The following is a 71338-nucleotide window of genomic DNA, read 5'->3' as shown; positions in this document are numbered from 1 at the left end:
GATACTTGAGGAAAGATGTGGGAAATGGACTCTGCACACACACTAAACTAACAATGCCTCTAAAACAAATGATTATAGCAAAAAATGTCTTCACATTAAAATTTTGCTTTTTATGTTTTTTCCATTTTTTACACAATTACAAAAGAAAAAATAAAAGCCCTAAAATCTTGATTATTTTTCCTTTTTTTGGAATAAATACTCATTTTCCTCTAAATTTATTGACCTGTGGAACTTTTTATACAATAAAATCTTTCAAGTGAAAGATTAGGGTTAAAAAGAAAAAGATGGACATCTTAAAGGGTACAGCGAATGCTCAGAACAAAGGATGATGGGAAAGTGGTTTCAGTCACTGATTATTTCATTACCCTTAGACTAACTCGCCCTTCATCCCTCCCCAACCCCAATCTACATGATCTTTAAGATCAAGAAAAACATTTAAATATTTTAAAATAATTAAAAAGAAATAAAAATTCACATTTAAAAATGAACCCTCAAGTCAGGAAATATTTTCCCATCATGCTTTTCTGTGAACAGGTGTCTGAACCAAAACACTGCCAAAGCCACGACTGCTTCAAGTTTAATGAAAATTGATCCCCATGACAATAGAGAGTGACGACTCTAACAGATGCGCTGGGTTTTTTGTTCTACTTAATTTTAAATTCCTGAAATGGGGGAGAGGGGATGGAGTTTAGGAATTTATTTCTATTAATATATAGAAGTTATTGCAAAACCCTAACTGTAAAAACACACCAATATAATCGGACTTCACATACAGTAGCTAAGAGAATCCAAACATTTCAGTGAAACAGTGAATTTGCCTGGTAGAATGCTGACAAATTCCCATCCACTTGCCCTCTTGAAAATAAAAACAAAATTCAAAACAAATCATACAGCCAGAATTTTGATACCTGAAATATTTTTAAATAAGTTGTCCATAGGACAATAGGCTCAGCTCTCCCTTATAATATCTCCAGGTTTATCTTTTCGCAAAGATGTTGGTTTGTTAAGACTTGCCGCCTCTCTCCCCCCAGGCACGAGGGCAAGTGAGGCTCAGTTTATCCATCTTTCCCAAACCACACTGTTCCTTTTCACAGAACCCTGCCTCTTGAGACTGGCTAAAACTTGTAGTCTTCATCAGCCATGTCAATAGCCCAGGCAAACTTTTCCCACTGGGTTTTGTTGTAAATCTTCTCAATTGGGACACCCCACTTCTTGCACCAAGGCACTGTGATCCTAGGGTCCAGATAATTGAGTTTGGAGGTTCCCAAGGCAATCTGTTTATTTTCCTCTCGGTCTGTGGCTTGAACTTCCAGCTTCATCAACTGTTCCTCCAGTCTCTGAACAGCCTTCTTCTTTGACTCTACTACCTTCTTCGTCTTTGCATCCTTCATGACCTTGGCATCAGCCTTAGCACTTTTCAGGTCTCTCCGGGCATCTGCTAGCCGTTCCTTCTTGGCATCAATCTTAGTTTGCAAGTTCATCATAGACTTCTCAAAAGTTTTTGGTGGTGCCCTCTGATGGTTACAAAAAATTGCAACAGCTCGATCGGCACGGTTATAAGAAAGGATCTTCGCTGGGGTGTTCTCATGGGGGCTGTGAGTTCTTTTAGCTGCTGCTGTAGCATGATGGAGGCATTGTATGTACAGAATACCTTGACTGTCAAGCCCTCCATGAGATCCTGAAGATGCTTATTCAGAATACCAGTATTGCGTCTATCAAAAAGATCATCCTCGGGCTGCTTGTTCTCCATAAATAGTTGTAGATTCTTAAAAACTCGAGAGAAACTTTAAATAATGTTTTCAGTTCTTGGATTTGATGTGAGAACAACGTCTGATCAGTCCAAATAGAACAGCTGTTGAATGAATGAACATGACCAGAAAGCATCATATGTACCTAAACTTTTTTATTGGTGCGAATTGTGAGTTGAGAGGGCCATACTTGGTATACGTGGACTGAACTTGCCACAGATATGAGCATATTATATATTAATATGAAGTCATTATTCATACCTATTTATGTCAGTAAACTTACTTATTTACTTATTCCTGTCAGTAAACTTCCATGATGTTTTACTTTTCATGAAGTTTACTTATTTCTGTCAGTAAACTTTCATGATGTCCCAATGTCATTCATTCATTCATTCAGTGAATAAATAAATAAATGAACATTAAGTGTCTATCACATTCCAGGCACCATTGTAGGTGCTAGCGATCCAATAGTGAACAAACAAAGTCCTTGCTGTCAAAAAGCCTGCATTTTAATAGGGGAAATGAACACATTATTAAAAAACCCCAACTAAGTAGATATGTAATATATCAGGTGGTAATAATGGGCATTCTGAGAAATAGATAGGAGGGTAAGGGGAGAGGCAATGGTGAGTCAGGGTTGCTGTCACTTATAGTGTTGTCAGAGAAGCCTTCTCTCTTATTAAGTGACATTTGAACAAAGTGAGCCTTTTAGGTGTCTGGTGGAACATTCCAGGCAGACAGAAGAGTGAGCGTAAAGGTTCTGAGGGGGTTATGCTTGGTATGTTTGAGGAACAGGTAGGAGGCTGGAATGCCTAAAGCAGCATGGATGAGATGGAGAGCAGTAGGCAGTGAGGGCATATCAATATTTGGGTGTACTGTGGGCCTCAGAGGCTGTAGGGAGGCTCCTGGGAGTGAAAAGGAAGCAACTGGAGGTTTTTGAGTAGAAGGGCAATGTGATGTGGCTTACTCTTGATGCTGTGACAAGCCTAGATTGTAGAACAGAGTGGAAGGAGGGAGACCAGGTAAGAGGTGGCAGCAAGTGTCCTGATGAGAGATGTTGGTGGTCTGGTCTGGGATGGTAGCAGTAGGGGCAGTGAGAAGTGTCTGAATTCTGGATTTATTTGGTAGGTAGGAGCTGACAATATTTGCCCATATGGGGTGTGAGAAAAAAAGAAGAGAAAAGGATTATTCCAAGGTTTTTGACTGAACTTGGTTTTGACCAACTGGAATGAGTAGCTATGAACTGAGATGGGGAAAAGTTTCAGATCAGCCCATTTACAGGGCAGATGAGGGGCAGAGGGGGTCAAGAGTTCATTTTTTGACATACTAAATTTGAGATGCCTATTAAATATCTAAGTGGAGCTATCTAGAGGGAGTGGAATTAGGAGTCTGGAGTTCCGGAGAAAGATTTGAGTCAGAGACACAGTTTGGGAGCCCTGAGTATATGATGATATTTAAAGCCACAGGCCTGGATGAGGCCACCTGGGAGTGGGTGTAAATAGGAATGAGAAGAGGCCTGAGGACTAAGTTTGGAGCTCACTAAATTTTAGGAGTGAGGAAGAGGCGATACCAGCAAATACAGAGAAAGAGCAGCCTGAGAGGTAGGAAGAGAGTGAAGTCAGAATAGATTTCCTGGACTAAGTGAAGACAGGATTGCTACTGGTAGGGGGCCAGGCTGTGTGTTCCGCTAAAAAGACCTGGTGTCCCCAAATGACTTGTCTAAGGCCACGTCTGATTGGTGGCAGAGTTAGGACTAAAAACGTATCCTTCTGATTCCTAATGCGGAGTTATTTCCAACCTGCCATACTGCTTCTCTAGGAATGGCTTTTATACTCTGAATCCTTTTTTTGTAACAGAATATACTGTAAGTTTTCCCTAGAGCAAGCTACATTTCATACCTTTTAATGAGCTGTTCCTTTTCAGTAGCCTCCATCATCAATTTTTGGGATGGAGGTATCTTACAGAGTCCTGTGGGAAAAATCACAAACAACACTAAAGTCACATGTGGCTTTTCCTTTATTTAAATTCTCCTCCCACTCATTTCTAGCCTCCCACTGCTCTAACTTCAGAGCACATGATAGTCAAAGCTCAGAATGGAATTGCAGCACAGAAAATAATTTTCTGGAGGTAAAATTCCCCACCCAGCTCGCTTAACCAGGGTACTCTACTGCCAGAATTGTGAGGAGAGATGCCTCTACGGCCCAGCTGTCAGCCTGCGCCACACTCACCAGACACCTTCACCTGTGCCAGTCAGCCTGCCCTGTCTCTCTTCATCTGCTTTCACTGTATAAATAATATAATTTATATTATATCGTATGTATACCCTCCACATTGTGTGTGTGTGTGTGTGTGTGTGCATGTTTGTGTTAAAGCTATTAGTTGGTTAGATGTAAACACTTAAAATGACCCCATTTTAGGCTGTTCATAGTGGCTCATGCCTATAATCCCAGCACATTGGGAGGTCAAGGTAGGAGGACAGCTTGAGTCCAAGAGTTCAAGACCAGCCTGGCAACATAGCAAGATATTCTTTCTACAAAAAATAAAAATTTAGCCAGGTGTGGTGGCATGGGCTTATAGTTCCAGCTACTCAGGAGGCTGAGGTGGGAGAATCCCTTGAGCCCAGGGATGGAGGCTGCAGTGAGCCATGATCACGCCACTGCACTCCAGCCTGGGCAATGGAGTGAGGACTGGTCTCTAAAAACAACCCACTTTATAACCCTGTCTTAGAACATTTTTATTTTTGTTACACAAGGAGCCTCAAGTGTGGAAGGGGCCTGGCAGTTTCTCAGTCAGTCTCACCCAGGCTCTGTCTGCTTTTGTTGTGAGGACCTGCTCATTCCCAATCTCCTGTCTAGACAGTCTTAGCACTTGGACTCTGCTCTTCTTGTTTTTCTGAATTCTACACCTTATTCTTCCTTAACAGCTTGCACCCTGATAATTCTCTGCAGTTGTCCAGCTTCCCCAGAGACTAAAATCCCAGTTTGTCTTCTGGATTCCTAGAACGTCCATACTCCCTCTTATAATGTAAACTCTATCCCCACCCACCTGCCCCTTCACTGTCCCTATCCACCTCAGGCAACTTGTGACCCTTGTTAGTCTACCCTGTTTGCCATCCCATTCTGGCCAGTCCTGCCCTTGTCAGGTACCAAGTGCTGGCCCAGGGTGTGTGTTTACTTTCCACACGAGATAGGTCCAACTAAGCTCTGTAGACTGCTTTCCACTAGGGTCGCCTTATCCTCTAAAAAAGTAGCAAGATTTAATTGGTTGTCCCTAGATTGCTTTTTGGAAGTTCTCGGGAGAAGCATGCCATTACTCCTATGGTGTGAGCTAAACGAGTTTTGTTTTGTCAGCTTTATCATTCTAGTAACCATTTTGGAGCTCACCATAAAATACTTTTAAAAACCAGGTAGTTAATTAAGTCTTCTGTGGTTTTAATGTAATTGGATAATACCGTGAAAGCTCTTTAATTGGCCTTAAAAAAACAGAAATTTGTGGTAATTTACTGCAGGGTTGTAGAATTTTTTTCCGTAATGTAAATAAAATGAGATTTTCCAACTGCCTTCTTTCCCCTCCCCCAATTCAAATAACTTTTTTTTTTTTTTTTGCCAACTTAGGAGAACGTACGGTTTTAAGTGTGATTGATACCTATTATATTTCTACAGTTTGATAGAAGTCAACACTACTTAATACCATGTTGTATGCTATTTATAAGTTATTGGTGATTGTTTTTATTCATTAAGAACAGAATTCTTCTACAGCATAGCTGATTGGCCCAATTGCTATGGCTGTTTATATTTAAAAACAAGAAAACTGGCCGGGCGCGGTGGCTCACACTTGTAATCCCAGCACTTTGGGAGGCCGAGGCGGGCGGATCACGAGGTCAGGAGATCGAGACCACAGTGAAACCCCGTCTCTACAAAAAATACAAAAAAAAATTAGCCGGGCGTGGTGGCGGGCGCCTGTAGTCCCAGCTACTCAGAGAGGCTGAGGCAGGAGAATGGCGTGAACCCGGGAGGTGGAGCTTGCAGTGAGCCGAGATTGCGCCACTGCACTCCAGCCTGGGCGACAGAGCGAGACTCCGTCTCAAAAAAAAACAAGAAAACTGCAGTTCTTTAAAACTAAAATACTTGCTAATCTAAAATTTGCCCTGCTTTAAGAGAGGTATGATAGCAATAGCAATGGTCAGAGAAACCTTGTCACTTAATAAGCATTAGTTATATGTCAAGTACTGTGCTAACTGCTTTGCAGACATTATCCTTTTTACAAAATTCTTATGATAGAGGATTTATTATCCCCATTTGACGATGAAGGGGCTGAGATTTGGAGAGGTTCTTGCAAAGCTAAAGAATTTAGAAGTTGGGATTGGACCTCGGTAGCTCTGACTCCAGCATCTATGCTCTTATTGCGTAATTGACAGAAAGTGGTTTCCGGTGTCTAAAATATTTTTTATGGGCCTCTAATCTCAACTTCATTCATAGTGTATATTATTCCAATATCTTTCTTTGGAAGCAATATAAAATTATACTTCTAGTACTAAACGAAAAGATTTAGGAGGAAATAGATTAGACTAGGCTAGAATAGGATCATGAAGCCTTCAATAATTTCAGCCAACCTGAGAAATTTGATTATATTCTGTTGTCCAAATTTATCTCATCCACAGAGCCAAAATCTCTTTTCCCATTCAGTCACATTAAGTGACACAGCACACTCTGATATTACAAACATATACAATTAATTGTACACTAATTTTAAAAAATATTTTGTTACTTTGGTTCACATCTGTTTGATTTTAGCTAAATGGCAGGGCACCAGTTTTAAGATCCAAAGAGAGGGCTTTCAGTAGAGTCATGGTACCTTTGAATACTCTTGTGACCCATCTTGCTTGGAGCTCTGTGCCTGATAAGATGGATCCTTTAAGGCTGATAAGGCCGATGATGGCTAATGTCGCTCTCTCTAGGTTTACAGGAAAGACGTGCTTGTATAGAAATATCTTCTTTGTACAGAGGCTTTTAAGAGGTTCTTCAAAAAATGGAAAAGAAAATGTATATCCTGTAGTGAAGATCACAACATCAATGTTTTCTTCCACTGTCCCATCTTCAAAGACAGCAGAGGTTTCTGTAAATTCCATCACGCTGGTTTTCATAGTGATTGCCCCACAGAGGATACAGTTTGGCAGCTCATCATTCACAATGAATTTTGCTTTTTTCCTTTGACACACAGGAGAAAATTATTCACTGTAGTTATTTTTATGAGAAACTTCAGCAAATGATTTATTTAGTCAATTCAGGGAAATTACCTGCCAAGCTAAGGAAGAGAATTAACCAATGTCTAATTCAAAGTCATCTACTTGACTTAGTATGTTTATAACATGGTTTTGTGTTTCTGCTGTCAGTAGAAGGTATGTGGAAAATGACTAAACCTAATCTTTCTTGCTTGGGGTTTAAAACTCTCTATCTCTTAGAACTAATTTCTGGAGCAATGCTTTTCTCAGAGTGTCAGCGTAGAGTGTACAACAATCCATTTGATGATCAATTTTGGGTCTCACATTACTCAGGCCTCTGGGGAATGACATTAGGCAGAGAGGAAATTAGCAAGGAACTCTTTAAATAAAAATTTAATACAGAAAATTAGCTGGGCATGGTGGCCTGCACCTGTAGTTCCAGCTATTTGGGAGGCTGAGGCAGGAGAATCACTTGAGCCCGGGGAGGGCAGAGGTTGCAGTGAGCCAAGATCACACCACTGCACTCCAACTTGGGCAACAGAGTGAGACTCCATTAAAAAAACTTTATACTGATACATATTTTCAGTGTGACCATCATTCTACCTAATCACATCAAACATATTTTCTTTATAAAATTTACATATCAAATCATCCTTTGCCAGTAGCTTTCTTCATAAGTTGAAAGACATCTCAAGGATAAAAACACAGACAAAAAAAGAAACAAAACAAAAGACAAAAAAGGATATCTTACTGAAGAAAAATATTTGGGTCAAGTGTATAATAAAAATCATATTTAATGACCTTACATGCTTTTCAAAGGCTTTTACTTGCCAATGTGCAACTCTATACAGATGTATGTTAAAATATATCATTTTGGCTGAGTGGAGTGGCTCATTGCTATAATCCCAGCACTTTGGGAGGCCGAGGCAGGTAGATCACTTGAGACCAGGAGTTCAAAACCAGCCTGGACAACATGGTGAAACACTATCTCTACTAAAAATACAAAAATTAGCTGGGCAAGGTGGCCTGTGCCTGTAGTCCTAGCTACTTGCGAGGGTAAGGCAGAAGAATAGCTTGAGCCCAGGAGGCAGAGATTGCAGTGAATAGAAATTGGACCATTGAACTCCAACCTGGGTGACGAGAGTAAAACCCCGTCTCAACAACAACAACAACAAAAACAACAACAACAACACAAAAAAACCCCAACAACAACAATAACAACAACAAAAATATGTGATATTTGTAACAGCAGGAAATGAAAGTTTTCATCTTTTATTTTCTTCCAGCCTCATGAATCACTACTTTGCTACCATGAAGAGAATAAACATATTTTAAGAACTGCTATGGTACTTGATGGACAATGTCTTAGGGAAATACATTTAGAGTAGAATAAACAAAGGCAATATTACAATTATGGAACATTTTGAATTCTGAATAAAATATAATGAGAAATATTGATTTAATAATTTTTCTACTAAATAAAAAATGTAAGTACCCTTTGGTAATACTTAATCCATAATCCTCATGATTAAATTTCTTATTCAACTTCCTTTCTTGAATCCAGTTTAGAAAACGTGAAGGCAGAAGTTGTGCAATAAAACTACAGCATCTTCTTGTAACCATCATATTATAAGGATAGCCCCAATCTGAAGAGCGCCCAAGAACCCAGGTACCAGTTCTAGTACTGAGAAGTACCTAAAAAGTAAAGTAAGGCAAGAAGGATAAATAAATGTTCATCATTTTGTAGTATTTTTCATCAGTGTATTTCAAATGATCTTATTTCAGTCTGGTCTATTAACAATAGAGGATTGGTGAATTTGTACATAGGTCTACATACGATTATCTGTTCCTATTGCTGTCATTGTTCTCAAAATCACTTTACTAGTTCTGTATATCTCTTAAATATTTTACTAGTTTATAGAATTATAAATATAGAAGTGTAATATTTGTAGATACATGGAATTGATCTGGCAATTTTTTACATGTAAGCAAAATAGAACTTAAAGTGAAGGTATGGAAAAGCAATTTTAACTTATTTTTGAATAAAAATCTATTCTTTCCAGATCTAATCATTGTCCTTTAATTTATGCTAAAGTGCAATAGATTTCTAATTTGTGAATCTGGGCTTAGACTTTCTAAAACCATTATGTATACTTGTTGTGCAAGAGTTGCTTTCGTCTCAAAACAAGGTACAAATATCACTTTTAGTAGAGAACTTAGAAACATTCAATAAAATGACCTTTCTATTCTTACATAGGGATTTTGCCAGAATGACAAAGGGAGAGTGTTAAAAAAAAGATAATTGACCTGGGTGAAGCAATTTGCCTATATGGTCTTGTTTCTGAAGGAGCACTTCTGAAAAATGCTTAGAGGTCTGGCATCCACACAATTTTCCTAGACCCTTCTTGGAGATAGTTCAGTTCGTAAAGCATGGCTTTTTAAATAGTTCAGAAAGGACTGTGAGTGGCTTTAAAGATTTTCAATGTTTTTTTTTCCCACTTACTCTGTGTCTGCATAATTTAGCAATTGGCCAATGTACTTCATAGTTTTGAATATCTCTTTCCAGCCACCATAACTGATGATGGGATTAGGGGCATTAATTCAGAGATGATGTACCTGAGCTGCTGTTCGACTGAGTTCCACAGCAATGTCTCCTCCAGTGTTCCCAAGACCGATCACCAAGACGCGCTTGCCCTGAAAGCCTTCTGGGATCTTGTACTCTTGACTATGCAGGATCTGACCTTTAAACTTATGAATTCCTGAGAGGAGTGAAGGATCAGAAAGTCTGAAATATCCAAAGCTATAATTTCTCACTACGCAGGGATAGGGTCTATGGAAAAAGGGAAGTCCCACAACTATGGCAGCACTTTGCTTGTGCTGCTTGTGGCAGGAAATAGAAAAATCATATAACCTCCCTCTCACCTGGGATGCTGTGAGTGCAGATGTGGATTTAGTACAAACTGTCTTGTTAAAAACATAGGAGATCTTGAATTCCATATGAGTGTGCCCTTTTAAAGCAGTTGCTTCAGGAAATCAAACTCACAAATAATGAGACATCTTATATACTATGCTGAACATCCTGGGCAAAAAGTAGATTGTTTCTAGTTCATCTACATTAAGTATTATATCCAACTGTGGCTTCTCCCAGGACCATTACACTATGCCTTGTTAAAAACATAAGAGATCTTATGGTCCATATCAGTGTTCTTTTTTAAAGCAGTTGCTTCAGGAAATCAAACTCACAAATAATAAGAAACATCTTATATGCTACGCTGAACATCCTGGGCAAGAAGTAGATTGTATAACAAAATGTTTTAACAGGATCCTTTGCCTACTGAGACCCCCAAAGCTGGACACTAAACAATAGTTCCCGCATTTCAAGTGAGGTGCTAAACCAACTATGCTGAGTTTGCAGAAAATGTGTGTGTGAGGCCAGTTTTGTGATCCTGACTTAGCTTCACACTCACTTTGATGGTCTAAAATGGTTGAGGATGAAGTGGCTAGGAGTTGGAAATTGACAGGAATTGTGGCATTTTCTGTCATGTTGACATGGAGCCAGCCAGGTGTGAGGGGCTTCAAGGAGACCACTCTGAGCGAGACCTTGATGTTCGGGGTCTACAGAGCACAGCAACTGGTGCTTGTAAGGCCGTGACTGGGACTGCCTTCGAGGGATGGTGGCTGCACTGGCAGCATTTCTCCCACTGTTGACAATGCCAGATCTATATTTCATGTGGACCAGAAGGCCCTGTGGGAGAGAGCTGGCGTCTGACACCAGCTTAAGGGAACTTTGCCCAAGGTGGCAATTTGAACACACAATGAGGCCCTAACAGATAGTCTGTGTGGCGATGACCTGGGGAGAACTGGGGGTTAGAGAGTTGTAGGTAGCCAGCCTGAGAGCATATAATCTGTAACAGAAGCTACAGTTGAGATATCCCCAGTAACAAAGCGTCTCTCTGAATCAGAACCTGGACACCACCTGACAAAGCCAATTTTAAACACCCCCGAGATCAGAGAAAACTAGCTCAGGATTGGGGCCAGTTCAGAAAGAACTTTTCTTCTCTCTTACCTCTTCTTGACCTTTCCCCAGCTCCAATTCTGCAAAGGTCAGAAACTGCAGCTGATAGGTTTAGGGTTCAGAGGGAGAGGATGGCAGAGGAAGAAGGAAGTCAAGCACACTGTCTCTTCTCGACACTGCTGTCAGCTCATAGCAGGTGCCAGATGGTGGAGGGAGAAGCTTTTACATTACATGCAGTTGCAAATTTTGACTATTGCATGAACAGGACATTTTAGTTATGAAAATGAGATTTTTTGTTTGTTTTTGGGTGACTTATAATGATCAGAGGACCTTTCATTATCTGAGAATAAGCAGAAAACTGCCTGAGATTTCATCCAGGGGCAATGGAAGGACAAGCCCCACAGATCAGGTCTGCAGGGATACTAAAGGAAAAAGTTGGCTAATAGTCGTATCTTATACAGCCTGTTCTTTCAACACTTTCAACACCACCCAAGGTACTATGCTAGGTCTAAGGTCTAAGGAATGTGAGGACAAAAGGCAGTTCCTACCCTCAAAGAATTTTTTCTTTTTTTTTTTTTTTTTTTGAGACAGGGTCTTGCTCTGTCACCCAGGCTGGAGTGCAATGGCGTGATCTTGGCTCACTGCAACCTCCGCCTCCCAGGTTCAAGTGATTCTCCTGCCTCAGCCTCCTGAGTAGGTGGGATTACAGGTGCGTGCCAACATGCCCAGATAATTTTTGTATTTTTAGTAGAGACAGTGTTTCACATGTTGTCCAGCCTGGTCTCAAACTCCTGGCCTCAAGTGATCTGCCCACGTCAGCCCCCCAAAGTGCTGGGATTATAGGTGTGAGCCACCGCGCCCAACCCATACCCTCAAAGAATTTGTCCTCTAGGCTGGGTGCGGTGGTTCACGCCTGTAATTCCAGCACTTTAGGAAGCCGAATTGGGTGGATTGCCTGAGATCAGGAGTTCGAGATCAGCCTGGCCAGCATGGTGAAACCTCATCTCTATTAAAAGTACAGAAAAAATTATCTGGGTGTGATGGTGGGCACCTGTAATGCCAGCTACTCAGGAGGCTGAGGCAGTACAATTGCTTGAACCTGGGAGGTGGAGGTTGCAGCGAGCTGAGATCATGCCATCGAACTCCAGCCTGGGCAACAAGAGCAAAACTCTGTCTCTAAATAAATAAAGACTTTGTCCTCTAATGGGGATGTAAGTAAGTAAACAGAAAATAGGTAACAATTATTTAGCCCTTGCTATGCTAGTCCCAGGCTTCTAAGAACTTTATACATATTAACAAATTTACTTATTTATTTACTGAGAAAGAATTTAGCTCTGTTACCCAGGCTGGAGTGCAATGGCACCATCAGAGCTCACTGTAACTGCCTTCCAGGCTCAAGTGATCCTCCCGCCTCAGCCCCCCGAGTAGCTGGGACTACATGTACATGCCACCATGCCTGGCTAATTTTTTGTATTTTTAGTAGAGACAGGATTGCACCATATTGCCCAGGCTGGTCTCGAACTCTTGAATTTAAAAGATCTGCCTGCCTCGGCCTCCCAAAGTGCTGGGATTACAGGCATGAGCCACCACACCTGGTCTGTATTAACAAATTTAAACCTCACAGCACCCCCATGGAGTGGACCATAGTATTATTCAATTTTGTCAAAGCTGAGACTGAGACAAAAAAAAATCCCTGAGCAAATGGCTTAACCTTCCTGTTTGTTTTTGTTTTGCACTGCTGAGATTGCAGTGCAAAAAAACAAAAACCAAGCAAGCAAACAAAACAGGGAGGTTAAGCAACTTGCCTAGCACCATACAGTAAATAGCAGAGCCCATAAAGGAACTCAGGATGTCTGACTCTGGAGCTCAGCTGTCAGGCATGATACTATACTCCGTCCCAGAAGAGAAGGCATTAAGATGGGTCCAATGGGACGTCCAGCCTGGACTGAGCCAGTGAAGGCATCTGAAGGGGATTTTCTTAAATTAAGAATTTGTTAAAGGATGATTAGAAATTGGAAAAGGGGAGCATAAAGAAGTTTCCAAGAAGTGGGAACAGAATATGCATCAAATGCATTAGAGAGTGGAACTTTCAGCCACTTATGAGGTTTTCCTGGAGGGAATTTACTGGAGGGCTCAACTTTGCTCATGGATTTTACATCTTTCATACTGCCTAACACAATGACTTGCAAATGACAGATTCTCTGTAATTACATATTGAAGAAGAAAAAAAAGTAGACAATGTTTAGGTAGTTCTGAGTCAATGATTATGTCAATGCAGTGCCAAAAAGTAAAAAAGAAATATATTTGATAAATTAAAACTACTAATTCAGGAAAACAGCAGAAGTCAATTTATACTGAAAAGAAAAGAAACTTTATCTGAGGAATGCAAGTCCCCTTTAAGTTATCAGGCCCAGAGAGGCATTGAAATCTGACAGCAATCACATGTCACTCCCTATGATGGGTTAAATAATCGCCTCTTGAAGACACTTGCTATTTGGGCTCTATGACATTAAGTAGCCATAAATTACCCTGACAATGCTATATGCTGGATGTCATAACTCATAGCCTATAGTTCAAAAATGTATAGCCTATGACTAATCAATGCTATTTTTGTAAACATGAGAATTCCTGTCACACAATTTTGTATCTGTGCACTCCGTGTTCCCTGTTCCCTTCAGAAACCTGCTTATAACAAAGGCTGAACAAAGCACTTCCCAAAGCAACTTGGAAATGTTTCCCAAGCAGCTATCCTCAAGGAAACTCTTTAAAATTGTACTTTGACTCAAGTAAATTCTTTGAAATCACATTTTGTGCCTCAGCTTCTTCCATTAGGTTGACAATATAGATTTTTAAAAAGGGTATGCATGTGTTGCAATGTCAACTTTCAAACAGTTGTGGCAACATGTTATAGACAAAGCTTGTGATTTCTATGGATTTTTTTCAATAGTGTAGAAATAATCTTGGTACTTTCTATGCAGAGAAGAGTTCATGTTCCCAAGTAAAACATTCATTTCAACAGGGGTCCTACAGCTATTCGTGAAAGATACTGTGGTGGTTAGTTAAAAGCAGAAACGGAACTTAAAAAGTAATAGTCCTGTAATCTCAGTATTTGGGAGGCCAAAGCAGGTGGATCCCTTGAGCCCAGGAGTTTGAAACCAGCCTGGGCAACATGGCAAGACACCGTCTCTGCAAAACATACAAAAATGAGCCAGGTGTGGTGACACACACCTGTAGTCCCAACTATTCTGGAGGCTGAGGCAGGAAGATTGCTTCAGCCCAGGAGGTTGAGGCTGCAGTGAGCCGAGATGGCACCACTGCACTCCAGCTCAGGCAACAGAGTGAGACCCTGTCTCAAAAAAAAAAGAAAAAAAAAAGAAAGATAGTCTATGTGGAACTGAATTTAGAGTGGAATAAAGGGTAAACAATCCCAAACTTGAAGCGAATAAATTCCGAAAGTATCCATGTTAATATTTTGGCACTTATAGCACATTTTCCCATAGAAAATGTCATAAGAGGTGTTTTTATATTCCTTTAGTACTGTATAGTTGTGTGTTTAGCCCCCAGATCAGCAGCAAGCCTGAAGCCAACCACCATTTATAATATTGTTTCCTTGCAAAATTATGTATTGAATTTTCACTTCATTCCTTTTTGAATAGGATATTTTGTCAATTTGTGATTACATTTATAAGATGTATTTCATTCATTTTGCCAACGTTTGCATGTTTTATTCTTCACAGTTTTCCTTCCTTAAAAATTCTTTTAATTCCTTGAAGAAATTTCAAAAACTCACCTATTCAATTGCCTTTAGGGCCACTAATATATAACAAAAGAGTAGCTTTATTACATTTTAGTAATCCTCAATTGATTAATTTTATTTCCCTCAACTGAATTTGAATAGCTTTTGGCTTTTCAAATTATCAGTTTTGACCTCAAATGATGGCAATTTGACAGTCATGAGTATATTAAAAAGAATATGTGGTCACAGTGAAAAGCATTTCCAAATGGAAGTTTCCAAAACTCCTTTTTATGGATAGCCCTGGTTTAAGAGTTGTATGATTATTTATTTGTTCATTTATTATCGAGACAGATACTCACTCTGTGGCCCAGGCTGAAGTTCAGTGATGTGATCTTTGCTCACTGCAACTGCCACTCCCCCAGGTTCAAGCAATTCTTGTGCCTCAGCCTCCTGAGAAGCTGGGATTACAGGCATGAGCCACCATGCCCAGATAATTTTTGTATTTTTAGTAAAAACAGGGTTTCAGCATGATGCCCAGGCTGGTCTCCTACTCCTGGCCTCAAGTGATCTCCCTGCCTCGGCCTCCCAAAGTATTGGGATTACAGGTATGAACCGCTATGCCCAGCCAAAGAATTGTATGATTATTGCGTTGACTGTTTTGAAGGGTGAATATATTGCTTTTTTCCCCCTTTTAAAGTTTTATTTGTCCAAGAACCTCCAACTCTAGAGAAGGTTGAATATATTGCTTTACATGTTTAATTTCCGGTTTGTTTCTTTAAAAAAAAACATATACTCTCACTTCCTGTAAGTTCTATTACAGGCCAGTTCTGATTCAAATTACCTGTAATTTAATCCCTAAAATCAAAGCCTGTTCTTTTTCATGACAGATCTGATTGTTTTGAGCCTTATGTGATCACTGAATTTGAGTTAGACACACATTAGAAAGCTTAAACAATAATAATAACATTTATATTAATAAATAAATAAGACCTGACACCTACATAGTGCCTTATACACCTTTTAAAGTAATTTTGCACGTATTATTTTTGAGAGTGAATATAAAGCTATCTATAATCATGGGGAGGTATTTCCAACTGCAAATCTATAAGTTTACTTCTGGAAGAACCCAGAAGTGTAGGCATGGTCTCAGGTAGAAATGACTCACCAGGAAAGGCTTCCAAAGGTAAATGGGGATTCAGGAAATGTCCAGTGCAAACCATAACAGCATCAAAGACAGCTCTATTTTGCTTGCCTTCTGTCTCTGTGACAACATCCCACTGACCAGTTTCGGAGAAGTCTGGACGCTTCGTTATGCTGCACACAGTGGTCTAAAAGTGAAAGACAAACACTCACTTCTCACTAACACCCTCATGCAATGACTGGTGTGGTAACCATGTCTGTTACTTTTAGTAGGCCAAGTCCCATGACAAGAGGTCTATTAATATTGATTCATCATCTTCCTAGAGAAGTTAAGTAACTTATGCAAACTCACAAAGGTGGCAATATAGACTTTAACTCAAGACATTTGAATCTTTCAGTGGAAGGAAGAAACAGTCACATTTTATTCCTGGTGAGAAAGAGATGAGTTACAATGCCCAATGCTTTGGGAAATTTAGGAAAATTAGTTTTGCCTTATTATAATTTCTGTGGTTCAGACATCTAGATTTTTTTTCCCCAATGGGCTTCATGGACAAAATTCTTTTCTTCTCTCTTAAAAAAAGTCAAAATTTCATCCTGAATGAGAGTTTGGCATTTAGAGGAGGAATCAGCAAATTCAGTATTTTATTTTATTTTTGAGATGGAGTCTCACTCTGTGGCCCAGGCTAGAGTGCAGTGGCATGATCTTGGCTCACTGCAACCTCTGCCTCCCAGGTTCAAGCAATTCTCATGCTTCAGCCTCCTGAGAAGCTGGGATCACAGGTGTGCACCAGCACACCCAGCTAATTTTTGTACTTTTAGTAGAGATGGAGTTTCACCATGTTGGCCAGACTGGTCTCAAACTCCTGACCTCAAGTGATCTGCCTGCCTTGGCCTCCCAAAGTATTGCGATTACAGGTGTGAGCCACTGCACCCGTCCCCAGTTCAGGATTTTAATGATTTATTTGAGTAAAACTTGAGCAGCAGCAGAAGTGAGGAGTCCTTATTATCTTCCTATTTATTTAGAGATAAAATCAATAAAAAGTTTACTTTAGACATCCAATTTTCATTAGATTGCTGAATAGGCCAGCCCCCATCGATTCATCTTCCATAACCCAAAGTATCTTACCTTAAACTGAATGTATTTCAGGAGGTCAAAGTGCTCAGCAAATTCTTGGAGATAGTCCCAAAATTTTTCATGGTTCATGAAATTAGGATAATCTTCGTGGAAAGGGAAGTCACTGTAACATGACATTTCCTTACAGACATTTGTCACTAATGACTTATAGACCCTGGTCATCCCATCTTTGGAAGATTCCTGTGGTGAAGGCATAGTTAGCTTTTTGGGATAATGGAGATAGGAGGAAGAAAACAGAGATCATGGTGGCTCATGCTAGCCTCACTGAGGGGGGGTTATAGCAATTAATGTTCCATTTGTAATCTTATTTACTTTTATTGATTGATTGATTGATTGATTGAGATGGAGTCTCACTCTGTCACCCAGGCTAGAGTGCAGTGGTGTGATTTTGACTCACTGCAAACTCCGCCTCCTGGGTTCAAGCGATTCTCGTGCCTCAGCCTCCCAAATAGTTTGCATTACATGTGTGCACCACCATGCCTGGCTAATTTTTGTATTTTTAGTAGAGATGGGATTTCACCATGTTGGCCAGGATGGTGTCTAACTCCTGGCCTCAAGTGATCCACCCGCCTTGGCCTCCTAAAGTGCCTGGATTACAGGCATGAACCACTGCACCCAGCCACTATTTGTAATTTTAAAGAGTTCCAGGAAACCCAGCATTAGGTCTCTATGCTATAATTATCAGAAATCATTGGTGGGATTGTATAATTAAAATCAATATATTTTTCAAACCGCAAAGAAGCTAACCAAATTAAATAGGGCTCTCCAAGACTAACATTGTCCTTTAACAATTCCATGAATGCAGGGCTCATTATCTGTCTTGTTTATCTTTTCCTTCTTCCATTGGCATGGCTACTCCCTCCACTCATGCCCTGGACATGTTCCTTTTTGCCTTTCCTCAGGGAATACCTTACTAATTTTTCTCATTATTGTCTCTGTATATTCCCAATCTACCTTCCTTTATTGGCTCCTTCTCATCAGCACAAAATACTCTAATTTTAAAAACAAAACAAAACATCCTCTCAACCTATGTCCCCTTCAGTCCTGTCTCTCTCCATCCTATCTCAATTTTCATAGAAGAATCATTTACTGTAGCCTCTGTTTTCTCATGAAGTCCTCAACTTGTCTTGATTCAATCTCCATCACTCAAAAACAAAACAACGAAGCAAATAGGTCTATATTAAAGACACCAATGAACTTCTTGTGGCTGAAGCTAATCGCTGTTTCTCTCTTAAGCCTCTTTCTTAGCTGTCAGTTTCTCTAAGAAGTCATCCATGACCCAACAGAGCTGCAAAAGGTAGCTGATGCGGCCCTGCTGCATCCTGTACTTCTACCACGAACTTGATGACACTGTGTTGTAATTCCCTATTTACTGTTTCTGTTTCCCACCGGACTACAAGGAGGGCAGAGTCCCTGTGTACCTTGTTCATCATTGTGTCCTGGTGGAAGGACATGATAAGTACTTGTTGAATGAGTGAAAATTAATATTATGATAACATTTTTGAAAAAGAAATAGTACAGCTGGCCCTCTGTATCTGTAGGTTCTAGATCCATGGATTCAATCAACCAAGGATGGAAAATATTTGGGAAAAATAAAGGATGCTTCCATATGTATTGAACATGTACATATTTCTTTCCTCGTGATTATTCCCTAAACATTACAGTGTAACAGCTATTTATATAGCATTTATATTGTATTAGGCATTATAAGTAATCTAGAGAACATTTAAAATATTCAGGAGGATGTGTGTAGGCTACATGCAAATATTATGCCATTTTCTATTAGGAACTTGAGCATTTGTGAATTTTTGTATCCAAAGCAAAACCAAAGGGATATCTAAACCCCCAAGGACACCAAGAGACAACTGTATATATACGACTGAGAGAAATTACATTGAAATTTTAATAGTACTAATTTGCGTGTATTGTTACTTACTTAATTTATATTTTTCCTTTTTCCCCTATTTGTTTACCTCAAGATTGTTTTCTAAAATTAATCTGTATTATTTTAGAATAGAAGAAGTAAACCAAACCAACTGTGGGGTCAAATAGCAGAAACTACATAAACCAGAACCAATATTTTCCTTCCACATTAACATTTGGTGGCTTGATGAGGTTAACAATATACCAAAGTTTTTTTTTTCTCCTAGTATACTATAATCCTAGGGTTATGACTACCCCTGCTTATATGTAGTTGCTTATTCTGTTTTATTCACCATCCATCAGAGATCTATTAATAGCAAACAACATGCCTTCTATGAAGGCTTCTCTCTTTCTTGCCTGTTGAATGAATGTCACTCTTCTTTTACCCTATAGCATTTAGTACTTGGGCCTGCCTAGCTTCCATCTTATTTTTTTTTTGTTTTTAATTTTATTTTTTATAGAGACAGGGTCTTGATATGCTGCCCATGCTGGTCTTGAGCTCCTGGCCTCAAGTGATCCTCCCACCTCAGCCTCCCAAAGTGCTGGGATTACAGGCATAAACCTTCTGATACCTCCTTATACTTCACCACTGGGGTAGATCCCTCAGTCCCTACTGGATACCCTGCTACTTCCAGTAACCAGCACCAATCCTGACCAAAGGCAGGTGGTATTTAACCACTTCCATCCCCACTGTCTGATGCTCAAGTCACTTGATAGGTGGCCTGGACCTAAGTGTAGCCTCTGAGGCTAAATATTCCACTTCTAAGAAGGATTGGTTAGTGCCTGAGTTCTTTCTATTATGAAAATGTGACAGCAAACCCTCCCCCTCCCCCAAGGCCTTCCAAGGTCTGGGGCCCTGCCTCACTCTCGCCAGTTCTGTTCCTAAAGACCTGAACAATGTCTGGGGGTTGTGGTTCCACTTCCTGTTGCCAACTTCCATTCTCCCTAGAGTGTAATCTGTTTTATGTTCACCAATGCTATTCAGTTTGCCTGATGTTACACTCTGCTGCTTTGTCTTAGAATGTCCACTGTCCAGAAATCATCATAAGTGTCCAATACTATGCTTATCTATCAGACTTAACTCTTTTTTCCTCTCTCTTCCAACTGTCCCTGACCCGAGTCTGCACATTCTCAAGATTCCTTACCAATCAGACTGCATCCTGCCTAGTGTTTAACACTGCATTATACACATGTTTGTGCTGTTGCAGTAAAGCCACTCCCTCACTTGATCACCAAGGCAGGCTAAAGCCACCGTGTCTGAGCAGAGACAAAGCAAATGGCCAGATCATAACTGATAGAGATGAGAGGATGTGAACCACGTACAGTAAACTTCCATAATCCCCCAATGTCATCACTTCTCTCAAAGCAGGTGGGCTCCAGGTCCTCATCCACACAGCATTTGATGGAGGAGAGGCCACTCACACCAGCTCCAATCACTGCAACTTTCTTGGCCATGGTATGCTCTGTTAGAGGAAAGTCAAGCAGAACTTCTTTATTTAATAAGTTTGAAAGGAAGCCCTTGTCACAAGACTCAACTTTTATAGTGCTATATATGCCTTTTTTTCATCTTTGAATGGGGGCAGAATCACATGCTGCTTAAAAATCCAAGCTCTGAAATCAGATTGTTTTGGTTTAAGTCTTGGCTTCACTACTTATTAACTGTGTGAGCTTGGGCTAATTATCCTGTCTATGCCTCAGTTTTCTCATCTGTAAAATGCAAATGGTAATAATAGTGATACCAACAAGAGGCAAGGAAATACTGAGTAGAAGAGAGCAGTTCCCTGGCAAAGGCCCCACCTGCAAGCCTGGAAAACTACAGCCCTAAATGGGAACAGGCATTCCTGTTTTTGCACCCCTATGTTGCCTTTTCCAAGACCACTCTGGCCCACCATGCCCCTATCCCATGCCCATATAAACCCCAAGCTCCACTGGCAGAGCAGAGCAGCATGGCAGAGAAGGAGAGAAGAGAAGGAGTGTTTGAATATCAAGAGGAGTTCAGCCAGGGATGGTTGGAGAGGAGATCGGCCCAGGATGGCCAAACTCCAGGGGAAGATCATCTTCCCACTCCATCCCCTTTCCAGCTCCCCAACAAGCCTGCTGAGAGCCACCTCCACCACTCAATAAAATACCCGCATTCACCATCCTTCAAGTCCATGTGACCTGATTCTTCCTGGACTTTGGACAAGGACCTGCGTACCAAAAGGGCAGGGTGTAAAAGACTGTCACCTGAGTCTCCACTGAACTAGTAATAGTTAGCTGTCCATAAATAGCAACTGCTAAAAGAGCATTAATTTTAACACACCTCTAGATCCTACTGTGGGGCCAGATCCCAAAAGCACTAGTCCTGGCTCCTGCACCTGCCTGTCTGCATGCTCCCCTTCCCATAAGGGGTTTGAACATGCAAACAAGCCACACCCCTGTAGCAAGTTCTGCAAGGGGTCAAGAAACTCTTCCGTTTTAATAGTAATAATAATGACTTTAAAGGGTTGTTATGAAGATTAAATGACTGATAAATGTTGGAATGGTTTTAGAAGTGTGCCTGCTACATAGTAAGTGCTCAACTAAATTTAGCTATTACAGGTTGAGCAGCCTAAACCCCCAAATCCAAAATTTGAAATACTCCAAAATCCAAAACTTTTTGAATACTGACATGAAACTCAAAAGAAATGCTCACTAGAGCATTTCAGATTTTAGATTTGGGATGTTCAACCAGTAATTATAACAAAAATATTCCAAAATCTGAAAAGACTTGAAATCTGAAACATTTATTTTTTATTTATTTTAATTTTTTTAATAGAAATGGGGTCTCACCATATTGCCCAGGCTGTTCTTGAACTCCTGGGCTCAGGTGACCCTCCTGCCTTGGCCTCCTAAAGTGCTAATATTACAGGAGTGAGCCACCATGTTCATCCTACTGAAACATTTCTCATCCCAAGTATTATTATTGTTATTATTATTTTTTTTTTAGACAGAGTCTTGCTGTGTCACCCGGGCTGGAGTGCAGTGGCACAATCTCAGCTCACTGCAACCTCCACCTCCTCGGTTCAAGTGATTCTTATGCCTCAGCCTCCCAAGTAGCTGGGATTACAGGTGCCTGTCACCACGCCCAGCTAATTTTTGTATTTTTTAGTAGACATGAGGTTTCACCATGTTGGCCAGGCTGGTCTCAAACTCCTGACCTCAAGTGATCTGCTGGCCTCAGCCTCCCAAAGTGCTGGGATTAGAGACATAAGCCACTGTGCCTGGCCTGGTCCCAAGAATTTTGGATAAGGAGTACTCAATCTGTAGTATTACTATTAGAGAGTGTAGACAGTACCTTGACCCTGTTGGGATGCTAGAATTTCTCAGTATTAAAGGGGCTCTTTGCTATCACTTTGCCTCTGAATCCTAGGAATTTCAGTCAGTAGAAATGTTGGTTTTGATTCAAAGCATTTAGAGTCCTAAAGAATAGCTGGTCACGGTCATGCCTTGCCATAAAACAAGGATATTACCTGGGTTGAGGGGAGGTTCTTAACTTGTAGAGGCAAGACTGACCATAATAGAAAACAAAGTCCCCAAGGAACGTCATAAGGGATATTCTGGAGCCCAAGATGATGTCAGCTAGAAATGGGGATGCTCATGCTTGTCAGCGGAAACTGGAGGAAGTATATACATACACATACATGGGGATATAGGACCAGTTTTTACCAGTTTTTCTGGATTTTATCATTTAGCCTTCTGCACATCTCACATTGCTTTTGCCTCAATCAAATGGGCTGAGTTAATTCTAGTAAATCAAGTTTATGTCACACTGAGGCCCTTAATTTGTCATGTAGACTTAGTTGCAAGTGCTGCTTTTCCCTGCAACCCACTTGGCCAATTCAGAAGACACACAAACGATAGTTGAGACCTCAAAGTATTCCATTGTTTTATGAAATATATATAACTCATTTCACTTTGCTTTTGAAGATACAGCATTTTTTGAGGAAAGATCTAGCTGTATAACCGCTGTGTGATTTTTGTAGTCTCATGTCACTTATCACAGTGGCATTTGCCTTGGGGAAACGAGAGCATATATTTTTTGAGCTATTAGGACCAGTAAATGGGAAATTAGCATAATCATTTGAAACAACTTAAGGCTACAATGCTATTAAGAGGCAGAGTTTGCACTGAGTATGGATTTCAGGATCTGAAACCAAGATGTGTACATGCTGTTGGTCTGAGAGCCTGAGGTATCCTGTGGTTTCCTTCACTAAGCCTCTTCCTTCATCTTTGCTCAGGTTTGCTGTGCACCTTTGGGATGGGCTTGGAGGAGTTTTTCTCTATGCCTTTGTAGCTTGTCTCTTAATCAGATCAGAAGCCCCAGGCACAAAATCTAAGAGAATTTACTGACTGGAGGGAGTAAAGAAAGACTCCTGAGTCCTCCAGGAACCCTCAGACTTACCTGACCCTAAGGCAGATTCATGAACTTGCAATGAGGATCAGAAGGATTTCCTAGGGCTGCCAATTTCCGAATGTATTTGCTGCCTTGCCCTTTGTAAGGCTGAGATTGCCATACCTGGCTTCATTATCTATTACAAAATGTATCGTTTTTCCTCTTAGACTTTTTATTTGGGAGTCCCTGTTTAGTTGAGAGAGCTATATGGGATGCAATGAAAATGGATTTTGGAGGCAGCAGAGTTGGGTTTGAACTTTCTCTGCTACCAACTAGCCATATGACCCTGAGCAACCTACTGAAGCAACCTTAGATATATTAGTTGTAAAATAAGAAAAATATCTATGTTGAAGGATTGTTTGCGTTTTAAAAAACATGGTATTACTTACACAAAAAAGTGTCTTGCACAAAATGTTTACTGAGTGTCCATTCTCTACCTCCCTACTTGTCTCCGGTCTTCCTTCTCTTCTCCTTGGAAAAGACAGTTCACACAGGTAAAATGTATCAACAAGTTTGGAAAGGAGTAGGCAGACATACCTGTGTTTTCCTTTGAGTTGAGGAGTAGGAGGTTTAGACAGCTTCTAACCAGAAATAAATGGCCTCCACCAATAAGAATACTTGAATTTCCAGGCCACTAGGTAGAGGTCTGGGGCTGGCAGATCTTCGCTGTGCTCTATCTCTGCAATGATAACATAAAAAGAAGTGACTGCTAACTGAATTGCCAAAGTGAAAAACATACTGACGTGAATAGACTGGAAGCAAATTAATTCATTCAACAAATATGCCCTGGATACCTCTAAATGCAGGTACTAAGCTAAGTGTGGGGCCCTGAAGATAATGAAGACCCTAAAACTAAGAAATAGTAGTAAAGTCTTACAATTTAAAAAAGACAGTGACTGCTCTTAAGATGTTGTATATGGAGAGGCTGACGCTACCTTGTGCTAAGTCCTATGGTAGCAGCATGCTCTTCATGAATGCTTGCACTCTCCTGGCCTGTTTATTATCCCTGTCTAGAGACTTAGTGACACAGCGTGGGCTGTGGGTTAAAAAGGTGCTGGGCAAAAGCACTTTAAGGACTGACTTAGAGACTCTACAGGCAGTAGAAACAAATTTGGAATTTGCACCTTTTAAAATTAATCCGTATTTACAGACTATAAATTTCTGAATAGGAGCAACCATTTTATTTTATATTTTATTTTATTTATTTATTTATGTTTTTTGAGACAGAGTCTCTGTCGCCTAGGCTGGAGTGCAGTGGTGCGATCTCGGCTCACTGCAAGCTCTGCCTCCCGGGTTCATGCCATTCTCCTGCCTCAGCCTCTCCAAGTATCTGGGACTACAGGCGCCCGCCACCACACCTGGCTAATTTTTTTTTTTTTTTTTTTTGTATTTTTAGTAGAGACAGGGTTTCATCGTGGTCTCTATCTCCTGACCTCATGATCCGCCCGCCTCGGCCTCCCAAAGTGCTGGGATTATAAGCGTGAGCCACCGCGCCCGGCCTGGGGGCAACCATTTTAAATTTTGCCTTGAGTCAGTAGAGGAAGGTAGTGAGCGAACTGGAAATTGAGAGATCTGAGTTCTAGTTCTGCTTCTGCCTCTAAGCAGCTTGTAACCCTGGACACAATTCTCGTTTTCTCTGAGCCAGTGCTTCCACATTTGTAAAACAGAGGGTTCAAGTGGCTTTCTCTTTGTTCCTTCAAGCTTGAAAGGACTGTTCTTACGTCTGAAAACCAAGTAATTGGTGCAAAAAACAAAAAGATATGAATTCAAAGGTAGGCGAGAATACTGCAGGCTTGAAGGATTGGGAGAACATGTGTGTGCAAACTCTGTAAACTATAAAGTGGACTTCATAAGGTACTTGGTTGCTCAAAGGTTTCTTTATTTATTTATTTGAGATGGAGTCTCACTCTGTCTTCCAGGCTGGAATGCAGTGGCTCAATTTTGGCTCACTGCAGCCTCCGCCTCCTGGGTTCAAGTGATTCTCCGGCATCAGCCTCCTGAGTAGCTGAGACTACAGGCATACGGCACCACGCCTGGCTAATTTTTGTATTTTTAGTAGAGACGGGTCAGGCTGGTCTCAAACTCCTGATCTCAAATGGTCTGCCCGCCTTGGCTTTCCAAAGTGCTGGGATTACAGGGGTGAGTCACTGTGCCGGCCATAGGTTACTTATATTTAGTCTCTAGGCAGAAAGGAGCCTTGACCTATTGAACTAGACCTTTGTACAACGGGAAAACCCCACCCTATACCTGACTGACCAGCAAATGTAGGAATCCTTTATGAGACATGGAGAGACTTGGGTGATTTGCAAATCATGTAATCAATTATGATTGCTTCGAATTGGAATTTGATCATTTTCTGTTTCTTATCATCATTCTACCATGCTCTTGCTTTGTTACGGTATTTTTTTTCACACCATCTATGGGGTATTTTGTTTCCCAATGGCTGGCATTTCCATCTCATTCATAAGATGAAATCAGAGGTCACTGGAGTCACTGGAAGTCTCATGATTCTATTTATCTCACTGACACTTTCCTTTTGGATGGTTCTGTCCACAACATAACTTTGTTTCCTTACAACTTCCCTTTGCTTCCTGACTCTCTCCTTAATTCTCTTGCTTTAGCCCTAGTCAAGAGACCCCAAAAGAAGATAATCACATTCATTCTTAAGGAACACACTCCAAGAAGAACATTCATCTTTTGTGAAAGCAGTTTCTGGATCATTTCCCCATTAAAAAAAAAAAAAATCCAGGACACTTACCTCGGTTAGCATAGAGCAGATTCTTTGACTTAAATTATTTCTCAAAGTCAAATAGGCAAGGAAAGTGTTTGTCTTTTTTTTTAAAAAGCTCAAAACCCAAATCCCTTTTTTGAAAGAAAAATAAATGGAAAGATGACTTTTGTAAAAGTGCCCTCAGTTTAAAACAAAAGCCATTCGTCTTTTCTGTTATGCTGGTGACAGCAGAAAGTATACGGACTAAGGAAAAAAAGTTGTGTAAGAGGCAAGCGTGATACTTCCGTGATCTTAAGGGAAGGCCGAATGGTGAGTTAGAATACAGCTGTTGGATTGGCAGAACATAAACGCTTCCTGCCCCTTTACCCCACCCTCCTCAACGTCACAGTTCTGGCAAAGCCCTAAAACTTATGGGAAGCACATGATAGCGTCGCTTTTGCCATTATAGTCTGTAGAGGGCGCCAAATCATCCCAGATCACAGCTTTCTCGGTGAAACAGGAGTTCTACTTTGGGAAACAAACTTCTACACCCTGACTCTTGCTTGAATTACCATAGGAGCTGTCCAAAGGAGAAAGTTATTTAGATGACCACTACCTCATCAAGTTCTTTCATTCTTGGAGTTCTCCAACCCCAGAAATGTGATTTTAAAGTTCAGGACTTACAAGGAATTTAAGCTGTTTTATCCTTCAGATTGGATCAGCAGAGGGAGCTGGTGAAATGTGTTTGAGAAAGCATAAAGCTATTTTTAGATATTAACCTAGGGCACAAAAAAGATAATTATAGAAGCTGTGGCAGTAATAGAAAACTTACTTTTTTTCCTTCCACTGTGTGCTTGGAAGATAATATAACAGACCATCTTTAGGACTTGTGTTTAGGGACATTTTCCAACATGGTTCACTGAACAATTTCTAAACCACATTTGCTTGTGACTACACATGCAAATACCTACAGGAGTGAGGAGGGTAACATACATGAGGAAAGTGGGCCAGATATGATCTGACTGGAAAGGACTTTCTCTGTCTATTCAGTTCAGCTAAATGTTGCTATTTGAGAAAATGAGCCCAATATGGCAAGGCCTTAGGCTCTTTTCAGTAAAAGCTGCAAACACAGATTTTAATATAAAATCTTCTGTTGGCAGCAAATATTTTCTTTTGAAAAATATCCTGGAATATTTTGCAGCCATAAAAAAAAAATGAGATCATGTCCTTTGCACGGACATGGACGAAGCTGGAAGCCATCATCCTCAGCAAACTAACACAAGAACAGAAAACCAAACACTGCATGTTCTCACTCATAAGTGGGAGTTGAACAATGAGAACACATGGACACAGAGAAGGGAACATTGTAGGGCCTGTTGTAGGGTGGGGGGTGAGGAGAGGGAACTTAGAGGAGAACGGGTCAATAGGTGCAGCAAATCACCATGGCACACGTGTACCTATGCAACAAACCTGCATGTTCTGCACATGCATCCCATTTTTTTTTAGAAGAAATAAAGAAAAAAATTTGAAAAAAGAAAAATATTGTGTCCAGATTTAGTTCCTTCTGATGGGTTTATGGTCTCCCTGACTTCAAGAATGGAGCTGCAGACCTTTGTGGTGAGTGTTACAGTTCTTAAAGATGGCACAGACCCAAAGAGTGAGCAGCAGCAAGATTTATTGTGAAGAGAGAACAAAGCTTCCACAGAGTGGAAGGGGACTCGAGCCAGTTGCTGCTGCTGGCTCGGGTGGCCAGCTTTTATTCTCTTATTTGTCCCCTCCCATGTCCTATTTCTGTCTTATCAGAATGCCCTTTTCTCAATTCTCCCCGTGATTGGTTACTTTTAGAATCTTGCTGATTGGCCCATTTAAAACTTATGTTTTAACATTACTAGTAGTAAACTGTGGTACATTGTCAGGACATTTTTTAATTTGGTATTTTTGGTACCCTGGCTCCAACTCTAAAACAGGTTCACCTTTTTATGAAAAAGAGATATAGACATTATGGATGTTCAGGAGATCACAGCCCAAAAGATTGACAGGGGACCCAGGGCATACAAGGAACATATGGGACCTACTGAGCATGTCACACTTGGAGCCTTCAGTGGGGGAGCTGAACCTGATGAACCGGTAAGGTACAGATTTGGACTTAAAACATAAGATTGTTTGATTAGACACACCCGCCATGTAAATTCTTTCATTACTCCAAAGAATGGGGTTTCTAATTAAGACAGGAGTTATCAGCAATATAGTCACACCTGCGTCAAAGAAGGCAGTTGTAAGCCTACGGTTTATTATATTAGTCTCTCCCAATTTGTTTGTCAGGGTAGAATATTTGGAGAGGTGAAACCCCTGCATTTCCTCGGAGCATCCCTCGTCTTCCAGAGTTGCATTTTCCTGCCTTTTCTTTCAGCCTAAGGCAATCCCTCTTAAGGTGTCCTGGTCTTTTATAGTAGTAACAGGCTGGGAGTGAAGAGTTCTCAGACTGAGGAAGCTTAGAATCTTCCTGACGCCAAGAGGTTTGAGAAGTTAATTGCTTTAGCTGTAAATGCATAACTCGGGCAAACTTCTGTTTTTCCTTTTTTATCATAGTGTGGGCTAATTTGTCAGCTAGGTTAACTAGCTCATTAGTTCTGGCTATGGCCCAATTTGTCATGTGGTGTTTTACAAGGGTGGCTAAATCACCATCTAGTCCGTTTAATTGCAAAATTTTTTGTCTGGGCGTAGTTGCTCACGCCTGTAATTCCAGCACTTTGGGAGGCCAAGGCAGGCAGATCACGAGGTCAGGAAATCGAGACCATCTGGCCAACATGGTGAAATCCCGTCTCTACTAAAAGTACAAAAATTAGCTAGGCATGGTGGCTCGTGACTGTGATCCCAGCTACTCAGTAGGCTGAGGCAGGAGAATTGCTTGAACCAGGCAGGGACTCAGAGGTTACAATGAGCCGAGATGGCACCACTGCACTCCAGCCTGGGAGACATAGCAAGACTCCGTCTCAAAAAAAAAAAAAAAAATTAATAAAGAAATTTGCATCTAATAATATATCAATCATTTTTATTGTTTTTAAAGCAATCAGCTGACATACTGCAACACTGACTTAAAGTTTTATTAGAATGTGTGAAATAATCTAAAACTGATTCATTTGGGTTCTAGCAGCATTGTTGGATTTTATTCCAATCCATAACCCTTTGGAACACTGAAGGAATGCTATTTAAGAGAGCAGTGACTCGTTCCAGTATGTTTTTATGCCTGTCTTCTGAATTCAGTAGGGCTGGTTCTTGTGACTCTATTGGGCCTTCAGGGGTCAAATCTGCTATAGGATCTGACCATTATGCTTTTTCCAGCCATTCCTTAGCTTTAGCTTCTGAGATCAACATGTGGACTAGCTGATAAAAGGTCTGAATGACCTGGCTCATATAATGAGCTCAAATTCTCAGGCAAACCCAATTGGATATTTATGAGGGTCAGGAAATTCTTTATGCCTTGTAATTCGGCCTTTGACCAGGGTTCGTAGACAATCACTGGGGTTCCCCTACCTGTTACTGGTTGTTCCCAAAATGGGGTTATCATGAGGCATGGTGGCTTATGCTTGTAGTCCCACCTATTCCTGAGACAGAAGAATCCCTTGAACCAGGGAGGCGGAGGTTGCGGTGAGCTGAGATCATGCCACTGCACTCCAGCCTGGGTGACAGAGTGAGACTGTGTCTCAAAAAAAAAAAAAAAAAATCAAGATTTGGTAAATAATTCCTTTCACAGTATGCTCCCTGAAGATAAGGTGCCTGGTCACGATCTGCAACTCGGAGATTTTGTCTACTGGGAAGGACATCTAATAAAGGATTTCCTTCAAGCCCAGTGGAAGGGGTACTATACCAGGTATTATTGACTAATCCATGTGCCACAAGATTAGAGGGTATAGACTCATGGATTCACATCTCTCATCTTAAAAAGGCACAACCTCCTGAGTAGACAGTAACTCCCACCAAAGACCTTTGCCTCCAGTTCATTAAACATCAACTTTTAATGCGGGATTAGAAGCAGACGACAGCTGTCGTGGACTGCTTAAACCCAAGACATAGAACCAGGCCTGTATACAAAGGAATGCCTATGTTTATTGTACAATAACCATTACAATTATTGTCCTAGATATGCTGGCAACAGCAGTCTTATAAAAACAGAGCACTTACCTTGTCTGATTTAACACCCTTTAGTAACTAAATAAATTTCACACAACCTTGAAATGAGACTTGTCTCATCAGTTTCCTCCACTGACAACACTTCTTTGTGTTTACGAACAATATGGCAATGAACATCTTTGTATAGATATCTTTGTACACATGACAATTTCTATAGAATAGACTCTGAGATACGTAATTGTGTCAAAGGATACATGCATTTAAAATTATGGACGATATTGCCAAATTGCCCCCAAATGCATTTAATATAATTTTTATTCCACGATGACCACTTTCCTCCCCTAATGGCCTGGAATATGTCCCTTTGATTCCTTTTATGTCTTGATATTTTAGTTTGGCTTTTGCAGAGGAGCATTTTGCTAACATGGATTCTCCTTTGCTGCCAGCATTTAAGATGCGCTCCTGTTTCTAACCTCATATTGCACTCGCTCCTTCTCTGTTTACTAATCTGGCTATAACTCTAATAAGAAGCATACTCTTTATAAAGGCCGCTTATACTTCCACAAAAATGAATGTCTGAAATTAAAAAAAATGCATAGTTAAGTAGTATAAGAAGTTTTACTCTGTAGGAAAATTCACTCAATAATAGAGGCTGATCTCACATTTTTCCTTTGGCTTAAAATATTTAGGTCCACTTAAAAATGTCTAACAAAGTGTGTGTGTGTGTTTTTTTTTTTTCAGAGAAAGAATTAAATGCAGTCTTCTTTCATTTTTAATCAAAGTGCTCTCAAGTTAGAATATTTTAAGATAATAATGTATTCTATCTCATGAGGGACAGGAGAACCCTAAAAGGTGCTGTTTTTCTCAGTTGTTTACAGCCCCCATGTGAAACTTCCTAAATTGGGAAGCAGTGATTGAGACAGGGACACTGAGGGTAGGAGAACATAAGAAGCTCTTCATTTTTATCTCCTCTTACTATGACTGCTTCTGAGAATGGCATCACCCACAAATTATTCTAGGGGAAGCAGGGAGACAGGGGTAGAGGGAGTAAATGGTGGTAAGGGGACCAGGGAAGCCAGGTAGCACTAACCTAGGGAAGAAATTAAATGAGCCTAAACTAGCCAGTGAGGAAGGAGGGAGGGTAAGAGACAGATGAGTCTGTGAGATATTAATAGTTACCTTTAGGTGAGCACTGACCACATGCCAGGCACTGGGCTAAATGCTTTACATGGATTATCTTCATTAATTCTCCCTTACAGCAATGCTAAAGTGTTACTTCCATATTTTATAGACAAAGGATCTGAAGTTAGAAGACATTAAAAAACTAGCCCAAGGTTGTGCAGCAAAGTAGGATTCAACCCGGGCCATCTGACGCTACAGCCCCTGTGTTTGCACTCAGTACCACAGTGGTCTTTGCTCTGTGTTAGAGACACACTTGATAAGGCTCATAGGCTGTTGGATATGAGGTGTGAGGGTTAGAGTGTCAAAGGTGATGTGTTTCAGTGGAAACATAACTATTGGTAAGTGGTATTGCTAATCCTTGGAAGAGGTGTTAAAAGATAATTTTCAAAGAAGGTAGAATTGTGATTCACACAAATGTAAGATAGACACATATTAGAGATTTTATTTCACTTGTTATTAAAAAGGAAATTGGTAAGATGTTACGATCAGTTCAAAAGAAAATTTAAAGATAAAATACACACGTATAAATCAGGAATGTTGAAATGAATGTGCAAATGGAGGCAAAACTAGTTTTTCGCACAGTGGGGAAGGGACGCCAGTTAGACTTCTACTGGACGTTATCTACGTGTCTATAGACAAGAATTATTTTGCATTGCTATTAGTTACCTATAATTTACTGAGTTCCAAAATAGTTACCACAGAATAAAAATCAGATAACCTCATTAATGTCCTTAGTCGATGTGTAATTATTCACGGAAATCGTTCATTTCCCTACAGAGGATAAGGATGATGACATCCGCAGTTAAGTAAGGACTGTTGGGGAAAATAAAGACTGTTGGGAAATGAGTTTAATTTTGAGCATACTGCATTTGAGAGGCCTGTGACATACTGCGGTGTCAATGCTCTATGAGGAGCTAGGCCTATGGCCTAGCAAAAATAAATCAGGCGATAAAACGTACATGTTGCTTAGGTAGCATAGTAATAATAGCTATCATTTATTGAACACATACCTTGTACAGTATTTATGCTAAGTACTTTATGTGGATCATGCCATTTAATCCTCATAACATCCTTATGAGTCAAAATAAATTCTCAGAAGATAACTTCTATGTTATAGAAGGGAAAACTGTGGCTTAGGAAAAGTAAGTGACTTGCTCAAGGTCACACAGCTAGTTAAGTGGCAGGGCCCTTGCTCTTAAGCACTGGGCTTGGTTCTGCAAGCATCTCCACATGATGGGACATGTTGAAAGACCCAGAGCATTGGTACATGAGAAGATAGGTAACTTTACTTAAGACTGGTCTAGCAGAGGGTACCATTAATAGACATTAAAAATATTTTCAGAAAACGTAAAATTACTTTTGGTGATGGAATGCCTCAGAAGCTCTTCTGGTTTAAATAGTGTGCAACAAACAGAGTAAGTAATGTAATGTCAAAATGTTTTACATATTTCTTATTTTGCTAGATTTATGAGAATTCACTCAATTTTTTTCCTGAACAGAAAAAAATGATACTTTTTTCAAGAGTGTGCATGGAATAATTTCTAGACTAGAAATGAGTCTGTTCTATAATATAGTCTTAGAGACTTACAGACTTTTGAGTCTGTTCTATAATATAGTCATAGAGGAGGCCTAGCACAGCCATAGTCAAGAAAAAAAAAGGGAGGAATAAACAGGGAAAAAGATGCATGTGGAGATTCAAACCCATGGATTCAGAAATTAAAGGTATATATAAAGGGAAAGATATGAAATTCTAGGCACAGCATGAACAATTGACAATTGACAGGCAGACAGGTCCACACACACTCATAGGGAGAGTGGGAAAGGGAGAGAGACCTACACATACTTTCATGGAGAAACATTCTTGTAATATGGCTTTTGCAATTCACTACTAAGGCTTCTGGAGTCATTTGAACATTGGAGACAGTGGGCTTAAATGGTAAAGAGCCTGTGATGTATGTTCTGGATTCTCGTGTTCTGACTCAGCCACATTTTACCTGTTACCTGGGACAAATCAATTGACATCTCTTTGTCTGAGTTTTCTTACTTGTCAAATTGTGTATGTAGTACAGTCATCTTCCCAATCACATCATTATTGTAAGGATTAAGTGAGATAACAGTTGGCATTTTATTAATTTTAAAGTAGTACAAAATGTGCAGCATTATAATTACTGCTGTAGTCTTTACATAATATGTTTTTTTTTTTGCTGGCACCACCACTAATGTTTGGCACAGATTCAAAGGCAGCAGGGGAGGTTTCCTGTGTGTGTGTGTGTGTGTGTGTGTGTGTGAGTTTGTGTGTTTATAGTGAAAGAAAGGGAAGGCTTCAGGTACTCTCATTGATGGTTGTTGGCATGGGGAAGGTGGAGGTAGGTTAACTAGAAGCAAGACATCAGATGGGACTGGTTTGAGAAGCTCATTTGGCTTTCTTTCATCACTCCTGAGTTGGAAGCAGGGGCAACAAGTAGAGAAGCTGGCACTCATTAACCAAGTCCTGACTATTCTGAGCTGATTGCTGCAGGGATTGTAGGTTATAAATCTATTGCTGTAAATGGCCTGGTCATTGACCATATGTATATTCAGTCTCCCAGTGCAGTAGATATGATCAGGTTCAGGTGGCCGCTTGTGTCATGATTTGCCACTGTGGCCTGAGGAGTTTATCTTTCCCTGTTTCACCTTGGGCACTAAACTTCTCCCCAGCCAGCTTCATGAGGAAAGTTAAAATATCAGCTTTGTTTCAATGGAAAGAAAAGCATTTCTAGGAGTAATCTAGATTGTATGCAGTGGGGGCAATTCTTCATCATGAGTTTCTATGGTAAGAGTGAAACAGGTCACGAGGAAAAGTAAGAAATGGAACAATACTGAAGAGTTGGCAGAGCCAACCAAAGTTGGGGAGAAATGATCTGTATCTGTACTGGCCCTACAGAAATCACTCTTTCCTGATGCCACAGGTTTTGAATCTTGTCCCTGCATCCAAACTCTGGACCTCTCTGTGAGGTGAGGTTTACCCACAGGGTTTTCCATATAAACCACGAGATGAAGTGAAGCAAAGCCTTTCCTGGTTATGCATCATATCTTCATCAGATGTAACTGTGAGATAGGCTGGGTCTAGTTTCACTGAAAACTGCTGCTTTTGACATGATGTTTGCTTTTGTTCCTCTTGTTCTTTCCCTTTTTTCCTCTCCCTGCTTTCTCTCCATTAAAAGCTTCTTGGCTGTGCTCTTTATCTAATGAATTCTGATTGAATTTGATTGGTTCTTACTGACTCTTTAAAAGGAGGCAGCTCCATTTCCTCTTACAGCAGGGCTGTGACAAAGGATCTAAGCAGGTAGGCTTTTTCCTTTGGCTGCTGGAGGCTGGCTCTAAGAGCCCATGGAGGTGGAGGTTTTCTGTGGAATCTGATTTGGGTCTTTGGGAGGCCAGCTAGAGTACCATCTTTGTTATAAAGAGTGTTCTAGAGGAATGAGCAGTCCCAGTCAGGTACAGTCCTTTGGGAAACTCTCAAAGTAACTCATCGAACCCCCTAATCCTTTATGAGCTTTATTCATAGAATCCTCATCTTTTTCTCCCTTTTCCCAACCTTTAATAAGAGAACAAAAGATCACTTGAAACAATCAATTTCTAGGTTTATTTTTTACTTTTAATAAGCCAATACTATAAGAGCACCATTTCAGCACAACACAATCATTTGTGAAGTAAGGGGTTTTAATTGAGATCTGTGAAAATAGTTTATATGGGAAAGAGGTATGATGGCTCAGAGTGGTGTCAAGAACAGCTTTCTTTCTAAAATGAACCTGTAACTTTCCAACAACCTTCAAATGCACAGAAATCTTAGTTATCATTCTCTAGCATTAGATATAGTGGAGCTGGGAGAGGCTCAGGAATACCAGTGGTAGCCCTGGAGCCAGCCAGGGAAGCGAGAGGGTGGCCTTTACCATTTTAAATGGTTTATAACTGTGAAGGCAATATTGCTGTAAGAGAGGAATTGGAGCATTGTAAATCTACTGTGTGCATCTTCCATTTAGGAAATCTTTTACTTATAGGAAAATCAGAAAAATAGCCACAAGCAAAGCCAGAAAGCTAAAGAGTTTAAGAAAACTTTCAAAGGGAGATGGAGACTCTTGTACAACACGAGCTTTGATGACCTTGAATGTTCGGTCCCACTGGGTCATGATGGCATTTCTGGCTCCTTCCCATTTTCCTGGGCCAGTCAAGCGGAACTGGTATGGTGAGCATGGGCCAAAGAAGACGGTCAGAGCCAGATGTGGATCCGTTAGGAGCATAGAGAACAGGTTGGGTTTTGCATTGATATAGGTCAGGAGTTCATCTATGTATGTGATATAATCTGATTGTAAAGCTTTGCAGTAGCACAAGCCAAACCTTTATAAAAGGAAGATTGGGGGAAAAGGTGAAGAGAAAAAAATTAATAATGATAATCTTAGAACAAGTACAAGTGCCCAAAGCAAACAAATACTGCTGCAGAATTTGGGATGGTTTCTACATTTTCCCCTTTATTTCCCTACCTATCTAACGGTCTCCTTCTGTTTCTTAAATCAAGATGAGTCCCTTCAAAAGATACTTTATACATATGGCTTTTAATGGGTGCTCTGAGTGCTCATAATACATCTTAGTTCTTTTGTGAAATAATTAGCAATTTCTAGAGGAAAATATATTTTAAAATTTCTAAATCTTTATAAAATTCCATTATTCAGTAATAACAAATCCAGTGATTTGTATAATGTGAAAAGCCACAAAAATCTATAGGGTAAAATTCCCTGAAATGCTGGTATTAGGCTTTAATTAATTAATTAAATTTTTTCTTTTTCTTTTTTTTTTTTTTGAGACAAGGTCTTGCTCTGTCACCTAGGCTTGAGTGCAGTGGCATGATCATAGCTCACTGCAACCTTGAACTCCTCGGCTCAAGCGATCCTCCTGGCTCAGGAATAGGTGGGACTACAAGCATAAGCCACCACGCCTAAATAACTTTTATTTTTTTTGTAGGGATGGGGGCTTGCTATGTTGTCCAGGCTGGTCTCAAAGTCCTGAACTCAAATGATCCTCCTGCCTTAGCCTCCCAAAGTGCTGGGATTATAGGCGTGAGCCACTGCACCTGGCCCCTAAAATTGTTTGCTGACATGCGTGACAAGAAGATTTTCATTGTATAGCAGTTCTAATTAGTTATCTATTACACTGGAGTTCCATAATGAAGATCAAATCGTATCCCAGGTTGAGGATAAAGAAGAGACATCTAAAACGCTATTATTGTTTTGGAATTTGGTACCCTGACAAGGATAGATCAACCCTTGAAGTTTGGGAATATATATGAATAAGAGAGTGATAATAAGTTCCTTAGATGCAATGATTTTAAAACTTGCTGGGTTTTTTTTTTTTTTTTTTGCCACAGAATCTTTATTTCAAGTGAAAATGTATATCAAACGCAGAAACAGATGAACAGATAAAACAAAGTAGGTACAATCAGAAATGTTTTGGTTGGATTGAGAGTGAGAGAGGAGGGCCAAGACTCTTTACTTTGCTGGCTTCCATTGTCTCTAGCCTTGAGTGGTAGCCACAGAGCACAGCATAAGTGAAAACCTTTCCCATAGAGAAGTGCTCAATAAACTTTATTCTGAAAAAGGCCAGACAGTAAATGCCTCAGGCTTTGAGAGCAACATTACAGTTTCTATCTCAACTGCTAAACAACTTTGGTATTGTAACACAAAAACAGCCATTGACAATATGTAAATGAATAAACATGGCTGTGTTCTAATAAAATTTTATTTATGGCCCGTATGGTTTCCATTTCATATGATTTTTCACATATTACAAAATTTTATTTTTCTTCTTCCCTTTTTCCATCCTATTATAGTTGAAGAGCAAAAGCAACACTCTGAATAAAAACAACAGAGCTGATAAAGACTTGTTCAATGGGCCGGGCGCGGTGGCTCACGCTTGTAATCCCAGCACTTTGGGAGGCCGAGGCGGGCGGATCACGAGGTCAGGAGATCGAGACTACAGTGAAACCCCGTCTCTACTAAAAAAGACAAAAAATTAGCCAGGCGTGGTGGCGGGCGCCTGTAGTCCCAGCTACTCGGAGAGGCTGAGGCAGGAGAATGGCGTGAACCCGGGAGGCGGAGCTTGCAGTGAGCCGAGATTGCGCCACTGCACTCCAGCCTGGGCGACAGAGCGAGACTCCGTCTCAAAAAAAAAAAAAAAAAAGACTTGTTCAATGAATGAATGAGCAGACACTTCTAGTGTCAGAGTAAATAGGTACAACTGCTTGCCTGTTGATTATGGATACGATATGGAATAATGTACCTGGTAGATTAGGGTTAATTATGTAGCACTTGACTTGGAATCCAAACTCTATGTGATGCTAGAAAACCATGGGCTGAAGTGATGACTTTGGGGACATTAAAAATTCTAAATTCCCCTTTCCCTTCTCTCTTCTGAAATAGGCTCTCCTAGTATTTTTCTTCTAAGTCTCAGATGCTTCTTTTTTTCTCCAATGTAACTTTCATCTCTCTGCTGTTGTTTTTCTTTTTTCTTTTTTTTTTTTTTTTTTTTTTTTTTTTTTTTTTTTTTTACCAATTTCAGTTATAATTTAAAAAGGGTGCATTAAGTAGTTAACTTACCAACTGGGCTTGTTTTCTTTCCTTGCATTAATTTCCTCTATCATGACACTTGGTGGAGGTAACTTATTCACACCTGTAGGATTAAAATAAAAACCCCAAATGCATCTGAAGTTTAGGTCTAGCTGTTGACTTATGGATAAAGATGCTTTACTATGGCTCTCCTTTCATGTCTAATACCAGCTACTCATTGATCCTTCTGGCAAAAGTGTTAGCAGCCTGAGCTGACTGGTTGTATGCCCCTGGTAATAATGCCATCAGCTGAAAAGATAAGCATCTGGTCATCTCACTAATTATTTGATATAGCAGAACCTCACAACTGGTTTGGCTGAATGTTGTCACTCAGTTGCTTGAGTTTAAAAATTTTAACTGAGCCAGTTGATCCAGTCAACTGACAGAACTGTTAACTGTCATTTTGTTTTAGTCAAAATAACAGGTAGCTGGGTGCAGTGTGCATGACTGTAGTCTCTGCTACTCAGGAGGCTGAGGTAGGAGGATTGCTTGAGACCAGGAGTTTGAGGCTGCAGTAATCTATGATCATGCCTATGAATAGCCACTGTACACTAGTCTGGACAAGATAGTGAGACCCTGTCTCTTAAACATAAGAAAGAAAAAATATAACAGTTGACATAGATACAGCCTATATTTTTGACCCCGATATACCATTTATGCAGTAATGGAACAAATCATTATGACAGTATTACTAATTCAGCAAACAATAGAATGCATCCTGCTCTTAAAGATTCTGTTATTTTAAATAGAAGCCAGAGGAATAACAGTCTCAACATTTCGAGTATCCAGAATCACATGGCAAACCAAAAACACATGCCCTGCTATTTCTTACACTTACCTTTCAGGACTCGAACAGCCCACCGAGCTTGTGTTTCTCCTGTAGGTATCATGGAGCCCAAGGGTTTGATGAGGCCAATAACGGCCAGGGTTGGCTTTTGCAGATGTGCAGGGAAGATATACTTGTACAGTGAGGCCTGGCCATCTTCAACTTTCACTACAGACTCATCAAGGAAGGGGAAAGCAAATGTGTATCCAGTGGCAAAGACAATGATATCAATAGGCTCTTCCTTTGAAGTGTTGCTAAATACGACAGAGTTTTCCTTTACCTCTTTTACGCTTGGCCTGATGAACACTTTCCCAGTGATGATGCGGCCTGGGAGCTCATCATTTAGCACAAACTCTTTCAGCTGAGTCCTAAGCAAAAACGTGAACAGGGAGGAGACTTGTCAGTGAACAATACAGCCAGCTCTCCCGTCTCTTTACCTTCCTCTCTCATTCTGGGGCCCTCTCCTTGGTTGCACAAGAATTGCTGCAAGTCTTTGGAGATGTTACTTCAGTGGAAGGGGATTCATGAATGTTTAAGAAGGATTATAAAATATGCTTGCCATTTCCTAGAGTTTGGAAGCCTGAGGAGGAAGCCAGCACCTTCTCTAGCTTCTGTTTCTCTTGCTGATTTTTAGCATTCATCTATCACTGTCATTCTAGAGAGGACTGAGAGCTGAAGGGCTACAAGGGAAACCAGGGACTTCTAGATTGGATGAGAACTTCTGAAAGCTCCAGTCTCTTCCTTGGAAAAAGTTGTATAAGGGAAACATGCGTGTATTTAAAGGAACAAGGGCAGAATCGTCTTTTTCTGGCTATACCTTTGGAATCACAAGACAAACACTTTGTGAGTTGATCTTGTATAAGCTGAGCCATTTTTTGGGCCAAGGTCAATCTTGACAACGGGAAGAAGGCTCTACCATTAGAGAGATGGTGATGGGCAACTATGGGATTCAGTTTTTCCCACACAGTGAAACTAGGCAAGTGTGTTTCTTTTGTCAACAAAGTCATAGACAAATCATTCTCTTTTGGTTGCTACAGCTGAGGATCAAGTAACATGCCAAGGTGACAGAGTTCACTTACTACTCAGTGAGCTTGGGTAAGTGGCTGAATTTTGCTGTTTCAGTTTCTCCATAATAAAAGGATTATTATAATAATACTTAAAGTATTGCTGACAAGGTGAAATACATAATTTCACTTTCTGAGTACTTAAGAACAGTTAGCTGTTATTATCAAGCAAATTTGTATCAAGTGTTCCAACACATTCAGCCATGTTGCTGTGGTACTGCCTGGCTTGTATAGGCTGCTGGAAAGGCAGAGGCTCCTTCTTCCTAAAAGCCCTTGGCAGTCACATTATATTTACCTGTCTTCTGGTATTAAGCCATAATTCGCATGATTGAGCCAGTTGTTTATCTTTCGCGCCATCAACCAAGTCACAATTGGCGTTGGGAGGGAATTTCTCAGCATGTTCTGAAATCGTGTCATGAACACCATGTCCCATGGGTAGCCCGAGTCAAAGATTCGGCTGATCACCCATCCCCCTCCGGTGGTGCTGAGGAACACCTGGAAGCAATCAGAGACATCCCTTCATTTGACACTGTGAACAGGGCTAGCTGGTTCTGCTAGAGATTCAAGAAGTGTCATGAATGGAAAGGCACTGAAAAGTCTGCCACTCTCAAAATACATCCCTGACAAGATAGTATTGGTTCTTCTAACTTCTATTTTAAAGTTAATCCTTTTGAGATTAGGATTCAGAGCATCTAGAGTATTAAAATGCCTTAAGACATGGTATTGAATACCTATTATCGGCCAGCCTTTAGCAAACCATAGGGACATAAAGTCTACGTAAGGAAACAATGAACAGGTGATTGCTACTTTGTGTGCTCACTATCCTTGTAGGCAGTAAGAACAGGGCATGGCAGTATCAGAGTTGTCTACAGAGTTTCAGTGCAAACTATTGGCTTAAATGACAGCAAAATTCAGTACTACAATTACTTTTGGTATTTGTTCTCTTTAACATTGGCTGTTTGAGTTTACCAGTTGACTGAGTTCACAATGCTAATAGTTTTAGTACTTACACAGTAAGGAGTTTCCTGTACAATTGTTTACAAAGAGAATAATTAGTTAAGCAATCTGTTACTTTGCTGATATAAAACAGCTGATTTAACAGATTGTTTCTTCCCCCACCAAACTGGGGAGCCAGCAACTAGTATATATTAGTTAGCTGAATGGCCCTCAATGAGTTTACAGCATAGTTGAAAAGAAGATATATATGATAAAAGGTAATTTGCAATATTAAGAATTTAAAAGTGAAAACTGAGGGGTGCAAATTACAATATCACATACATTCTGAACAGGGAGAGATCACTTCGTGTTGGAGTGAGATATCTGGGAAGGTAAAGGTAGATTGTAATAAAAGAGAAAGGGGCTCTGAAGAAGAGAGAGGGGTAGCGTGAGCAAAGGGGAACTAAAGACAGGAACTGGAAAGTGCTACAGTTGATTATCATGCAAGAAACAGAAGTTAAAATTAAAATGGCAGATTTGGTCCAGATTATAGAAAACTCTCTGATGCAGAGCTGCTATATCTGCCATTTATTTTTTTCAGGTAAAGAGAATAATTAGAGGTTTTTCAGCATGAGAGTGCTATAATGAGAGCAGGCTCTTCTGAGGATTTGTTTATTGGTAGTTGGGGTCTAGATGGCTTGTTGTGGGTGGCAGTGACCTGTGGGTAGTGGTACAAGGCAAAAATAAAATCCAGGGCAAAACCCTTGAGAAGCCTGAAGGCAGGAGGTAGAAGAGGGTAGTTAGGAACGTAGGCTTTGAGTCAAAGAGACTTGGGTTTGAGAACTGGCTCTGCCACATGCTAGTGATAAGATTTTAGGCAGGTTTTTTAACTTCTCTAAGCCTTGGTTTCCTCATGTGCAGTCGAGGATACTAACAGTACCTACTTCAGTGGCTTGTTTTGATGATTGGTTAAAGTAGTGCAGTAAAAACACATTTAGTGCAGTTCCGGCCGCAGAATAATCCTAATAAATATTAACTATTTCTACAACTGTTATTAGGAGGACAATGCAATATCCTCAGTGTGAGGTAGCATGGACCTGATGAGGGTGTTGGTAATTAATAAGGAGAGGAAGGGGCAAATGGGAGATAGTAGCAGGAAAAAGTCGGTAGAATTTTCTAACCTATGGGACTGAGTAGGGAAGAAATATGTCCTGTAGCTCTTGTTGGATGGCTGGGAAAATGACAAAAAAAAAAAAAAAAAAAAAAAGTAAAAAGAAGTCAGAGAAGTTGGTTTTGGAGGAAAGATGACAACTGTAATTCACAGAAAAATTTGTGAACATTCAGTAAAAATTAAATTCCTTAGTAATCTGTTGTTTGCATGTGAGGCATTTTATTCCTTTAACATTTATCGTGGTGTCAAACACCATTTGCTTGAGGCATGCATCTTAAGATAAAGCTCTTCACCCAGTAACATCAGGAATGTACCTTTTCTGCCAGGTGACTGGCCTCCACAGCAATGTCTGTGCCAGAATTTCCCATTCCAATCACAAGGACTCTCTTCTCCTTAAATATATCTGGATGCTTATATTTCCGGCTATGAAAGTACTGGCCTTTAAAGGCATTAATACCTATAGAAAATAAAAGAGAAGTCACACAGAGAATTTACAGGATCAGTGAATGAAACATAACTATTTTTCAGTTGATAACATTCTTTTGAAAGATGATTTTGGTCATTTTTACTAGTATTCTCAAGTTTGAGAAAATATGAATACTTGACTTTACAAGACATTGGCAGGTAATTATTTAATGGGGGTTATTACTCCATCTCACTAGATGGGCCTCCAGTTTTATTTACTAGATAGTTAACTACTGAGCTGAAATACTGTGGCATAAAGACATATTAAGCAAAAGTATAAGGAGTCATTATCATTTTAAAGGTTGATAAAAGTCAACAGGACAATAATATCCTATTGATTAATACTTGATTTATATAAGCTTTTCACAAGCAAGGAGCAAGGACAAAGAAGCTTAAGGGAACTGTGAGTCAGTATCTGTTTTCAGAAAACTTTGTGACCTCTGCTATGTGCCTGGTACTGTGCTAGATGGTATGGGGGGTATAAGATAAAATGTTGTCCCTATTCACAAAGTTTCATGTTAGTTGGGGAAGTTCACTTGGTGACTGACTGTAACTCAGGCTAAGTTTGCTGGGTCGGCCAGAGTTGGCCCAGAGAAAAAGGAATGATGTCAGTTACACCAGGATTCAATCTACTGGGCTAACTCGATAGGATACCTTAGGCAGTGATGCTGACTCTTATTGAAAATCACATGAATGGAGAAGGTTTGAAAATACTCTTTTTTTTTTTTTTAACAGCAATAACTTAAGCAGAAAATACTCTTAAGACAACATTACATGATCAGAAGTAATATGTGCTAAACAAATAACTTCTGTTTTCTTAAAAAAAGTAATAAGACTTCTAGATTCTCAGAGGGAAAATGTATATACTTGCGGGGAGTGGCCTTACAAGGCCTGCTGGCTCTTTAGCTCACCTTGAATTAGTAGGAATCTAACACGAATCCAAGTTAAAACCTAACCACAACACAGAGCATTTGGAATTTAGCAAGGATGCAACCAAGTTCCAATATTTACTCAGTACAGGAACCCAATATGGATCAGAGAACTGTTGAGAAGAAGGAGCTGGAAAGCCTAAGCAGAAACATAGAATTATCTATGGATCTCATGTTATTTTAGATTCTCTTTGGATGGGCTTTGTTTTAGGGGGTCACAAATGGACAAAAATGAGACTCTGGCTGTCTCTTAACAGACTAATACTTTCTCTTATCTCACAGGAAGACAGAGTAAGAACTTACATTAGGTAAATGTGGCTGTGTTAGTAAGTAGCAGAATGCCCTATCTAAGAAAAAAATTATAATATAAAAAAGAAAAAAGGTAAATAGCAGAATGTATATATGTGAATGATAAAAGTAGTCATCTCGGGAAATCATACGTTTATTCTAACTGTGATACCTATTATTTTTACTACGACTTTTTAGTGCACCTTCTTTGGATACTGCTTCTAGAGCTTGTGATACATATTTTTAAATATCTTCAGTGAATTTGAATTTTTTTTGACAGTTAACAACCATTGCAAGGAGTATGTGCCATCTAAGCAAGTCTGCTGTAAGTCAGGAGATAGAGAGGTTGGGAGAACTCCTCTTCAAGTCTAAAATCACAGAATTTTAGAGCTCAAAGACTCCTTAATCATTTAGCCAGGGATTTTAAATTGGTAGTGGTTGATAAGATGGGTTTTAAGAAAGACTGCAAGCCTTGTAGAGCTCTTCTTGCTTGATTTGTGATGTATACTGTTGGTTAAAGTAATCCAAGCTGTTCAATTTGTGGGTGAATTTGAGGCTTAGAAAAGTTAAGTGAGAGACCCAAGACTATCAGCTAGGTGGTTGTATATGCTAGAATTCATACCTGCTGGGTCCCTACCTCTTCTACTCAAACTGAGCATATTGGCTCAATTGCTTTTAGGTATGCTTTATTATTTTAATCTGATGTAAACTTGTGTGACTTTGGGGGGCAAATCTAGGACCATGAGAGGTGTATGTTTAGGGTATTGGAATCCCTACAGGTCATATGGAGACTGTGATTTCTCCACTGGACTCCATAAAACTCTATTCATTCCTCCAATACAGGTTACATATTGCCTTATTCACCTCTATATTCTTAGCACCTAGTGCAATATACTGTAAGTGCTGAACAAATGTAGTTTACTCCCTATGCCATGGAACTTTCTGGATTCTTGCAGTGACTAGGTACTCCTTTCTGGAATTTTGGAGTGGATGGCTGCTCAGAGCCTTGCTCTACAGGCAAGAATGACAAAAAATTGGGTTGTCTTCTGTGATGATGAGATTCCATTATTGAATGGGTTCAAGACAAAGCTATGGAGCCTCTCTCAGAATTGCTGAAAAATAATTTCCTGCATTGGGAAGAAGACCGAACTCGGTTCTTTCCAATTCAATGATTCTATTCTCTGGCAATTTTCAAGATATGCTTTATCCTAATTTAACCTGATCTGAGTGACCTCTGGGGGCAGATCCAGAACCACAGCATGTTCATAAATTTATTGTGGTAAGATGAGTCTTGGGATCATTCTAGGCAATCATTCGATGATTTGGAGAAAAGTTTCTTAAAGTTTTAACTTTTTGAATGCTTGTTACAGATGAAATAAACCAAACCATTTCATTTTCTGTTCCATTGAGTTAAAATCCAGTTAAAATTTGGCATAGATTAACACGACTATGGTTGCAAAAGGCAGATAAGAAAACTGAGACCCAAAGATGTCTTAACTTGTCTCCCAAGACTAATCTCCCTCTTGACTATTGACCAGTGCCATAAACCTCTAATCTAATTGCTATCACTCACATAAAAGAAACAAATAGAAAAAATTACTTTTTTCTTTATTCACAGATTGACTTTTGTGGCCTCTAAACTCAACTTTGGCAGTGTGTACCTGCTGCAGAGGTTAATGACTTGTGTAAGCATCCCATGTCTTAGAAGACTTTCTGAGTGCTACCAGTCACTTGAGGGACATTGAATCTTGGTAAAGCATAAAACTGCTTATAAAGTTATCCATTTTGCTCTTATGTATTCACAGATTGTTTGGAACAAATGAAAGCCAAAAACTGGCCAGAAAATGCTGGCTAGAAAAAAACAAAACAAAACAAAACAAAACAAAAAAGCCTCCTCCTACCTCCCAACTTTAACTATTTAATGGAACAGCCATAGGAATTCATTCCCAGACCAATCAAGCATCAGAATGGCTCCCACGAGAAAACTTAAAGTTAGTTACAGAAAATGCTGTACCTGGAAAGGAGTCCAGTGGCAAATAAGGATTAGTAAGAAAGCCAGTGCAGACCATGACAGCATCAAAGATGGCTGACTCTTGCTTCTCTTCATGCATAGTGACCACCTCCCATTGGCCAGAGACAGCAAAATCTGAGCATTTTATTACACTACAGACTTTGGTCTGAAAAAGGAATCACAGATATGATTAGCAGTTGTCAATGTTCCATTAAGCACTTGCCAGTTGATGTACCATTGATATTTTAAAAGTTCTAGAACACAGAATAAACATAATTAATAAGTATAACCCTAGAAACCTAATCAGGTTACCAGACTAATGATTCCCTAGATGGAAGTAGTCTAAGCTTGGAGAGATATCTAAGACAAATGGTGGCATCCAAAAATTTTAAGTGATTTGCTCAAATTCTCACAGAAAGTGATAGAATCAGAATTAGAACCTAAGTTTCTGATGCCTTTTTCATTATTCTTTCTGTTATGCAACCTCATTTCTCACAGGGCTGTGTCTTTAACAAAAATTTCTTTGGCAGATACATGGGTAAGATATAATTGAAAACATAAATTTGGTCCTGTGTATATTAGCTTATGAGGTTTTATAGACTATGTTGCTGAAGTTTTTCCAGAACTAGAAAGCAATTGAAAAGTGCTAACATTATGGCCTGAATTTTTTTGAGAGTAGTCCACATTTCAAAGAATCTAATTTTGCTCTTAGTGAGTACATACATGTTCATGATTACCGGGCTTTGGTTCAGGAAATATATGTACAATAAATCTCAGACAAGTCAAATTTAAAAGGATAAATTATTCACTGACCAAGAGGCTTGCTATCTTTCTTTCCTTTTTTAAAGTTTTTAAAGAATACAGGCTTCTTAAGTCCCTCTTAATGGGTTCACTATCTGATTTATACTATTTGAAGTGCTTATTGTGTTTCTACATTTGTAGTGCAACTGTCTTTTCTAAAAGTAAATTTTCAGTTAGTTTAAAATCTTTCAAAATAGATTTATTTTTAATCATAAAAATAATAAATGTGTAGCCTGGGCAACATGGCAAAACCCCATCTTTACAAAAAAAATACAAAAAATTAGCCAGGTGTGGTGGCCCATGCCTGTAGTCCCAGCTACTCAGGAGGCTGATATGGGAGAATCACTTGTGCTGGGGAGGTCAAGGCTTCAGTGAGCCATGATAGTGTCATTGCACTCCAGCCTGGGCAACAGAGTGAGACCTTGTCTCAAAAAAAAGCTTGTCATTAAAAATTTGGAATATATACAGAGGAACGAGAAGCAAAACCAAACAAAATCAACTACAGATCACATTTGAGTAATAGCTATTTGTGTTTACTTTTTTTTTTTTTTTGAGATGGAGTCTTGCTCTGTTGCCCAGGCTGGAGTGCAGTGGTGCAATCTCGGCTCACTGCAACCTCCACTTCCCTGGTTCAAGAGATTCTCCTGCCTCAGCCTTCTGAGTAGCTGAGGCTACAGGCCCATGCCACCATGCCTGGCTAATTTTTTGTATTTTTAGTAGAGATGGGGTTTCACCGTGTTAGCCAGGATGGTCTTGATCTCCTGACTTCGTGATCCACCCACCTTGGCCCCCCAAAGTGCTGGGATTACAGGTATGAACCACCACACCTGGCCTTGTGTTTACTTTTTAAAACTTTGGTGAACATCTAGCTTTTTAAAAATTGTTCTAAAATGGCCTTGTGCCTGGCACAGTGGCTCATGCCTATAATCCCCACCCTTTGGGAGGCCAAGGCAGGAGGATAGCTTGAGCTCAGGAGTTCAAGACCACCCTGGGCGGCATAGTGAGACCTTATCTCTACTAAAAATTAAAAAAAAAATAGCCGGGCATGGTAGTATGTGCCTATAGTCCCAGCTATTAATAGTTGGGAGGCTGAGGTGGGAGGATTTCTTGAGCCTAGGAGGTAGAGGCGGCAGTGAGACAAGATCCTGCCACCATACTCCAGCCTGGCTGACAGAGACTTTGTTTCAAACAACAACAACAAAATAAAAAAGGTCTTGGGCAGCATGTGGTAAAGGAAATGCTTCAAATTCAGAAATTTTGATGTATTAAAAAGAAGATTTTTATATGTTGTATATATTCATTATGATAATGCTTTATTTTTACTGTGTCCATTGCAAAATAAGGAAGTGGAATAAAACACTCTTTGGAAATCTGTTTAGGAGGATGTATTAGTCCATTTTCACACTGCTGATAAAGACAGACTAGAGACTGGGCAATTTACAAAGGAAAAAGGTCTAATGGAGACCTCACAGTTCCATGTGACTGGGGAAGCATCACAATTACGGCAGGAGCAAAGAGGAGCAAGTCATATCTTACATGGATGATGTCAGGCAAAGAGAGAGCTTGTGCAGGGAAATTTTGCCTTCTAAAACCATCAGATCTTGTGAGACTTATTCACTATCACTAGAACAGCATGGGAAAGACCTACCCTCATGATTCAGTTACCTCCCACTGGGCCCCTCTCACAACATATGATAATTCAAGATGACATTTGGGTGGGGACACAGACAAACCATATTACTCTACCCCTGGCCCATCCCAAATCTCATGTCCTCACATTTCAAAAGCAATTATGCCTTCCCAACAGTACCCCCAAAGTCTTAACTCATTTTAGCATTAACTCAAAAGTCCACAGTCCAAAGTCTCAACTAAGACATGGCACGTCCCTTCCACCTATGAGCCTGTAAAATCAAAAGCTGGTTAGTTACTTCCTAGATACAGTGGGGGTACAGGCATTGGGTAAATACAGCCATTCCAAAGGGAGAAATTGGTCAAAACCAAGGGGCTACAGGCCCCATGCAAGTCCGAAATCCAGCAGGCCAGTCAAGTCTTAAAGCACCAAAATGATCGCCTTTGACTCCATGTCTCACATCCAGGTCACACTGATGCAAGAGGTGGGTTCCCATGGTCTTGAGCAGCTCTGCTCCTATGGCTTTGCAGGGTAAAGCTTCCCTCATGGCTGCTTTCATAGGCTGGCATTGAGTGTCTGCAGCTTTTCCAGGCACACACAAGCTGTCAGTGGATCTAACATTCTGGGGTCTGAAGGATGGTGGCCCTCTTCTCACAGCTCCACTAGGCAGTGCCCCAGTAGAGACTCTGTGTGGGGGCTCTCACCCCACATTTCCCTTCTGCACTGCCCTAGCAGAGGTCTTCCATGAGATCCCTGCCCCTGCAGCAAACTTCTGCCTGCACATTCAGGCATTTCCATACATCTGTGAAATCTAGGCAAAGGTTCCCAAACCTCAATTCTTGACTTCTGTGTATTGCAGGCTCAACACAATGTGAAAGCTGCCAGGTCTTGGGGCTTGCACCCTCTGAAGCCAGTACCTGAGCTCTATGTTGGCCCCTTTTAGCCACAGCTGGAGCAGCTGGGATGCAGGGCACCAAGTCCCTTGGCTGCACACAGCATGGGAACTCTGGGCCTGGCCCATGAAACCACTTTTTCCTTCTAGGCCTCCAGGCCTGTGATGGAAGGGCTGTGGTGAAGACCTCTGACATGCCCTGGAGACATTTGCCCCATTGTTTTGGGGATTAACATTCGGCTCCTCGTTATTTATGCAAATTTCTACAGTTGGCTTGGATTTCTTCTCAGAAAATAAGATTTTCTTTTCTATTGCATTGTCAGGCTGCAGATTTTCTGAACTTTTATGCTCTGACTCCCTTTTAAAACTGAATGCCTTTAACAGCACCCAAGTCACCTCTTGATTGCTTTGCTGCTTAGAAATTTCTTCTGCCAGATACCCTAAATCATCTCTATCCAGTTCAAAGTTCCATAAATGTCTAGGGCAGGAGTAAAATGCCACGAGTCTCATTGCTAGAACATAAGCAGAGGCAGTACACTGAGCTCCACAGAGACAGCACTGGGGCAAGTGAGAGCCAGATGGGCACTGGGCGACTCTGAGCCTTGCTGAGGAAAAATAACTAAACATTGGCAAAGGAGATTCTAAGAAGCCAAGAGGCAAAATGTCATCATATGCATTTTTTGTGCAAACTTGTCGGGAAGAGTGTAACAAGAAGCACCCACATGCTTCAGTCAACTTCTCAGAGTTTTCTAAGAAAGCCTCAGAGAGGTGGAAGACCATGTCTGCTAAAGAGAAAGGAAAATTTGAAGATATGGCAAAGGTGGACAAGGCCCATTATGAAAGAGAAATGAAAACCTATATCCTTCCCAAAGGGGAGACAAAAAAGAAGTTCAAGGATTCCAATGCACCCAAGAGGCCTCCTTCAGCCTTTTTCCTGTTCTGCTCTGAGTATCGCCCAAAAATCAAAGGAGAACATCCTGGCTTGCCCATTAGCGATGTTGCGAAGAAACTGGGAGAGATGTGGAATAACACAGCTGCAGATGACAAGCAGCCTCGTGAAAAGAAGTCTGCAAAGCTGAAGGAAAAATACAAAAAGATATTGCTGCATATTGAGCTAGAGGAAAGCCTGATGCAGCAAAAAAGGGATTTATCAAGGCCAAAAAAAGCAAGAAAAAGAAGGAAGAGGAGGAAGATGAGGAAGATGAAGAGGATGATGAGGAGGAGGAAGATGAAGAAGATGATGAATAAGTTGGTTCTAGCGCAGTTTTTTTTCTTGTCTATAAAGCATTTAACCCCTCTGTACACAAGTCACTCCTTTTAAAGAAAAAAATTGAAATGTAAGGCTGTGTAGGATTTGTTTTTAAACTGTACAGTGTCTTTTTTTATAGAGTTAACACATTACCAAATGTGTCTTTAGATAGCCCTGTCCTGGTGGTATTTTCAATAGCCACTAACCTTTCCTGGTGCAGTATGGGGGTTGTAAATTGGCATGGAAACTTAAAGCAGGTTCTTGTTGGTGCCGAGCACAAATTAGTTATATATCGGGATGGTAGTTTTTTCATCTTCAGCCGCCTCTGATGCAGCTTATAGGAACTAATTGTTGCTCTGTTAACTGAATACCATTCCGTAATTGCCAAAAAAAAAGTTGCAGCTGTTTTGTTTACATTCTGAATGCTTCTTAGTAAATACAAATTTTTTATTAGTATTGTTGTCCTTTTCATAGGTCTGAAATTTTTCTTTTTGAGGGGAAGCTATTCTTTGCTTTTGCCCATTTTGAATCACATGAATTATTACAGTATTTATCCTTTGACATAGTTAGCTAATAAAAAGCTTTTGTCTACACACCCTGCATATCATATGGGGGTAAAGTTAAGTTGAGATAGTTTTCATGCATAACTGAACGTTCAAAATCTTGATCAGTTAAGAAATTTCACATAGCCCACTTACGTTTACAAACTGAAGAGTAATCAATCTACTCAAAGCATGGGATTACTAGAATCAAACATTTTGAAAGTCTGTCCTTGAAGGACTAATAGAAAAGTATATTCTAGCCTTACATGAGGACTCTATTCTTTAACTCCTGTTACTGTGTAATGGCAGTTATATTTTGCAGGTCCCATATTAAAGAAGACCTGAGAATGGCCGGGCGTAGTGGCTCATGCCTGTAATCCTAGCACTTTGGGAGGCCAAGGCGGGTGGATCACGAGGTCAGGAGATCTAGACCATCCTGGCTAACACGGTGAAACCCCGTCTCTACTAAAAATACAAAAAAATTAGCCGGGCGTGGTGGCGGGCGCCTGTAGTCCCAGCTACTCGGGAGGCTGAGGCAGGAGAATCGCTTGAACCCAGGAGATGGAGCTTGCAGTGAGCCGAGATCGTGCCACTGCACCCCAGACTGGGGGACAGAGCAAGACTCCGTCTCAAAAAAAGAAAAGACCTGAGAATGTATCCCCAAAAGCATGAACTTAAAATACAAGACTGCCGTATTAAATTTTTTGTTGACATTAGTCTCAGTGAAGACTATGAAAATGCTGGCTATAGATGTCTTTTCCCATTTATCCCTTAAATATGGACTGCTCAGGAAATGAGACTTTCCTTTAAAAGTATTTTTAATTAATTGGGCCAGCTTTTGAAACAAAGATGCCACATTCAAAATAGCGTATATTTTCCTGTATTATGGTTTGCCCCCTCATAAATCCAAATAGGAGGAAAGAAGACACTTAAATTTTGCATCTAAGTATGAATTATTCAATTTATTTGAATGATTTTTCTTTACAAAACAAACTCATTCATTAGTCATGTTTATCTGCTTAGCAGTTTAGGGAACAATTTGGCAATTTTTTGATTTTCAAGATTATCGTTTTCTTAAGGTGCCAGTATTTTAAAATAGTGTTATTGTAATTTTACATGCTTTTGTGATGGAGTGCTGTTTTGTTATATAATTTTGACTTGGATTCTTTCCATTTGCATTTGTTTATGTAATTTCAGGAGGAATACTGAACATCTGAGTCCTGGATGATACTAATAAACTAATAATTGCAGAGGTTTTTTTTTAAAACAAACAAACAAAGAAAAAACCATAACAAGAGTCACCTTTGCTCCAGTTCCCAGCAAGTTCCCCCTCTCCATCTGAGACCATCTCAGCCTGGATCTTATTGTTCATATCACTATCAGCATTTTGGTCAAAGTCATTCAGCAAGTCTCTAGGAAGTTCCAAAGTTTCCTACATCTTCCTTTCTTCTTCTGAGCCTTCCAAACTGTTCTAAACTCTGCTGGTTACACAGTTCCAAAGTCACTTCTACATTTTTTGGTATCTTTTCACCAGCTCCCCACTCTACTGGTACCAATTTACTGTATTAGTTTTCATGCTGCTGATAAAGACATACCAGAGACTGGGCAATTTACAAAGGAAAGAGGTTTAATGGAGAACTCACGGTTCCTGGTGGCTGGGGAAGCCTCACAATCATGGTGGAAGGTAAAGAAGAGCAAATCACATCTTATGTGCATGGCAGCAAGCAAAGAGAGAGCTTGTGCGGGGAAGTTCTGCCTTATAAAGCCATCAGATCTCATGAGACTTATTCACTATCAGGAGAACAGCATGGGAAAGACCTGCCCCCATGGTTCAGTTACCTCCCACTGAGTCCCTCCCACAACATGTGGAAATTCAAGATGAGATTTGGATGGCGACACAGCCAAACCATATCAGAGGACTTTTAAGGTCGTGAATGTGAATGCAAATTTTATTTTCCACTTGTTTTGGTCAATGTTTCCATTTGTGTTGCTTTCTGTGTATAATTCTCTGTGAATTCCTCATCATCCTTATCTCTGATAGGGGAGGGAGAAAGGAGAAGGGAAACATAGATTTTCATATGTTTCTTGGAGAGGAAACAGAGGAAAAAAAGGGGAAAAAAAGGACAAAAAGGATATATTATTCATTTGTCCCTGTCCTACTACCTTCCTCCTGTCTCCAACTTCTGAAATGGGAGAGGAAGGGGGTATTGTAGAATAACAATATTCGAAGATTTTTCTATTCTCAAGAATATCTAGAAAAGATTTCTTTCTCATAGCAAGGTTCTCTTGTGTATGGGCCGCTGCACATGTCCATTCCTATAAAAGGATAGTCAAGAAGAGAGCGGGAGCTGGGAGCAGTGGCTCATGCCTGTAATCCCAGCACTTTGGGAGGCCAAGGCAGGAGGATTGCTTGAGCCCAGGTGTTTGAGACTGCATGGCCAACATGGTGAGACCCCAATGCTACAAAATATAAAAGGCTAGCTGGGTGTGGTGGTGTGCACCTGTGTTCCCAGCTACTTGGGAGGCTGAGGTGGGAGAATCACCTGAGCTTAGGAAGTCCAGGCTGCAGTGAGCCATGATCATGCCACTGCACTCCAGCCTGGGCAACAAAGTGAGAACCTGTCTCAAAAACAAACAAACAAACAAACAAAAAGCAAACAGGAGACTGGGGAAGGGGGCTGGTAGTTCTCAGTGTCCATGTGGGCAGGCATTTGGCCGAAGCTGAAAACGTGGCTTGATATTTTTTAGGTTCCCTAAGATACTTGGATATAAGTATTGCAAACTAAAATTTTACACTTGTGAATCTTTACACAAAGTATCCACCCCCACCTCCAGATTTACTTGAAGTGGGGAGTAATTATAGGGAGAAAATAAATACAGCCAGGTGTCATTAATATTGCCAGTTTAGTATCTCATCTACAGAGCCCAGGGCTAGGCTGGAGAGATAAGAGAAAATAGGTAGGAAATACTTTCTGACTACTAATTGATGTTTTGTGTCTTACCTTGAATTGAATGTGTTTCAGAAGGTCGAAGTGGTTTGCATACATTTTGAGATATTCCAGGAATTGAGAATTTGGCACATAGTTTGGATAATCTTCTGGGAATGGAAAGTCTGAGTAACAAGACATCTCCTTGCAGCTGTTGGAAACCACAGACTTGTAGAGACTGGCTCTGCCTTCTTCAATATGTTCCTGTACAAACAGTGCACACACATGAACATTCATTGCATGCTCATAAATAAGCCTGGGAAGAACTCACCTGTCCAGATGCACACAGTATCATTGCCAAGCACAGGAGAATATAGAAATACATGGGAATCAGGAAGTAGTATTTATTTGAATGATGGACAATTGCTAGGTAATTTGGTTTTATGGGGTATTCTGGAAATGATTATGGAGAAGATGTTTCAGATTATGAAAGATCTTGTATCCAAAGTTAAGGAATTTGGATTTTACAGGAAGGTTATGCCAATCTACTGAATGTTCACTTCTAAATTTTGGAAAGATAACTCTGGTTCTACAAAAGGTGAATTAGAGGGAGCTGGGAAGGAAGGAAGGAAGGGGTCGCTAGCCAGGAGCCTAATACACAAATCCACTTGACTGCTAATGAGGACATGAGCAGAGGCAATGACAGCTGGAACCCAGAAAGGTGAGATTTGTGAGATGGCAGTAAGGTAGAACACATAGGATTGCAAACCCAATTAGATTTACGGGTTGAGAGAGGAAGCACTCAAAGGTTTCCAGATTGGACAACTATGTGTGGCAAAGCACTAACAAATTTCCCACCCCCAGTTTTTACCCAAATAACTAGCAAATACCAATCTCATAAGACTACTGCAAAGTTGAATGGTAAGCAGTTTTACTAATGTCTTTAATATACATTGCCTCTGTCTTTTGGAGAGTAGTATGGAGGATTATTCTGATTTCAGTGGCAAGGTTCTTGTATTTTAACATTATTTACCATCTTGCATATGTATAGTTCATTTTTCCTGTGAAATAAAAATTATTTAATTTATGTGAACAAGTAGAAACATGAACATAAATCTACATATGGAGAGGGCTTTCTCTGTTTCTGCAAAGGATATGAATTGATATCATATATAGATTCATGTATCTGTCTGAAATATACAGCAATCACAGATAACAAAATTATAAACATATCTCTGTGGTTTAAATTAATGTTATTTATCTCATTGACTGATGAGTTGATTACAACCTGCTTGTCTGTGGCCCACCTGTCACACAGACTCAGCTAAAATGCTTGAGAAAGATGACTATTTAAATATTGATATTTTATTCAGCTGGAATATCTAAAGCAGTGTTATTCAAATATAGTCTGCAGAGCAATACTGATATGAATGGTTTGTTACTAGTCTGTTACAGGATAAATACAGAAATCAAGAGTAAGCATTTAGAAACTTTCATAGCAATAATTTGACATTGCTCAGTATGTAAGCATGTGGACACCGTTTTGTTGAACAGGATATAAATCAGTCTTGTTTTTGTCTAACTTGTGTGATGAGTTTGAGTTGTGTACTAGTCATACGCCATAGGACTGTATTATCATGTACGATGTTTTAAGGTTATTTTGAAAACTGTTATCCAAAAGTGCATAAAATCTGGAATCATTTTCTTTCATTGAAAGATTATTTATATTTAATCTTACAGTATAAGTTATTTGAACTGGCTACGGATAAAAGACTGAAGATACATTAAAAAAATGTAGCACTATCAGCTTCATTTTGGATAGCAGTTAAAAAAAAAACCCTGAACTTGCTGAGACTGGTTTAAAAATCTCTTCCTCATTTCAATCAACATACCTCTGTGAGCCTCCTTTCTCTACTTTGACTGCTGTTAAGCAATGTTTAGAAATAGTTTAGATACACATTATCCCCTGCAAAGAGCATTGCCATCCATTCAAACCAGGTTAGGTAAATTGACAACCAGGAAGCAAGATTAATTGTCATATTAAAGACCTTAAATAGTAATATAAAAAATGTGTATTTAAAATATGTCTACCAGTGTTTAACATGGAGAACTGCAATTTCATACAAAATATTTGTTTGTTTGGCAAAAAGTTACAAGGGTAATGATGACTCTGTGTCAATTGCCTATGTGCACACTTTCAAAGAACAATGTGTTCATTTTTTGTAATTGTTTTCCCTTATATCTATGTTGTTTAATGACACTTACTGAAATTAATTTTATAATTTCCGACTCTATAAATTTCAAATTTAAATTTTGTATATTTTGTTTGTGTCATTTTCATTTTTCTAAGGATTCTTTTCCTTTTTTTTTTTTTTTTTTTGAGATGGGAGTCTTGCTCTGTCGCCCAGGCTAGTGTGCAGTGGCTTGATCTCTGCTCACTGTGAGCTCTGCCTCCCGGGTTCATGCCATTCTCCTGCCCCAAACTTCCAAGTAACTGGGACTACAGGCGCCCACCACCATGCCCAGCTAATTTTTTTGTATTTTTAGTAGAGACGGCGTTTCACTGTGTTAGCCAGGATGATCTCAATCTCCTGACCTCGTGATTTGCCCGCCTCGGCCTCCCAAAGTTCTGGGATTACAGGCGTGAGCCACCTCACCTGGTCGGATTCTTTTTTATTATATTTGACAACAGTCTACAATTAATTGGAAAAAAACTTGATTGTTCTTCACTGTTTGAGAAGCACAGCTCTGTAGCTCAGCGCCTTTTAATTTTGTTAGGAATTCTTGGGTAGTCTTATTAACGTGTGGATGCTGACTCTAAGTCAGGGTGAGCCTGAGATTGTGCATTTATTTATTTATTTTTTTTGGAGAGGGAGTCTCGCTCTGTCGCCCAGGCTGGAGTGCAGTGGCCCGATCTTGGCTCACTGCAAGCTCCACCTCCTGGGTTCACGACTTTCTCCTGCCTCAGCCTCCCGAGTAGCTGGGACTACAGGCGCCTGCCACCACGCCCTGTTAATTTTTTTTTTTTTTTGTATTTTTAGTAGAGACGGGGTTTCATCATGTTAGCCAGGATGGTCTTGATCTCCTGACCTCGTGATCCGCCTGCCTCGGCCTCCCAAATTGCTGAGATTACAGGCGTGAGCCACTGCCCCTGTCCGAGATTGTGCATTTATAAGAAGCTCCTATGCAGATGCTGCTGGCCCATGGACCATATTTTGAGTGAGAGTGCTTTAGGATGCCCAATAGGATGTATAGACGCCACATAAACACTTTTTTTTTTAATTATTATACTTTAGGTTTTAGGGTACATGTGCACAATGTGCAGGTTTGTTACATATGTATCCATGTGCCATGTTGGTGTGCTGCACCCATTAACTCGTCATTTAGCATTAGGTATATCTCCTAATGCTGTCCCTCCCCCCTCCCCCCACCCCACAACAGTCCCCGAGTGTGATGTTCCCCTTCCTGTGTCCATGAGTTCTCATTGTTCAATTCCCACCTATGAGTGAGAACATGTGGTGTTTGGTTTTCTGTCCTTGCGATAGTTTACTGAGAATGATGTTTTCCAGTTTCATCCATGTCCCTACAAAGGACATGAACTCATCATTTTTTATGGCTGCATAGTATTCCACGGTGTATATGTGCCACATTTTCTTAATCCAGTCTATCGTTGTTGGGCATCTGGGTTGGTTCCAAGTCTTTGCTATTGTGAATAGTGCCGCATTAAACATATGTGTGCATGTGTCTTTATAGCAGCATGATTTATAGTCCTTTGGGTATATACCCAGTAATGGGATGGCTAGGTCAAATGGTATTTCTAGTTCTTGATCCCTGAGGAATCGCCACACTGACTTCTACAATGGTTGAACTAGTTTACAGTCCTGCCAACAGTGTAAAAATGTTCCTATTTCTCCACATCCTCTCCAGCACCTGTTGTTTCCTGACTTTTTAATGATGGCCATTCTAACTGGTGTGAGATGGTATCTCATTGTGGTTTTGATTTGCATTTCTGTGATGGCCAGTGATGATGAGCATTTTTTCATGTGTTTTTTGGCTGCATAAATGTCTTCTTTTGAGAAGTATCTGTTCATGTCCTTTGCCCACTTTTTAATGGGGTTGTTTGTTTTTTTTTCTTGTAAATTTGTTTGAGTTCATTGTAGATTCTGGATATTAGCCCTTTGTCAGATGAGTAGGTTGCAAAAATTTTCTCCCATTCTGTAGGTTGCCTTTTCACTCTGATGGTAGTTTCTTTTGCTGTGCAGAAGCTCTTTAGTTTAATTAGATCCCATTTGTCAATTTTGGCTTTTGTTGCCATTGCTTTTGGTGTTTTAGACATGAAGTCCTTGCCCACGCCTATGTCCTGAATGGTATTGCCTAGGTTTTCTTCTAGGGTTTTAATGGTTTTAGGTCTAACATTTAAGTCTTTAATCCATCTTGAATTAATTTTTGTATAAGGTGTAAGGAAGGGATCCAGTTTCAGCTTTCTACATATGGCTAGCCAGTTACATAAACACTTTTTAATTTACCAGTGGCCACATTAAAAAAGTAAAAAGAAACAGGTGAAATTAATTTTAAGAGTATATTTTATTTAACTCAATATACCCAAAATATAATTTTTCTCTATATATTTAAATATAAATTTAATATATATATAATTTTTTTTGTGTGTATATATATATATATATACAAATTAAAAATTTTAAAGCATTTTGTAATGGCATATTTAAATATCAGCAATTCATTGGAACTGAATAAGCCAGGGAACCATTTATTTTATGAGAACTTAAGGCCAATGAACTAACAAAAATAGAGGGAAAAATAACCCTTCTGTTCCTCAAAACGTAGCAAGATAATTTTCAAGGCAGAAAGATGAAGCGCTTCCAGGAAACACTGAAGCCTGTTATGAAATAATGTATCACAGATGTTAATATATGAGAAACTGTAGCTTAGAGAGGAAACTTAGCCCTTAGGATAAAATCTAAGACCAATACTTACTCTTGTCTCTCTTTCCTTCTACTGATTGTTTCTCCTGGCAATAGAAAAGGTCTGGAGTATTTAGCATATATACAGGGAGTACGAGCCCATGCCCCTTCTGAATGGTATTGGTGGGACCTGGCCCCTTACCTCCAGTGTTCGCCTCATTGTGCAATCTGCCCCAGTGATTCCCAGGCCCTGCCAGACTTCAACACCTACCCTGCACCCTCCCACCTGTGCTGCAGACACTCTGGGAATTGTACCCGGTGGGGGGGGGGTCCACCAGTTGCCTTGAACTCTGAGTGTGGAAGCACATGCCCTCTAAAAATGGATGGAGCCACTTAGGAGAAGATTTTTGTTTTCATGAAGAGACAAATGAGTGAGTAGAGAAAAAAGGAGAGGAGGGTTGAACTGTGGAAGGAGGGAAGAGACTAAGAGCATGAGAAGAGGGGTTTCTGTCCTTCTTGTCCGCTTTGGCCCTGCAGCACAGTGGGGAGGTCACCATCACCACTGGGACACTTGCTGGGACTTCTTGAGACACAGCCCAGGATTTGCCTGATTCTTGAGCTGTGAAACAGACTCCAGAAATGCATGCAATGTAGTTCTTAACAGAATAGGCCTCAGTGTCAGACTGCCTGAGTTCATACTCAAGCTCTATGTTTTTAGCTGGGTGATCTGGGAATTTTCTTAACTTCTCTCAGTTGCCATATCTATATGCTGGAACTGCAATATTACAGAGCCCCTAGGAGAAATTGGAGTGATAGCTATCATGCTAATGGAACAATGAAGCAATGGTATCATGCTAATGGTACTAATGGAACAATGCCTCTAGGCTGTCAATAATTTTAATCATTATTTGTATTATTCTTTCACAGCTACCATAGAAATTTACTTTCTTGAGCTTGTATCCTTCAGGCAGGAGTGTAGGCAATGGGAAGAAAATTTTGTCAGGTCAGTTCTTTTCTTTCTTATTTTAAAAACAGATATAAATTGATAATAAAATTCACCCCTAAATAGAGACCTTCTCTCTATATGCACAACATTCACGTCTCCTGTTCTCCAAGAATGTTAATTTCTTCCTTCTTTTCATTTCCTTAAAACAGCTGGCACCCATTTTACTTTGTTGCCCCTTCTGCTTAGTGAGAGTCAGACTCTCACTGGAGGGCAGGATCCAGTTTCTGGGTCTATATCGCAGGAGAGCTGTGGAAACCTCAGAGGAAATTTGAGGAACCTCCAAGAATGCAAGCTCCATGAGGATAGGGGCCTGTCAGGGGTACCCCACTAGGATGATAGTAATTAAAAAATGTTTATTGAATATGCGAATAGATGTTTTAGAAATAAGGCTTTTAATGAAAGTTTACAGGAATCAGATTTACCAAACCTAAAGAAGAAATAGTTGAGGAACTATTCTTCAGTGATTTAAAAGTGTGAAGTATTTTTACACTTCATCATTGCCCTCACTGAATGTAAAAAATGTGGTATGTAAGGCATATAGTAGGGTTTCAATCAATGTTTGTTGAATAAATGAAAGCGTGCGTGTGCCGAGGAAAAGAACTGGATGCAGATGAGGAAGATATCATTCTAGGGAGGGTTACTGGGCCCCAGCAAATGTTACAGGGAGGTGAAGGATGTAGCACAGTGTGCCTCTAGCCCACAGTACTGTTAGTCACCTCTAGATGATGTCTGTGTGCTTTTACCTGAAGACTGGGTAGCTGGGTAGCTGGGTAGCTGGGATTACAGGCACGTGCCACCATGCCTGGCTAATTTTCTTATTTTTAGTAGAAATGGGATTTCGCCATGTTGACCAGGCTGGTCTTGAACTCCTGACCTCAGGTGATCTGTCCACCTCGGCCTTCCAAAGTGCTGGGATTACAGGCGTGAGCCACTGTGCCTGGCTGACCTTCTCTATTTTTCTAATTCTCCAAGTTCTCTTCCTATACTAAAATTCTCTGAAAGTAATATTTGATGATAATTCCTCAAATTTTGTTTCAAGTATCACTTTATAACGGTGATAGTCAACCTACAGTGTTACTTTCCTAAGCCTCCCCTCCCTCTCAAGAGTCTGAGAAGTGTTCCACACACATGTCCAGCCTCTACTTGGGTCAGAAGTGGTTCTTTATCACTGCAGCAGTTTTCTTTTCAGTGGTTTCCACCCTCTCTCCTTCCCTAGTGTATGATGTTCCTTCGTTTTCATTGTAACTCATGCCTTATCTCTCTTTTCCTTAAAACTGTGGTAGCTGGGAGAGGCCAGAGTCACGACACTGTGAGTATCCGATGAAATGCAGTAATTTATTTATTTATTTTTGTCTTTTTTTTTTCTTTTTATGGAGAACGGAACGGGGTCTTGCTATATCGCCCAGGCAGGTCTTGAACTCCTGGGCTCAAGCTATCCTCCTGCCTCTGCCTCCCTAAGAGCTGGGATTATAGGCGTGAACCACCGTGCCTGGCCAAAATGCAGTAGTTTATAATGTCTATATTCTCTGGGCCCTCTCCCTATCTGGAAATGGAAACTGTCACCACATGTGTTTTATTGGATGTCTGCAATTTGCCTTTCTACTTTTGCATTATGGTCCCTTCCACCCTAAGGCAGTAAGAATTCCCTTTTGAACACTTTCTAGCAAGCACAGCCATTGCCAGGGCAGGGTTTTTGATTCTACAGGTTTTAAATGGGCCACCTACCTTGAGTGCAAAGACATCTCTAACATTTTGTGTGTGTGTGTGTGTGTGTGTGTGTGTCATGTGTGTGTGTGCGCCTGTGTGTGTTGGGGAAGGAGGGAAAGGAATGTCTCTAGAAAGACTCAGGAGACTCATCGCATATTAGAGCTGAAGGCACCTTCAAGGTTGCCTAGTTTAGGAATTTCCAGTCAAGCTTTAGAGAAATCTCAAGGTATTACAGAGGCGCCTAAAAAGGCTGCAGTGTCAAGAGAAGGCTGCTGCATGAAGGTGAGGGTGGATTTTCCTAAGCCCCTTACTAATTCAGCTTTTGTATGTGTTTCATACTGGTCCTATGTTTTCATTTTATAAGTGAGGTAATAGAGCTGGAATGACTTGTAAATTGGGTGCCATCTTACCTTGGCTACTGCTTGATATTCCTCTTACTCATCTTTTTGATGTCCTATTGCATTCTCCACAATATTCTTTTTTTTTTTTTTTTTTTTTTTTTTTTGAGATGGAGTCTTTCTCTGTCACCCAGGCTGGAGTGCAGTGGTGCAATCTCGTCCCCCAGGTTCCAGCGATTCTCCTGCCTCAGCCTCCTGAGTAGCTGGGATTACAGGTGCATGCCACCATGCCTGGCTAATTTTCATATTTTAGTAGAGATGGGATTTCGCCATGTTGACCACACTGGTCTCGAACTCCTGACCTCAGGTGATCTGTCCACCTCGGCCTTCCAAAGTGCTGGGATTACAGGTGTGAGCCACCATGCCCGGCTGACCTTCTCTATTTTTCTAATTCTCCAACCCCATTTGCCACCTCCACACCCTCTTCACCCTCTGCAGGTGCCATATTTTCTCGATAGAATTGAGGCCTCTGGTGTGCATGCTCTTATATCTTCTTCCTCTACCTCAAAATTTCTCTTCCATGTTCATCTTCCCTTCCCCTCCAATCTCTGGGGAGGGTGTATCTCTTGTCTCCTCACCTTGCCAGGGCTAACCCTTCCACTGGTACCTACAGTTCCACTCCTCCCTTTTCCTTCCAGGATTGTGTCTCAATTTGGATTTATGTGCTCAGTTATTTCTGGTCATCCAGATAGTTTCTATTTGCCTACAAAAATCTTTGGGTCTTCCTATCATGCAAACAAAACAAACACAACAACCAGGAAATCTCCTGAATTTTGTTCCTCATTACCTATTGCTTTTAAAACTGAGTATAACCCCCTTGACCAAACATGCAGCCACCCTTTTCCCTCCCATTCTTCCTCTTAACGTGTACCTTATGCACCAAAAAGCTATTTTTATTTTCTGAATGTGCCCAGTACTTTTTCTTTACTGTCCCTACCCTCCCTCGTGTCTTCTGCTCAATCTTGTCTACCTGTTGAAATTTTTCAAAGTCCGTCACACACTACCTCTTCAGTGAAGCCTTTTCTGGCTTCGTAAATGTGGCTATCATCCTGCTCTCAATGAAATGCTCACAGCGCTGTTTCTGACTTGCAGAATCCTAGCCTTCTTCCATCTACCTGACAGCTCCTGAGGGCAGGGTGAATCCTTCTCATTTTTGTGTCCCCCACAGTGTTTTGTGCTTTGTGCACTGGTGTTTGACCTACCTGTGTCACACAGCTGGAAACGGGCCCAGTTGGATCCAGACCCATTTCTCTTGATTCTTAGATCAATGGTTTTTAGTGTTAATGATTAGGTGCCTGTGACCTATACAACGAGCATTTATGTCTGGTGTTGCAAGAGGCTAAGTACTGCTTTTGATCTTTAGGTTTAGTTTGTTTTGACTGAGATTACTTTAGTCAAATAACTCTGCTAATTTAGTTAGGCAGTTTCATCTTTCAAGCCAACTCCTGACCCTGACTGATTAGGTATGCTTGTTTGGAATAATGTTAAGAAGGATTCTGAGGCTCCCTAGGGGAAAGGCATCATGTTTGATTAGTAATGTCTTCGATGGACATGGGAGTGGGGAGATTTTTAGCCTAGGTGTCAGGTTTCTGCCATCCTGTTGGAACATATGTGGTTTGATTCCTGAGAAGAGGCATGCTTTTTTTACCTCGTCCTCTTTGGCGGTCTCCATGCATTGATGATCACATTTGGTGAGTACACTTTAAGATATGCAGTTCTTTATGTGAGCCAAGCCGCCTATGCTGGAGGACTGTGACTAAACTAGTAACCTTGGGCTCTCTGGAGTTTTACTCACTGAGCTAGAAAATAATTACTTTATTTCAGGTCCAAATTCTACCCTTCTGTAATAGAGAAATGCTGTGTCTTTCTCTCAGCCCCTCAGGGGATCTGAGGCAGGGCTATCTGATACCTTGCTTCTTTTCACTCTTTCTGACAGCTTTCTCCTCAGCAAATTTAAAGCTCATTGGAAATGTTTTTGCTCAAAAGGAGGGAAAATAGAAACTCTGGAAAGATTGGATGCAAACGTTTCCCTGACTGAGCCATGGAGTTCAGAGAACATTTTCCCTGCCTGGCTTCAGGGTTTCAATGGCTTTAAGAAGGGCCCTTGTGATCTCATGGGGCCCCAGGCCAGGCAAGGGTGGGCTTTATAGTCCCCTTTCCTCGATCCTCACCCCTTCATTCCTTTCTCCGATCCAGGCAGTAACCCTGCTGAGACTTGAGTATATTACTTTTCTTCTGCTCAGGGAACAAAAAAAAAGACTCGAAACTCACATTCTTTACTTCTGTTTGTTCTTGGCCTGCACTGGGATTGCCAGGTCAGCAGGACCTTGATTATGGAGCTCATCCTACACAGAGCCCTGAGTCTGTAATGCAGATAGAGCCAGGCTGGGAAAAGAAGGAGGTACAAGCAGCTCAGTCTTTCAGGCGGAGGCTGAAATTCTTGCTCTTGCTCCTAACACTGCCGTCTCTGGCCCTGCTTCAGACGCCCTGGTCCTGCTTCTCTGCTCCTGTGCTTTCCTGGCCTGGCCCAGTTACTCCATTCTCTTCCACATTTCGTGGGCATCTTTGGAAACACTTCTTCCCCTTGGCTCTAGATAAAGGGTACAAGTCTGTCCTGACTTCCACCCAAGCTCACCCGTGTCCTGTTTCTTTTACAATTTCAATGGCTCCTCGTGGCCCCCTGTTCAGCAGACATTTCTAACCTTCCTCAAGGCCACCAACCCTTGTGAAAGAAGCACAGATATAATTTCCCAGCTGCCAAGCCATTCTCCAATAGACAGATAAAGTTGTTGAAACCCCACTTACGGTGAATCTCCACAGCCCGCCAAGGTCGTCGCTCCTCTCAAAGCAGGTAGGCTCCAGTCCTTCTTCCAGACAGCACTTGATGGAGGCCAGGCCGCTGACCCCAGCTCCCACAATGGCAACTCGCTTGGCCATGTTCTCCTGCGTGGGGAAAATGAAGCAGGCTTTTTATTCACAAGCTCCACCCCATCCTTGGCTGCTCTAACAAGCCAGGAAAAAGAATTTGGAAGATTAGGCGATTTGCTCAGTTTGAATCTTCTGTAGCGGGTCTCTGGTGTGTGAATGTGAGAAGGAAAATGTTCAGGTCACTGTTTAACCCTGTGCTTGGTACGTTCCCGACCCTCATGCAGCACCGGTGCCAAATGTTAGTACAGTTGTCAAGGCTGTAGCTTCTGGCAGAGCTGCTGGAATTGGACCTTTTACTGGATAGTCTTGCACTTCAGATTGCGCTGCTGCCTCTAGTTTCCATTCTGTGGCCCTAGAACTGCATAGATCAGCAGACTAGGAAAAGGTCACCTTGTCAGACACAATCTCTTTATCACATATAAAACTGAAGCTCTGATTGGTGTGGTGACCTGACACAACACCACACAGCAGCTGGTGGGGTGGAGTTGAGACCAGGAGTCACCACACCTGTGGCACCACAGGTGCTACTGCGGCATTGCCCTGTGTGATCCTGCCCCTGGCACAATGCCAGGGCCCCAGCTGTGCTGTTGGTGTGTCCCTTTCACAGGTCACCAGTGATGGTCACCAGTGGGAGAGAGAGAGCGTGTCTGCCAGGGAGGGTTTGTGGTAGAAAGGTAGGCATGCAAGCCATCCCTCCCCTCTCAATTGGATACTGATTCACCTCCAGGGCACATGGCACAGTCACCACTGGGATGGGCCAGAGAATCTTCTGGCACCAGGCCATGTGTTAATAACACACATGTGTAAGAACACCGAGAGGCAATAGAGTGCATTGAATAAGCAACCAGGCTCTGGATCCAGGCTGCCTGAGATAAAGCCCGGCTCCATCACTTACGACGGTGTAATCTTGGACAGATTAACCCTTCTGTGCATCGCAAATATAAAGAAAACAATAGTAGCTTCCTTGAAGTGTTTTGTGGGAATCAAGTGAGTTAATAATGTAAAGTGTCTCAGAATAGCTCCTGGCACATAGTAAGTGCTCAGTAGCTGTAAGTTATTGAAACTTTAAAAGCATTTCCAAGAATTGGTATCTGCCTTTCACATCAATGAGCCTCTGTTCTTTTAATTCCTATAGCATTTCTGGTCAGTAGCGTACACATTTATCACTAAATTATGTGATGTTAGCTTTCCCCCAATATGTTTTTGTGACAATTTTATCTCCCTAAGTTTCTTAAGTGCAGTGCCCCCAAAGACATAATTTTTCTAAAAATTTGCTATTTTTTATTTCATAGGTGAACTCTCTTCTCAAAGCTGGATATGCCTCTTTTGTTTTTTTTGGATTAGGAACCTGAGAGAAGCAGCTCAACTATAGAGACTAAAATATTCAATATTTTAGTCTTAACTATACAGACTAAAATACTCAATTTTTTTTAATGAAATAAAAAGGTCCTCTTTTTTCAAGCAACATGTAAAAATGTTGCAGGGCTGGTTGCTTTCCATAGCAACTGGATATAATTTACTGGGGAAGAACTAGTAGATCCCTTCTAGGGGAAGTCATGTTTTAGGCCCTGAAGGACACTATAAAATCAAAAACTTTGTATAATTTCCCCCTCTCTGGGCCCAACAGGAGTAAGGTGACCCCACATTTAGAGAGGCAGTTGAAGTATGGGTATTGGGGGTGGACACGTGTGTTTCAGAATCCTGCTCTACCATGAGTCAACTTGGTGATATAGGAAAATGACTTACCCCTTTTGAGCCTCAATTTACTCACTCGCAAGGTGGGATAGAATGCTACTCTTTTTTTTTTTGAGATGGAATCTTGCACTGTTGCCCAGGCTGGAGTGCAGTGGTGAGATCTGGGCTCACTGCAAGCTCTGCCTCCTAGGTTCACGCCATTCTCCTGCCTCAGCCTCCTGGGTAGCTGGGACTACAGGTGCCCACCACCACACCTGGCTAATTTTTTGTATTTTTAGTAGAGACGGGGTTTCACCATGTTAGCCAGGATGGTCTCGATCTCCTGACCTCATGATCCGCCTGCCTCGGCCTCCCAAAGTGCTGGGATTACAGGTGTGAGCCACCGCGCCTGGCGGAATGCTACTCATTTTTGAACAACATAGTAGCCATTCGATAAAGAATATCCACTTTTATGAGAAAAACAATTCCAGGAAAAAGGGAAGAGTATTGCATATATACATATGATATTGGCAGTTGTGCACAGAAGCATGCTGGCTCTATAAAGACAGCAGGTCTGACCATAGCATGACATTAGTGCCCACAGCAGGACAGAAGGAAAGAAAGCAGGTTCTTTGTGTTAGGGGAGGGTGAGGAGCCATTTCCATGAGCTGGGTCGAGAAAGAGGGTGAGGCAATTTTCCTATCTCCCCTGAAACTAGAGAGGAGGCCAGTAGAGGGGGGTGTTATTCCCCTGGAGAAAGGCTAGTAGTGTTTATCCTGCCAGGATGTCCAGAAGGATATCCCAGACAGAAGGAATGGGCTCCTAGTGTAGAAAGGACCAGTGTTATATATTTCCTTGACTAGAATGTAGTTTCAGTTACCCACTGTTGACTGAAAGCACCTGGCTGGTGCTTCCAAGTGCCTGGAGCAGAGGGAAGTACAGCTGGAGACCTGGATCTGCTGTGAGCTAGCAGTGGAGACCTTGAGCAGGGGACTGAACTACCCTGGGCTCACTTTGCAAAAGAGGATCTAAGTAGTCTCTTAATCTAAGCACCTGACTCAGTAATGTAAACATTTGCCTTTAAACATTTGAAGGATCAACATGGAGAGAAAGATTAGAATTATGGCCAGCGGTGGAACTGAAAAGGCGCATTTTTGCTTATAGCACCTTCCAGCATTTCAAGCTCTAAAACTGGCTTTATTCAAGCAGCATCTAGATGACAAATATTTGGAGGTATTACAAGCAGATTAACAGATCATATAGAGGGTGAAACGAAATGCCCTATGAGTCTATCAACTCAGATCTGTGATTCATTCTCTGATGAGTTCAGGCATCAAACACTCAGTGGCTTCTATATTGCTAAGCCCAAGGTTGTGTATTGGGATTGCAAAGGAAGAATAAGGCATGACGCTTTCTCTAGAGCAGCAATCAGTCTGGTAGAGAAGTCAGACGTGAAACTATATAATTACAAGATTCTGTGTAAGATGCTAAGACAGAAGTATGTCTTACGTACAAATTGCAATAAGAGCACAAAGAAAGAGGTGCCAATTCTGACAATGGGTTGGTAGGAAAACAACACAGAGGATTACTATTTGCTCCAGATTTTGAAGGATGAATAGACTTCAGTGGGCAGAGAAGGGAAGAAAGTGGGCTCTAGAGTTAGGGAGCACTGAGAGTAGGGGCTGGAGGTGGTCACAGAGGTGTGTGAAGCTGGTTGACCCCACAGAAAGCTTGCCTTACTCTTGACTACTAGACCAACCACAGTGTATCATCCATAAGACATTGTTGATGAACTGATCATGTCTATTAGTCTTCTCTATGTATAAGGTATATGTTTCCCCAAAGTAGGCATTTTCTTTGGCTCATATCTTATTTTCTTGTAGCTCCTAACAATACACTTGGTCTATAATAGTTGTTGTGTCACTATTTGGCAATGGGTTGATTTTGTGATGGGTAAAATGAATTCATTTATCATCTTATATCCATTTCAATTTAAAAATTAACTCAGGCCAGGGGTGGTGGCTCATGCCTGTAATCCCAGCACTTTGGGAGGCCAAGGTGGGCAGATCATTTGAGGTCAGAAGTTCGAAACCAGCTGGCCAACATGATGAAACCCTGTCTCTACTAAAAATGCAAAAAAATTAGCTAGGCATGGTGGTGTGCACCTGTAATCCCAGCTACTTGGGAGGCTGAGGCAGGGGAATTGCTTGAACCTGGGAAATGGAGGTTGCAGTGAGCCGAGATTGTGCCACTGCACTCCAGCTTGGGTGACAGAGCAAGACTCCATTAAAAAAAAAAAGTTAACTCAGTAAAAATTTGCTGTAAGCTAATATCCTAGGTCAAAGATTCCTTCCTCAAAATTACCTTTTATTGGCTAGTCCAAATGTAGTGCGCTAATTCAGTTGATTGTTCACAGTTACAGAGTTACAGATTGAACTCCTTGTTCTACTTCTTCCCCCCTTCTCACTACTGTACTTGACTAGTCTTAAAAAGTACACAACTTTTTGTTAAACATCCAATAAACAGAAGCCTTCTCCCTGGGCCACCACCATACCTCAGCTGGACCAATGTAGTCAGACTTCTCTGAGCAGTAAATCTCCCTGGGGCTTTTCCTTATTATTATTATTTTTGAGATGGAGTTTTGCTCTTGTTGCCCAGGCTGGAGTGCAATTGCAGGATCTCGGCTCACTGCAACCTCTGCCTCCTGGGTTCAAGCAATTCTCCTGCCTCAGCCTCCTGAGTAGCTGAAATTACAGGTGTGCACCACCACGCCTGGCTACTTTTGTATTTTTAGTAGAGATGGGGTTTCTCCGTGTCAGTTAGGCTGGTCTCAAACTCCCGACCTCAGGTGATCCACCCGCCTCGGCCTCCTTTATTATTATTTTTTAAGGAGATGAGGTCTCACTATGTTGCCCAGGCTAGTTTTGAACATCTGGGCTCATGTGATCCTCCTGCCTCTGCATCCCAAAGTAGCTGGGACCACAGCCATGAGCCACCATGCCTGGCAGTCTTTTGAGCTTTTCATGGGACAGGTAGAGGGTTTAATTTGGTATTTTTGTGGATATCTGCCTTGAAAATTTTGGGTTTATTTATGAAGACAAAGTCACAGTATATCTGGAATCAGAGCCATGGGGTAAACTAGGAATGTGTATTTAATGATTGTGATTTAGAAAGTGAAGGAAATGAGTGGGGAAATATAAGAATGACGATAAGACAGGGAAAGAAAAAAGGACACAAAGTCGGTTTCAAAGACACCCTGAAAGGTTTTTTGTTTTTTTAAGTTTTCAGTTCAGATCTGCTTGGTATATCACGATGTTCCCATTTGAGTTGTCAAACGTGAGAAAAGCCAACATGAGAGCACATGAATGGGGAGGCGCACAATATCAGTATCAGCTTCACTCTCAGATCAGAATTCATGCTTCCAACCACTCCTTCAAGTACTGACGATTATATGAAATCAAACTGATTTTTTTATTTTAAAGACTGAGATTCACTTAAATCAACAAACTCATATTCCTGAAGCCCCAGACTGTGGTAGGCACACCTCCCTCTTCTGTCCCCTCACCCCCACCCCTTAGCCACAGTGAGAGGAATGGAAAATGAGAAAACATGAGGGCCTCTGCCAGAAAAGGCTGCCCCAGATGTGTGGTGAGCACAGTGCAGCTGTGGTTGTGGTGGCAGCTGCCACAGGCCCCTCCCTGTAAGTCCCCGTGTGTCCAGAATTGGTGGGTTCTTGGTCTCACTGACTTCAAGAATGAAGCCACGGACCCTTGCGGTGAGTGTTACAGTTCTTGAATGCGGTGTGCCCAGAGTTTGTTCCTTCTGATGTTCAGATGTGTTTGGAGTTTCTTCCTTCTGGTGGGTTCGTGGTCTCACTGACTTAGCAGTGAAGCTGCAGACCTTCGCGGTGAGTGTTACAGCTCTTAAGGCGGCGCATCTGGGGTTGTTTGTTCCTCCTGGTGGGTTCGTGGTCCCACTGGCTTCAGGAGTGAAGCTGCAGACCTTCGCAGTGAGTGTTACAGCTCATAAACGCAGTGTGGACCCAAAGAGTGAGCAGCAGCAAGATTTATTGCAAAGAGAAAAAGAACAAAGTTTACACAACATGGAAGGGGACCCAAGCGAGTTGCCACTGCTGGGTGGGGCAGCCTGTTTTTATTCTCTTATCTGGCCCCACCCACATCCTGCTGATTGGTCCATTTTACAGAGAGCTGATTGGTCTGTTTTACAGAGAGCTGATTGGTCAGTTTTGACAGGTGCTGATTGGTGCATTTACAATCCCTGAGCTAGACACAAAAGTTTCCACCTCCCCACTAGATTAGCTAGATACAGAGTGTCCATTGGTGTATTTACAAACCCTGAGCTAGACAGAGAGTGCTGATTGCTGCATTCACAATCCCTTAGCTAGACATAAACATTCTCCAAGTCCCCACCAGATTAACTAGATACAGAGTGCCAATTGGTGCATTCACAAACCCCAAGCTAGACACAGGGTGCTGATTGGTGTGTTCACAATCCCTTAGCTAGACATAAAGTTTCTCTAAGTCCCCACTAGACTTAGGAGCCCAGCTGGCTTCACCCAGTGGATTCGGCACCAGGGCTGCAGGTGGCGCTGCCTGCCAGTCCCACACTATGCGCTGGCACTCCTCAGCCCTTGGGCTGTGGATGGGACCTGGCGCCATGGAGCAGGGGGTGGCACTGGTTGGGGAGGCTCCGTGGGGGCAGGAGCCCATGGCGGGAGGCGGGAGCCTGGGAGTGGCGGGGGGCGGTTTGTTGAGGCTCAGGCATGGCAGGCTGCAGGTCCCGAGCCCTGCCCCCCAGGGAGGCAGCTAAGGCCTGGTGAGAAATTGAGTGTAGTGCGGTGGGCCGGCACTACTGGGGGACCTGGCACACCCTCCGCAACTGCTGGCCCGGGTGCTAAGCCTCTCACTGCCCAGGGCAGGTGGAGCCAGCCAGCCCGCTCCGAATGTGGGGCCCCCCGA

At 41.0% G+C, this 71338-nt stretch overlaps 2 protein-coding genes and 1 pseudogene across 6 annotated transcripts in view; 1 reads left to right on the top strand and 2 right to left on the bottom strand.

Moving 5' to 3' along the window:
- The window catches only part of FMO4 (flavin containing dimethylaniline monoxygenase 4), a 27399-nt gene extending 1006 nt beyond the window's left edge, over positions 1-26393 (bottom strand). Inside the window, exons 1-10 of one of the 3 annotated variants that reach the window (XM_063625139.1) lie at positions 26091-26358; positions 23870-24011; positions 23722-23803; positions 20242-20381; positions 16987-17175; positions 15886-16048; positions 9586-9728; positions 8465-8664; positions 6603-6955; positions 3647-3716 (exon numbers count right to left, since the gene is read on the bottom strand). In XM_063625139.1, coding sequence (XP_063481209.1) covers positions 3647-3716; positions 6603-6955; positions 8465-8664; positions 9586-9728; positions 15886-16048; positions 16987-17175; positions 20242-20373 — 1250 coding nt within the window. In that variant the 5' untranslated portion in view covers positions 20374-20381; positions 23722-23803; positions 23870-24011; positions 26091-26358. Of the gene's footprint in view, positions 1-559; positions 1853-3646; positions 3717-6602; positions 6956-8464; positions 8665-9585; positions 9729-15885; positions 16049-16986; positions 17176-20241; positions 20382-23721; positions 23804-23869; positions 24012-26090 lie in introns of those variants that run through there. The other 2 variants (XM_063625140.1, XM_063625138.1) reach the window with 2 other exon arrangements.
- Positions 26394-34953: 8560 nt separating this feature from the next.
- FMO1 (flavin containing dimethylaniline monoxygenase 1) lies at positions 34954-64859 on the bottom strand. Of its 3 annotated transcripts, XM_063627267.1 has the most exons (8): positions 64563-64859; positions 53800-53988; positions 45687-45849; positions 42305-42447; positions 40179-40378; positions 38832-39187; positions 37985-38057; positions 34954-35732 (listed from the first exon to the last, which is right to left on the bottom strand). In XM_063627267.1, the coding sequence occupies exons 1-8, from the start codon at positions 64692-64694 to the stop codon at positions 35390-35392; spliced, it is 1599 nt and encodes a 532-aa protein (XP_063483337.1). In that variant the 5' UTR covers positions 64695-64859; the 3' UTR covers positions 34954-35389. The 3 variants fall into 3 exon arrangements, with proteins under 3 accessions (XP_063483337.1, XP_063483338.1, XP_063483339.1); XM_063627268.1 differs by lacking the exon at positions 53800-53988 and having other exon boundaries at positions 34975-35732; positions 64563-64741; XM_063627269.1 differs by lacking the exons at positions 53800-53988; positions 64563-64859 and adding an exon at positions 52441-52494 and having other exon boundaries at positions 34992-35732.
- On the top strand, positions 49563-50569 carry LOC134734789 (high mobility group protein B1-like; annotated as a pseudogene).
- Positions 64860-71338: the final 6479 nt, after the last annotated feature.

Source organism: Symphalangus syndactylus, chromosome 12 (assembly GCF_028878055.3).
Source record: "Symphalangus syndactylus isolate Jambi chromosome 12, NHGRI_mSymSyn1-v2.1_pri, whole genome shotgun sequence".
NCBI classification, from domain to species: domain Eukaryota; kingdom Metazoa; phylum Chordata; class Mammalia; order Primates; family Hylobatidae; genus Symphalangus; species Symphalangus syndactylus.
Note: the sequence above shows the minus strand (reverse complement) of the source record. Positions and strands in the feature narration are given on the sequence as shown.

What these genes read in the sequence shown, in the direction of transcription:
- FMO1 (XM_063627267.1), bottom strand. Translation starts at nt 64,694, where the DNA reads ATGGCCAAGCGAGTTGCCATTGTGGGAGCTGGGGTCAGCGGCCTGGCC. An exon ending in CCAGTCACCTGGCAGAAAAG is followed by an intron (nt 40,379 to 42,304) that starts GTACATTCCTGA and finishes GATTGCTTCCAG; the next exon opens with GTGTTCCTCAGCACCACCGG. An exon ending in GGCTTAATACCAGAAGACAG is followed by an intron (nt 39,188 to 40,178) that starts GTAAATATAATG and finishes GTTTTTGCTTAG; the next exon opens with GACTCAGCTGAAAGAGTTTG.